Source organism: Callorhinus ursinus, unplaced genomic scaffold, assembly GCF_003265705.2.
Source record: "Callorhinus ursinus isolate GAN/ISIS: 27379988/994484 unplaced genomic scaffold, GSC_fseal_2.0 scaffold22, whole genome shotgun sequence".
In the NCBI taxonomy this organism is placed as follows: domain Eukaryota; kingdom Metazoa; phylum Chordata; class Mammalia; order Carnivora; family Otariidae; genus Callorhinus; species Callorhinus ursinus.
In genome coordinates this window covers 2,735,563-2,806,411 of record NW_027397084.1, presented here as the reverse complement: position 1 = coordinate 2,806,411, position 70,849 = coordinate 2,735,563, and the positions used below count along the sequence as shown (strand labels likewise).

General features: G+C 50.9%; 1 long non-coding RNA gene across 1 annotated transcript; it reads left to right on the top strand.

The window, feature by feature from the left end:
* The first annotated feature begins 23,251 nt into the window (after positions 1–23,251).
* LOC141374797 (uncharacterized) lies at positions 23,252–59,046 on the top strand. The gene is made up of 4 exons (XR_012381919.1): positions 23,252–23,383; positions 27,404–27,672; positions 57,120–57,204; positions 57,713–59,046. It is a non-coding gene; the product is annotated as an uncharacterized lncRNA (long non-coding RNA).
* The last annotated feature ends 11,803 nt before the right edge of the window (positions 59,047–70,849 follow it).

The following is a 70,849-nucleotide window of genomic DNA, read 5'->3' as shown; positions in this document are numbered from 1 at the left end:
ATGTGTGCTGATCCCTCTCCACTCCTTACTGAAGACCGGCGTCTGCTGCCCCTGCAGCACAGGGAGCCTGGGGCAGCTCTCCCATCATGTCTGGGGGTGTTTGGGGGAGATGTCAGAGTGGGGAGAGGGATCCCCTTGTGCTACGAGAAGAGGGGTCAGTCTAAAAGGAGCTCCCCACCGCAGAGCTGGTCTTCTACCCCCAGCTGACGGGGCCCCTGGCGCTGTCCAGTGTGTCAGTCCCCTCTGCCTTCTACTGGTACCCTCACAATGGACAGGGGACGTGACCCCGTTGACCCTCTTGCTCCTCTCACCCCCATACTTTGGACCTCCCGCTCCAAAACATGCTGGAGACGTGTTTTATTGTCCTCTTTTCCTGCCCCACTCGGCCTGTTGAGGCCCGGGCTCCAGGAGAGAGAGTGAGGGATCCTGGGGATGAAGGGGTGCATGGAGGCAGGGATGCTTCCATCCCCCAAAATCACCAGTGCAGGTTGACTGGGCTCCCTCTCCCTTTTTCTGCTTGCAGCCTGTAGGCCTGTCATCTAAGATGGGGGCCGCCCTGGGTGGAAGGAGGGCCAAAGCTGGGGGCAGCTATTGTACTTAAATATAGGCTCTTGGGTCCTACTCCCAGATACTGGAATTTTCTAGGTCTTGAAGAATCTTAGTTAAAAGTCCCTCGGGGTTGCCTGGGGGGGCTCAGTCAGTTAAGCCTCCGAACCTTGATTTTGGCTCAGGTCACGGTCTCAGGGTCGTGAAACTGGGCTCCGTGCTGGGTGTGGAACTTGCTTAAGATTCTCTCTCCCTCTCCTTCTGCCCCTCACACGAGCTCTCTCTCTTTCAAAAAAAAGGACAAAACCGCCAAAACCCCCTCAGTGTTTGTGACATCGATGGCTGGGGCTCACACTCAGCTTTTGAGGAAAGAGCTCAGATTCTGGAGGCCAGAAGTCTTGAGGTCTGACTGCAGCTCTTCTCTTGCTCTCTGGGTGATTTCGGACACTTATTCTCGAAGCCTTGGCTTCACATCTGTAGAGTGGGACTGCAACACCTACCTTGAACTAAGTGGCCTGGTGCATAGCAGGTGCCCAGGAAACAGTGTGCATTCTCCGTGTTCAGCCAGGCCGTCTTTGGGATTTGGCTGGCTCACTCACTTCTTGGTTTGGTCAGGCCCCTTGTCGCCCCCACCACTTGGGGGTCATGGTGGGGTGAGAGAGGAGACTCAGAGCTTGGGAATAATGTATGTGCAAGGAGAAGCTCCCCAGAGGCTGCTGCTGCTGGCGACAGGGGAGGGTGAGAACCTCCCCCCCCCCCCCCAAGTTCACCAACACAGGGACTCTCACTTTATTTATTTATTTATTTATCTATTTTTAAGATTTTATTTATTTATTCGACAGAGAGACAGCGAGAGAGGGAACACAAGCAGGGGGAGTGGGAGAGGGAGAAGCAGGCTTCCCGCCGAGCAGGGAGCCCGATGCGGGGCTCGATCCCGGGACTCCAGGATCATGACCTGAGCCGAAGGCAGTCGCTTAACCAGCTGAGCCACCCAGGTACCCCGGGACTCTCACTTTAAAAATAATCACCCAGGGGCACCTGAGTGGCTCAGATAGTTGAGTGTTTGCCTTCGGCTCAGGTCATGATCCCGGGGCCCTGGGATCGAACCCCACATCAGGCTCCCGGCTCAGCGGGAAGCCTGCTTCTCCCTCTCCTACTCCCCCTGCTTGTGTTCCCTCTCTCGCTGTGTCTCTCTGTCAAATAAATAAATAAAATCTTTAAAAAAAAAAAATCACCCAAACCAAACACATAGCACTATGTGCCAGGCACCGTTCTGAGTCCACTAGGAGGCAATTCTCATGAGGAAATGTTATTCCATTTTACAGATGGGGAAGTCGAGGCACAGATGGGTTACCGAAGCTGCTCAAGGTCATATGGGCCTGTGATGTGCAGGGCTGGGGCTTGAACCCAGGCAGCCTGGCTCTTAACTACTTCCTCTCTCTGGCACAGGGCTCCCTGGGGAGAGGGCTGGACTTGCCTTGCCTTCCCGTGCCTCTGTGAAGGGTTCTGGGGCTAGGCTGTGCTCTGGTGGGAAGAGGCAGGCCCCGGTTGCACCTTTGGAGTCTCCCGGGCTTCAGCAGCTCCTGGGGGTCCCTGCTGCTCTGTGGTTGCCGCCTCCACCCTGCTCTTCCTCCCTACCACTCCCAGGTCAGTGTTTGCTTTCTCCAGCTGTTAGCATCTGGACCCCCCAGGAGCTGTCGCTGGACTCTGCCTGCCCTAGACTGCCTCAGCTCAGAGCCCAGTGATCAGGGAGAGGTGAGGAGCCTCCCGTCTGAACTCCAACCTGACCCCACAGCCCAAGCCCAGTGGCCACTGTCCACTGCTCCCTCAGTCCTCAGGGACACCGGCCCCGCCTTGAGCTGCTGTTTATGACCTGGTGAATCACTCATTGTCCCCACTGTCGGCCTTAATGAGGGCCAGAGCCCACTAAGACACCCCAATTAACCACACCATCTGTTTCCCTTTTAGTGGAAACAGTGTGGCTGGTGAGCAAGAGCCCAGAGTGAGGATGCTGTGGGGTGGGCTCAGGGATTGTTTTCGTCCCGGGAAAATGACTTACCGCTCCCCCTGCCCCCACCTCTCCTGTACCCAGAGGTTGGCTCCTCTCCCTCAAAGGAGAGCCTGGGGGTCCCTGAAGGACACAATTGCTGTCCCATCACAGCTGGCTTCTGCAGCAGGCTGGATTTGGGTTCAGCGGTGACTCAGATGGGATGCGGGGGGCCCCACTGTGTGCAAGCTTCCTGGAGATTTGGGAGGCCAGATGTCAGTGTCAACAAAGGTATTTGAGTACAGGAATGGGCAGGAGGCAAGAATGGGAAAGGGAAGCCAGTGGTTGGTGAGATCATTCCCGAGCAATCTGTGTATTCTTTCATTGATCCATGGGTTTATCGAGCACTTCCCAAGTGCCCAGCACGTATTGGGCACAGAGATGTGTGAAGAAGGGCCTGCGGGGAGCTCAGAGGTCAAGGCTCTTCCTGGAGGAGGTGTGGACTTAGGAATTAGCCCATTTCAGCTCCAGCTTTTTCCTGAGTTCAACTCCCCAGGTCAGCACCCCGGTGAGTGTGAGAGCTAGTGTGAAAGTTGGAGCAGTGGGTTGGGGCCATAAGTTAGAGACAGGAATCAGGAAGCATCAGGAATAGTTGGTGCCATAGGTCAATGAGCAAATGTTTACGTGGGGAAATTGGCAGGTCGTGTCAGAAAGCTGTGGGGTGGCATTTGGGCTGGGTAACTGCCTGGGGAGTATAGGGCTGAATAGACCCCAGTTGGACTTAAGCTGGAAGGACCTTCATTCACTTCTCCCTCAAATATAGAAGCAGTTACACATGCTGTCAGCATCCACTCCTGCACCATGGCAGGCATACTAGCTGGTCAGGGCCCTGTCTCCTTCCGAGTCCAGAAGCAGCCTCATGCTTTACCATACCCTGGTCCCGGCCATCACTACTAATGGCTCAGAACTGACATGAAATGAACCTCTATCTACCATTCTGGGCTGGGATTCAGACATGCACAAGGGTCTAAGGAAACTCCTAGAAGAAAACCCTCCAAAGGGAAGAGACAGTTGGGAGAATCTTTGCCGAGTGACAGTGTTTCACGGTCAAAGGGCAAGCGAGGGCAGTTCTAAGCAGGGTGGGCGATTGTCACAGGATATGCTCAGGTCTGGCTGTCTGGTAGACCTGCATCTGAGTCTGCGAGGCAGAGCAGAAGAGGGAGCGGGGAGTAGAACACAAAGCCTGGTGCACCAGGACTCTGCAGGGAACAGAATCCACTCTGGTGGGTTTAAATGGAAGGGATTTATTACAGAATATGAAACTCTACAGAACTATTGGAAGGCCAAAGACAGAGACTCAGGGTTGAGCTTTCAGGAACAGTTCTCAGTGCTACAGTGCATAACTGGGCCACTGAAGGGGCTGCTGTGTCTTTGGTGATCATGAGGTCACCTGCTCCAGAACCACATGGACTGTTATGATCAGGAAGCCAATCCTGTTACCAGCTCCACACTGCACCTGCTGTGATCCACACTAGTAGGTGGACCCCTTCTTCTTCTTTTCTTTTTTCTTTTTTTTTTTTAATTCCAGTGTCATTAACATACAGTGTTATGTTAGTTTCAGGTGTACAATATCCTAATTCAGCACCTCCATATATTACTCAGTGCTCATCAAGATAAGTGTATTCTTAATACCCTTCATCTATTTCACCCATTCCCTGACTGATAACCATCTGTTTGTTCTCTATAATTAAGAGTCTGTTTTTTTGTTTTGTTTTGTTTTTTGCTTGTCTCCCTTTTTTCCCCTTTGTTTGCTTTATTTCTTAAATTCCACATATGAGTGAAATCATACGGCATTTGTCTTTCTCTGATTGGCTTATTTTGCTTAGCATTATATTCTCTAGCTCCATCCATGTCATTGCAAATGGCAGGATAGCATTCTTTTTTATGGCTCAATAACATTCCATTGTGTATATATACCACATTTTCTTTATCCACTCATCAGTCGATGGACACTTGGGTGGCTTCCATAATCTGGCTATTGTAAATAAAGCTACAGTAAACATAGGGGTGCATTTATCTCTTCAAATTAGTGTTTTCGTCTTCTTTGGGTAAATACCCAGTAGTGTGATTTCTGGGTCATATGGTAATTCTATTTTTAATTTTTTGAGGAAACTCCATACTGTTTTCCACAGTGGCTGCACCGGTTTGCATTCCCACCAACAGTGCAAGAGGGTTCCCCTTTCTCTGCATCTCACCAACGCTTGTTGTTTCCTGTGTTGATGGTTTTAGCCATTCTGACAGGTATGAGGTGACATGTCATTGTAGTTTTGATTTGTATTCCCCTGATGATGAGTGATGTTGAGTATCTTTTCATGTGTCTGTCGGCCATCTGGATGTCTTCTTTGGAGAAGTGTCTATTCATGTCTTCTGCCCATTTTTATTTATTTATTTATTTTAAAAAATATTTTATTTATTCATTTGAGAGGGAGAGAGAGAGCAAGCACGAGCAGGGGGGAGGGGTAGAGGCAGAGGGAGAAGCAGACTCCCCACTGAACAGGGAGCCCGATGTGGGACTTGATCCCAGGACCCTGGGATCATGACCTGAGCTGAAGGCAGACGCTTAACTGACTGAGCCACCCAGGCCCCTTCTGCCCATTTTTAATTGGATTATTTGATTTTTTGGTGTTGAGTTGTATAAGTTCTTTATATATTTTGGATACTAACCCTTTATTGGATATATCATTGGCAAATATCTTCTGCCATTCTGTAGGTTGCCTTTTAGTTTTGCTGGTTGTTTCCTTTGTTGTGCAGTTTTTTATTTTGATGTAGTCCCAATAGTTTATTTTTGCTTTTGTTTCCCTTGCCTCAGGAGACATATATAGAGAGATGTTACAGCCAATGTCAGAGAAATTACTACCTGTGCTCTCTTCTAGGATTTTTATGGTTTCGGGTCTCACATTTAGGTCCTTAATCCATTTTGAGTTTATTTTTGTGTATGGTGTAAGAAAGTGGTCCAGTTTCATTCTTCTGCAGGTAGCTGTCCAGTTTTCCCAGCACCATTTGTTAAAGAGACTCTCTTTTTCCCATTGCATACTCTTTCCTGTTTTGTTGAATATTAATTAACGATATAATCGTGGGTTTTTTTCTGGGTTTTCTATTCTGTTCCATTGTTCTATGTGTCTATTTTTGTGCCAGTACCATACTGTTTTGATTACTACAGCTTTGTAATATAACTTGAAATCTCGAATTGTGATTCCTTCAGGTTTGTTTTTCTTTTTCAAGATTGCTTTGACTAGGAGTGCCTGGATGGCTTGGTAAGTTAAACATCTTCCTTTGGCTCAGGACATGATCCTGGGGTCCTGGGATTGAGCCCTGCATCAGGCTCCCTGCTCAGCGGGGTGTCTACTTATCCCTCCCCCCCCTTCCCTCCCACTCATGCGCTTGTGCTGGGGCTCTTTCTCTCTCTCAAATAAATAAAATCTTAAAAAAAAAAAAGATCACTTTGGCTATTCAGGGTCTTTTGTGGTTCCATACAAATTTTAGGATTGTTTATGCTAGCTCTGTGAAAAATGCAGTTGGTATTTTGATAGGGATTGCATTAAATCTATAGATTGCTTTGGGTAGTATGGACACTTTAACAGTATTTGTTCTTCCACTCCACGAGCATGGAATGTCTTTCCATTTATTTGTGTTGTCAATTTCTTTCTTTCTTTCTTTCTTTCTTTCTTTCTTTCTTTCTTTCTTTCTTTCTTTCTTTCTTTCTTCTTTTTTGGAGAGTGGGGGGGAGGGGCAGAGGGAGAGGAAGGGAATCTCAAACAGGCTCCATGTCCAGCACAGGGCTCAGTCTCACAACCCTGAGATGATGACCTAAGTCAAAATCAAGAAAGAGACACTTAACTGACTGAGCCACCCAGGTACCCCTTGTCTTCAATTTCTTTCATCAACGTTTTATAGTTATCTGAGTATAGGCCTTTCACCTCCCTGGTTAAGTTTATTCTTAGGTATTTTATTATTTTTGGTGCAATTGTAAATGGGATTGTTTTTTAATTTCTCTTTCTGCTGCTTCACCATTAGTGTATAGAAATGCAATGGATTTCAGTATATTGATTTTGTATCCTGTGATCTTACTGAATTCCTTTATCAGTTCTAGGAGTTTTTTGGTGGAGTTTTAGGCTTTTCTATGTATATTATTATGTCATATGCAAATAGTGAAAGTTTTATTTCTTCCTTACCAATTTGGATGCCTTTTTTTCTTTTTCTTGTCTGATTGCTGTAGCTAGGACTTCTACAGTACACGTTGAATAAAAGCGGTGAGAAGGCACATCCTTGTCTTATTCCTGACCTTGGGAGAAAAGCTCCCAGTTTTTCCCATTAAGGATGATGTTAGCTGTGGGTTTTTCATAGATGGCCTTTAGTATGTTCAAGTATGTTCCCTCTAAACTTCCTTTGTTGAGGGTTCTTTTCATGAATGGATGTTGTCAAATGCTTCTTCTGCTTCTATTGAAATGATCATATGGTTTTTATCCTTTCTCTTATTGATGTGATGTATCACGTTGAATGATTTGAGAACATTGAACCACCCTTGCATCCCAGGAATAAATCCCACTTGATCATGGTTAAAGATTTTTTTAAATGTATTGTTGGATTGAGTTTGCTAATATTTTGTTGAGGATTTTTGCATCCATGTTCATCAGAGATATTGGCCTGTTGTTCTCCTTTTTTGTGGTTCCTTTATGTGGTTTAGGTATCAGGGTAATGCTGGCTTCATAGAATGAACTTAGAAGTTTTCCTTCCTCTTTTATTTTTTGGAGAAGTTTGAGAAGAATAGGTATTAACTCTTCTTTAAATATTTGGTAGAATTCGCCTGTGAAGCTGTCTGGTCCTGGACTGCTGTTTGTTGGGAGGGTTTTGATTACCGATTCAATTTCTTTTTCTTTTTCTTTTTTTTTTTTTTTAGATTTTTAAAATTTATTTGACAGACAAAGAGCTCGAACACACTAGCACGCAGAGTGGCAGGCAGAGGGAGAGGGAGAAGCAGGCTCTCGCTGAGCAGGGAGCCCAACGCGGGGCTCGATCCCAGGACCCTAGGATCATGACCTGAGCCGCAGGCAGCTGCTTAACCGACTGAGCCACCCAGGTGCCCCTACCGATTCAATTTCATTGCTGGTAATCAGTCTGTTCAAATTTTCTGTTTCTCCCTGCTTCAGTTTGGGAGGTTATATGTCTCTAGGAATTTATCCATTTCTTCCAGGTTGCCCAATTTGTTGGCATATCATTTTTCATAATATGCTTTTATGATCTTTTGTATTTCTGTGGTTTTGGTGGTTATTTCTTCTCTTTCATTTCTGATTTTGTTTACTTGTCCTCCCTCTCTCTGTTTTTGTTTTATAAGTCTGGCTAAAGGTTTATCAATTTTGTTGATCTTTTCCAAGAACCAGCTCCTCTTTTCATTGATCTGTTCTAGTGTTTTTGTTGTTTCTATCTCATTTATTTCTACTCTATTATTTCCTCCTGTCGTCTAATTTTGGATTTTGTTTGTTCTTCTTTCTCTAAGTCCTTTAGGTGCAAGATTAGGTTGTTTATTTGAGATTTTTCTGGCTTTGTAAGGTATGGGCCTCACCTTCTTGACCCTCTCTGCCAGTACTGCAGCAAAACAACAATGGCAGGAAGAAAAAAACACCCTGCCCGTTTCCCGGAAAGCAGCAGGGGCTGCAGAAGCTCAGCCTTTTAGCTCTTATGCAAGTGCATCTAATTGGCTAACTCTGAATTACATCCTGAATCCTAACGGCAAGGGACACTGACAAATGTAGCGGTTTTTTTTTTTTTTTGACTTTTCTTGTTTCTGCAGTCTAGGAGGGCACCTGGCAGAGGGTAGAATGGATTGAGATCTAGTCCATCATGTACTGTACACTGTCTCCTAAACTTCTGTAAGATGCCAGGCACAGGCAGCTCTGTTTTTTGGATTCTCTTGCAGGGGAGTGGAGAGGGAGATGCATTCCCCCCTCTTACCACAGACCGCTAAGAGCTTTGGCACCTCGGGGGCTCAGGCACATCAACCATGCCCTCTGTGGGTGGTCCTGGGGGAGTTTTAGCACCAGGTCATCACATCAGATGAGAAAACTCCTAGGCCTGTCCAGGAATAGTTGGTGAGATTTTGGAAGCAGCTGGGACCAGCGAATATTGGTTATTAAGGTCTGAGTGATTTTATTTAACTCCTGGCTGGATCCATCTTTGGAAACAATACCATGAGCACCTAGTATGTGTGAGGCACTGTGGCGGGTGTTGGGAATACAGTCCCCACTGCCCTTTGTGGCTCCTTTTCTAGAAGAGATGTGGAAAGCAGAGAAAAGGATGCCCAGGCACTGAGGGTGTGCCAAGGAGAACAGATCAAGGTTACAGGAGAGCTTCCCAGGAGAGGTGACATTTGAGATGAGTCCTGAAAGACCCAAGGATGCTGGGAGGAGGCGTGGGTAAGGGACAAGGGTACAAGTGAGAAAGACACTGGAATCTCAGAGAGCCGGGCATGAAGGGATGCGGGGCAGGAGACCAGGTATGGGAAACCAAACCAGGGATTTCTCAAAGGGCAAGTCTCAGGCTCCACATCCAGACTAGGCTGGTGTTCCTGGGCTTGGCACCTGCGTCTGGCCAGTACTGCAGTTTGTCCCCTGCTTTCCTCAGACTGTGGAGATGGGGTTTGCTGCCTCTGCTCGCACAGACTGCTGGGAATGACTCACCGTGGAGGAGGAGTGGGGAGCCATGGGCCTCTGCCCAGGCTGGAGGCTATGTGAAGACCTCTCCCCCAAGGTGGTGGCAGTGGAAGAAACTAGCCCTTGTGGGTAGGGTGGCCCTTGTCACTCCACTCTGGGCCTCAGAGGGAGTTAATGGAACCCCAAGTTCCCAACACCCTCCTCCGGGGCTCCTTGTACTCTGCAACCCCCCACAAGGCAGGGCTGCCCCTCCCTCCCCACATCCCACTGCATCTTGATGCCAGCCCTCCCTGGCTTGGGTGGTTAAGGGTACCGGTGGTGGGGTCATTACAGGACACCGCCGCCCGAGGGTCAGAATGGAGGAGGTCCAGCTGTCAGCTGGAACCCATCAGAGGCCCAAGCAAGCCCTGGCAGCAGGCAGCAGAGGGAGGGCAGCTAATGAGAAAGGTGTCCCTGCAGCTGCAGTTTCTTAACCCTTCCCACTCCTATCACCAGGGTGTGTCCTGAGATTTTCCCCGCGGTGACAGGTGGCTCCAGGTTCCTGGTTCCTCAACCTGGGTTGGTTGGAGTAGGGTGGGCTTGATTTAATGAAGAGGCCCTGCCCCTGCCTCAGGGAAGGGAATGAAACAACATAGTTCCTGTTTTTCAGGGAGTCTTTAGTCTTACAGGGAAAAAGCAATTCAGACATAGTGTGAGGGGGAGACACAGCCCTGCCCTCAGGAATTCCCGTCTGAGGGGTAGACAGTCTTGCCCTCAGGGAGCCCCAGTCTGAGGGGGAGACAGCCCTGCCTCAGGGACCCCAGTCTGAGGAGAAGACACAGCCCTGCCCTCAGGGACCCAAGTCTGAGGGGAGACATAGATCTGCCCTCAGGGAGCCCAGTCTGAGGGGGAGACACAGCCCTGCCCTCAGAAATTCCAGTCTGAGGGGGAGACAGCCCTGCCCTCAGGGAGCCCCAGTCTGAGGGGAGACACAGCTCAGCCCTCGGGGAGCCCCAGTCTGAAGGGGAGACAGCCCTGACCTCAGGGAACCCCCTGTCTGAGGGGAGACACAGCCCTGCCCTCGGGGAGCCCCAGTCTGAGGGAGGCATGCAGCCCTGTCCTCAATTAGCTCAGGGTCAGAGATGGGAGAGGTTTTGTCTCCTTATTAAACTAAGAAATCAATATAATGGCACAACTTTTGACTTTCTTTGAGATTTTGTGAAGAATCAGCTACTTGAACACATATCCTGGTACTCTAAAAACGTGGGACTGATGTATCTGCAGATCCAGACTGCTGTCACTAGGGGACAGTTTTGTCCTGGTTGCCCTCTTAGGGTCGGCTGCCCTCCTCATCCACCGACTTTTCTAAGACCTCTCCACATCCCGAAAACCACTCAGCGAGTGGTTTATTTTCAAGAGCTCATTCAACTCCTTCTTTGGTATCCACGTAACTTATATAACTCACAGCTTTCAATTAACAATTAAAGTGGGTGAGCAAAGCACACAAGGAAACAAGTCTGCGTACATCTGGCCTTTCTTCAACTGTGTGGTTTAGATGTCCCTGATTTATTTTCCACAATTAGCGGCTGGCCTTCTCCCAACTTCTCTCCCGGTTCTGGTTGGAGGGCCTGCTGCTGGCTGGGCACGGCCGCCCGGCGAAAGCTATCTGAGGGCGCCCCTTCCCCTGCTGGGATCACCGAAGAGTTCGGGCGTCTTGGTGACCGGGTGAGCAGGACTAATTATAAAGCTCTCCGGAAGAGGGCTGGGGCCCAGGCCCGCAGGCAGGCTGAAGAGGAAAGGCTTGGAAGTGCTAGTGCTTTTGCAAAAAGCCTTTACTGTGCTCTTCAGCTTCAGCAAGTCATTCCAATTCTGGGGCCTCAATTTTCTCATCTGTTAAATGGCAGTGAACAATTGGGTTACGTGGTCCCTAGAGTCCCTGGTCCCTGGACTTTGATGCTCTGGCTTGCTTCCTTTCATACCCACCCTGGACTCTCCCCACACCCTGTCATGGTGACCATGGATGCATTAATCACCACCTCGGCCAGCCGCCAATGCAATCAGCAAGCATACCACCAGGCAGCCTTGTGCTGTGGCCAAAGGGCTGCTGCCCCATTTTTTTCCAGCCCTCGTTTGGCACTCCGATGCTTGAGGATGGTGTGGATCCAGCCCAGTGAGGCTGCTGGGCCACATTTCCTGGGACCCTGAGCCAGCCTCTGGGCTTTCCCTTAAAGGAACTCCCAGCACAGTGAGCTGAGCGTGTGCAGGAGGCTTGAGGTGTGTGAGTGCTGTGACCATAAAATATTCACTGGACCAGGTCCTAGACTGGGCAGGGGGATGACACAGATGAATAGGTGGATGTGGCTCGGTTCTTTGTGGTGTTTGGAGGCATGTATGTGGGCTCTGACATCAGTCTCCAGGTTCAAATCTTGGTCTGACGCTGACTTGGGTAAGGTACTTGGCAGATGCCTTGGTTTGTCCATCTGGAAAATGGGAATACCGAAGTAGCACAACAACAAGTCAGGATTCAATGAGTCAGTGAATACAAAGTGTTTAGGACCCAGGGTGTGGTTGTTACAACTTTTATTTCATGAGCACCAACTCTGTGCCAGGAATTGTCATGGCCTTTGGTGGAAACCAAATCCCTTACAGGGAAGGAGAGAGATCAGCCCTGGCTTGGCTGAGGAAGGAGGCCTCATGTGAGAGCTGGTACCACAGTTTGGTCTTGAAGGATAGAGCTAAATACAAAGGTAGCAGTGGAGGAAGGCCCTCCACGACACATAGGCAGGTAGGCACAAACTGTTGGGGGAACTCTGGAAAGGCCAGAGAGATTATGGTATAAGGGAGATAAAAGTGGAAAGTGGGCATCAGCCAGAAGAACTCCTAGAGCATAGAATGTGGCCTTTATCCTATGGGCAAAGGAGACCCCAGAGAGTTGTTGGGTGAGGAGATCCTGCAGGGGAGATGAAGCTCATGTATTTAATTGAGACAGCAGGCTTAGTTTCCCTAGATGAATAATATCAACTGTAAGAATGATAATAAGAAACCTCTCTTTTTGTAGATTATAAAGCCCCCGGGGAGTGTTTTCATGGGCACACCTTGGCTAGCCATCATGGTCACCCGGACAGTTGAGTTAGGCAGGGGTTATCATCTTCACTTTATAGACAGGAGGATGAGGCTCATCCAAAGTCACCCAGCGGTTGCCCAGCAGGAGCCAGGAGGGACATAAATCCCCTTTGGGGGCTTCTGCCCTGACTTTAGGGGTTGGCAGGCCTGTCAGTGTGTGTGCATTGTGGGGGACAATGAGAGTGTCTGTGCAAGGGGCCCCCCTCCCCCACCCCATCCCTGCCCCCGTGTCAGGCCAGCACTGGGTTTGCTGCACTTCTGGCCCACTGGGGTGGGGCGGGGGGACGGGGCGGCGAGTCCCGCTCTGAGCACAAAGTAGGTGGGCATCTAAACCCCCGCAGATAGGTACTGAGAACATTGGTGACTTGAGTGTGGGGTGACCGAGCCACTGCCAGCAGGTGTGTGTGGGGGGGCAGGCAGGGCTCCAGAGGGTGGGGTGGGTGCACACATGGTTCTGCCCTTACCATAAACCCTTGGCTGCCCTAGAAGCCCCAGCAAAGTAGCAGCCAAGGAGGATGGGTAGAAGCCTCCATGTGCTTTCCTCTCCTGCCGGGCTCCTCCCTGTCTTCTCTGGGTTCCTGCCACAGGGCTGCGAGTCTGGCTTCTGATGTCTGATCTTAGCTCTTTCGTCTCTTAGGATCCCCCCTGCTTGGCTGACACCCCCTCTCCTTCCACACTGGGGGCTTCCTCCTCTGATGTTCATTTTCTAGGTCCCCGGGTTCCCCAGCAGAGCCTGGGGGTAGGGAAGGAAATGGCAGGGCCCTGGCTTCCTGAGCCCTGCCCACCCCCCAGACGAGACCAGGCTCATCGACCTTTCTAGGGGATCCAGCCCAGGGTGCATCTCTTGGCACAGCCTAGGTAGCATCTGTGGGTACTGTCTGCCAGGGGCCCACTATTCAGGGGATTCCAGGAGCCCGAGCGGGGACCGACAGTAGATGCACTGAAAAAGGCACATCATAATAGAAGTTCAAGAGCAGCCCCAGTAGAGAGCTCTGCAGGGGTTTGGAGCAGGTGAGGTCTTGGAGCAAGGGTGGAGGCAGTCAGGGGGCTTGCTAAGGTGGGGTCCCTGACTGGAGCTGAGCCTTAAAGGGTGTGGGGCTTGGAGAAGGGAGGGGACTACCCAGGTGATTCTTCCCAGAGGGTAGGGAGCCAGCCTTCCTGAGCTGCACACAGCAATGGGTTAACGGGGAAGAGCAGAGGGGTGTGGGCACGCTTGCCCCAGCCAGCCCTGGAAGACGTGTGCATCATGGCCCTAAAGGCTGGGCAGTTCTGGGCTGTTTATTCTCTCACTCCTTTATTATTCATTTGCATTTACCTAGTACCTTCTCTGTGCCAGGAGCTGTGCTTGGGGCTGAGGGCTCAATGCTGAGCAGGACAGATGTGTCTCTTCCCTCCTGGAGCTCCTGGCTTAGATGGGAAGGCTGATGAGCAATCAGGCCACCCCAACACACGGATCAGTGCCAGGAGGGAAGAGATGGAGGCCCGGTGAAGACAGAGAGGAGGGCTTCTGGGCTTCTGCTTCAGACCCTGGTGGGGGGCAGTGGGGGGAGCAGAGAGCTGCAGGCTGAGGAGTGAGCTGGGAGGAGGGGCCTGGAAGGAGAGGAGGCAGCTTGGAATGGGGAGGGGGTGTCCTGTCAGTGGGGGAAGATGGTGACGTCAGGTGGGCGGTGGAGGTGAGGTGTAGTGGCAGCAGGTCCCAGGTCCCATGTGTCCTGCTACAGCGAGGACTTGTCTGGAGGGCACTGGGAAATCTTTGTCAGGCTGGACGGGCTGGATGGGATCTGTGTTTTTGGAAAAATTGCTTTGGCTCAGGTGGTGAACAGATTGGGGGGAGGGGATCAGAGGGAAGTCCTGTACCAGGTTCGGCAACAGGGCAGGGAGGAGCGCCTCCTGGACGCAGGCCCCGTGAAGGCAGGATGGTGGCCTTCTTGTTGTGACCCCATAGAGCCCAGTGGGGAGTGTTGCCCAAGTCCCATAAGGGGGGCCATGTGGGGTCCCGGGTGATAGCTGGCCTTTTTTTTTTTTCTTTTTTAAAATATTTTATTTATTTGTTTCACACACACACACACACACACACACACACACACACACACAGAGGGAGAGAGATCATAAGTGAGGGGGTTGCAGAGGGAGAAGGAGAAGCAGACTCCCGGCTGAGCAGGGAGCCTGATGCAGGACTCGATCCCAGGACTCTGAGATCAGGACCTGAGCCGAAGGCAGACGCTTCACTGACTGAGCCACCCAGGTGCCCCAGTAGCTGGGCTTCTTTTTCAGGGGGTCCCTTCCTCTGGCTGAGGTGCAGCCACTGTCATGGTGGCCCCACCCTCTGGATCCCTCAGGGAGAGATGAGGAGCCCCACTCTGGGCGAAGCCTGCCAGAAGCAGGTGGGGAACCTCTTGGATGAGGCAGGAAAGAGCCAGTTGTCAGAGAAGGAACTGCTTTGCATTAATCCATTAATACCGGCATCCCCCTCCCCCCAGGTGATTAATTTGTCCTTTAAGTAAAACCCTGTGGTTCGCACGGATCCGAGCTAAGATCCCATTGCTAGGGAGAGGAGATGTTGGGAGGGAGACTAGTTTACCCCAGACCAAGCCCAGCTTGCAAAGAGGGCCGATGGAACCCCAGGCATGAGGGTGAAAATGAATGTCATGGTCAAGGGGACACGTGGGGGTGAGCTGGACTTCTAAGGCTTCCCGTCCTAGGAAGGATGGGGGTTTGTGGAGTCTGGGCCTCTGGGGCTATCCCCTGTACCTGATCTCCTCTGCAGGCCACCTGTGTGGGCTGGGGGAGGGGATGCCAGTGATTCAGGAACTTTCCTTCTCCTCCACTTCCCCACACAACCCTCCCTTCCAAGGGGAGAGGGGAATGGGAGGGCACAGGAGGGCCGTGTGGCCAAGCCCTCAGTTCAGCCAGGCCTGGGAACCCTGCCCGGGGCGCCCGAGACAATGCCGGGAATGGAGGCGGGCCTGGCCAGAGGCAAGCCCCGGGAGGGGGCAGGAGCAGTGTCCAGTCCATTCACATCCGTGGCCCCGGGCACGGCATGGTGGCTCTCAGCACCACCCCCGACTCTTGGGCTCCCTGCCCGGTCCCAGGCTTCTGCCCACCCACCCCTTGGCAGCTACTAGCCATGCCATTCTCCCAGAAGGCCCCTCTCCTACCCAGCCTGGTCCTAACCCCTGAGGGACGAGTGTGTGTGTGGGTGTGTTTGTATATGCCCATGTGAGTGTGCTTCAGTATGTGTGTGTGTGTGTGTGTATGAGCATGTGAGTGTGTGTGATGGCAGATGAGTGAGTGTATGTTGTGTGTCTATGAGTGTGTGAATGTGTATATGAATGCGTGTGAGTGCATGTGTGTGAGTGGTGGGAGGGCAGGGGGTGAACCGTCCACTTTCCCCACCCACACAGCCTTGTATTCAGGGTGGAAAACGCAGCCGCCATCTCTGGGAGCCTCCTTCTTCCCCACCTGGCCAGTCAGAGGTTCAAGGGAGATGGAGCCCACTCCTGGGACTCTAGGCTGGTGGTGGTGGTGGTGGGGTTTGAGAGGATAGACTTCCCAGTTCCCAGCCCCAAGCCTGGCCTGGATTTCCCTAGAGGAGATGGTGAGAGGGAGCTCTGGCCCTCAGAGAACTGGGATTCGGTTATTAAACCAAGTTGCAAGTTCAGTCCGCTTTCCGGCCAAATTTTCTTCCCTCCTCCCTTTCTCCTCAAGATAATAGAAATATCCGGGAGAGGTTCCTTTCCTCCCTGGCCCTGCCATTGGTCAGGCCCCTGTCATGGCAGGCACACCCCCTGGGCCGGAGCCAGCTCCACCCCCACCCCACCCCACAAGAGGGAGCAATTACATCAGCAGCTGTCTCCAGCTCCAGTCCTCTCTGGGAGAGGCCTCTGACCCGTTCCCTGAAAGGGCCTTCTCATCCTGAAGGAAAGATGTCATCCCTGTCCTGGCCTCATGACTTCTGACCGTCCCTGACCCTGCCAGGCCCCCGGAACCCTGGTAGTAGCAGGGATTGGTTGGGGCAGCAGTATGACTGGACTCGAATCCCAGTTCGGCCACTTTCCAGCTGTGTGATGTTGGGCAAGTCACGTACCCTCTCTGAGGCTCAGTTTCCCAATCTGTAACTGGGGACAATGATAGTGCTGTCTTTATAGGTTTGTTCTGGGGATTCAATTAGTTCATTCAATTAGTTAATATTCGTAACAGGCTTGTGCTTTATCTTGTACTATGTGAGTGTTGGTTAATTAGATCCATCACTTTCCTAAATGATGGCTAGCTAAGGAATAGGTGGATGGACGGGTCACTGACCCTTTACCTCCTAGCTTCCGGCCTCAGCACTTACTCCTGCCCTGGCGATTAGCTATGACCCTGCATGGACCTGAGGAGTCTCTCTGAATTCTGCCCCCTTCCTCAGGGTTGAATCCCACCCTACTATTTAGCTCTGACAGCAGAACACGGAGCCCAGTGGAGGCGCAGAAGAGAGTCTCTCACCCTGACCTGTCCCGCCACTGCTCTTCAGGCACAGCGACCATCCCCCGACGGTGGTTTAAAGGAGGAAGAGGTGCTATGTGGCAGGTCTCTCCCCAGCGCCTTCTAGGTCTTTGCTAGCTGGGCTCGAGATGTAGGTTTGGTTTGAAGACGGAAAAGCTTCACTCACGGAAACTCACCCGCCTTCCTGCGACGATGATCCCTTACCAGCCGCTCGTGGCGGGCTGGGGCAGTAGCTGGAGGTGCGGATGGGCTATGCCCCACCTTGCAGGGGTGGTGGAGGGCTTCTCTGTCCTTTGCTCCCCCCCCCCAAGCATCTCCCTCCTCCCCAGGCTCTGATCCCACTGGAGGGACAGACCTCAGCCTTGCTTGGTCTCGCCTGGTCGCGTGGCAGCCTCTCTTCCCATTCCACTCTTGTTGCTCTCGCTGTGGGTCTGGAGGCTGAGGCAGCTTTTTCCCTGAGCCTGGGGCCTGCCTGATGCCTGGTTTCTTTGGTGCCCTCTCTGGGTCCTCTGGTTCAATTCAGACTTTTCACCTTTGTCACGAGAAACCACTCAGTACTTCGCTGTGCCTGGTACTGGGGGGCAAGGATGAGAAAGGCCCAGGTAGTCCTAGTCACCATGGTGGAAGCTCCTCAACCAGAGAACATCCCTCGAAGAGAAGCCGAGGGCCTCCAGACTCCTTCCTTCCCCCTTTCTCCCTTCGTCCCTCCCTCCTACAAACGTTTACTGAGCCCCTCCATTGTAGCAAGTGTGGACCAGGCCCTGCTCTGAGGTTCAGAGAAACGGCACAAGGCTTCCTTTTCTGAGGTCCACATCTCTGCTCGCTGGGGGCTCCCTGAGGGTAGTGCCTGGGGCATGTCCCCCTCACAGGGTCTCTGTATTCACTGATTCCCAGTCGGCACCCAGGGGGGTGCCTGCTACGCGTGGGCTCTTGCCCTCTAAACTGGGTCCCCGCGGATGAGAAGAAGCTGCTTTTGGGAAGGGGGTTCTGGGCAGAGGGGGCAGCTCCTGCAAAGCAGGGAGCCCAAGTGCGACTGGAGGCGGGCCCTGGGCTGAGGCAGGAAGGGCCTTTGCAGTCGCTGTGACTCACTGGGAAAGCAGGAGGGTCTGCCCTGGAGCCATAGGGAAAGGAGCCTCTGAGAATGGTTGATTTCACTGCTGTGGCAGGAGAGACAGCCCAGGAGAGTGTCAAGTATCTTGCCCAAAGGAAGACAGGAATTCAAAATTTGTGGAATCCCTGACTCATCGCTGGGGGTGGAGAGAGGTGGGAAAAAGCCAGGCGGCAGGGCCTTCCAGGAGGACCGCAAGCTCCTTCCTCACTGACTCCTCCCACCGCTTGCCTCCGGGCCCTCCCTGAGTCCTCGCTGTTGTCTGACCGTGGTCTCTCCTGCTGCGTTCTTTCGTGTCCTTGGTGGAGATGGACCACACTGGGCCCTGGCAGAGGCCTTCCCTATCCCTTCCGTGCCCCAGGTACTGTCCTAGGACCTCCTGGGGCTGGGCTTAGTTGCTGGGAGGCTGCTTCATCCTCAGCCCCAGGCTAAGCGTCCACCTTCAGCTCTAGGATGACCTGAGTCTTAGATACACACTGAGAGGGCGGGGTGGGGGGTGGGGCACGCGCCAATTTTCTGCAAATGGAAGGCAATGCGTTTTCGGGACAACATGGAGCTATGGTGGTCCACTGTTTGGTGCCACTGGGGTCCGACGCACCCAGGCCTCACGTGAGGTCTGCTCAGACTGAGGGGTGGACAAATGTGGGTGGGGCCCGCAGTCTACATCTAGGAGGAGGGGGCGAGTTAGGAACTTTGCTGGTGATGGGCCCAGTGTGGGTGACCGAGGGCGCTGGAGTAGAGAAAATGGGACCCTTCCTGCGTGGTGGGTGGGGAAAACACGTCCTGCCCCCCACCGCGGGAGCTCCACAGTGTCCTGCTCGGGTTCTGGGGGTCTCCCTCTCACCGCCTCTCCCTTTTTGTTCCTTTCTATGTCTGTTTCTTTCCAGCCCCCATACCTTGGCCTCTTTGTGCTATTTGGCACAAGGAGAACCCCCTTTCTCCATCAGAATTCCTCCCATCGGACACCGTGTGACCCCTGTCTGCGTGTGTGTGTGCGTGTGCGTGTGTGTGTGTGTGAAGGGGGCTGCTGGGTGAGTCAAGGTGGGGCAGGCTATAGAGGGTCTGGCTGAAGGTAGAAGGGCTGGGGGCTGGGGCTGGGCGGCTGTCCCTCTGGGTAGGGTCAGGCTTTCTAGGCAGAGGCAGCCCCAGCCCTGCACCTAGGTCCCTGCTCATTCTAGGAAAATGACAAGAGCCAACGGCCCACAAAGCATGTTTTCCCACACCTATGTCCCTGCCTCCCACAACAGAAAATCAAGGCAGGGACAGGGGCCACTCTGGGGCAGGGACAAGCATGCTGGGCCTGCTGACCCTCAGGGACGGCAACCATACCTCTCCTCGCCAACTCTCGGCTCTGCGTACCTTTTCCCATTCTGGGCGTTGGCCAGGCTGGTCAGCCCTGTTACCCCTGCCCCAGCTTGTTCTTTTCCACAAGTCATTGCAGACGTCGGGTCTCCCGTATTGGCAGCTCACCCTTCCTTCACTCCATTTCTTAGGCTTCAGCTCCTGGCTGCAACTCACCTCCTCTGGGGAGCCTTCTTTGATTGTCCCCGTTGCATCTCAGTCCATTCCTCCTGGGCCCTGCCAGATTAGTGGACCCACAGCGGACACACTGCCTGATTGAAAGCCAAGGTTCCTGGCTGAGTGCTGGTCCAGGGAACAGCTTGGGAAAGAGGGGAGTAGGGGGAAGGGTGCTGATCACCACCCAGCATCTGCCAGGCACTTCCTGTGCATTGGGTGCTTCGCTCACACTGCGGCCCTTTCAGGTAAAGTTCATTATTTCCATTTGACGGATGGGAAAACTGAGGCTCTGAGAGATTAACCAATTTACCCGAAGTCACACAGCAACACCCCCAAAATAAGACACTCTCAAAATGACATGGGAATGGCAGGGGCTTCCAGTGTAGAGGGAAGCAGCGTTCCCCGCCCCCCCCAGGAGTCAGTGCATCTCAGCTGCTGAAAGTTTAGGTGCTGCTACCAAAGTTTGGGATGGAGGCAGAAGGATGGATGAAATGACCCCGGTGCTTACCTGGGTTTAGTTCATGCTCTTCGCCCTCCCTGTGAGACCCCCCCAGCACCACCCTCAGAGAGCTCACCTTTCTTGCCCTCGCATGAGGGCAAACAGGCCCTGCCCAGTTCACCCTGCATCCCACCTCTGCTTCCCTTCCTCAGGGCTGGCCCCGAGGTGCCTGAGGAGGCCTGGCTCGCAGCCGCCTACTTGTTCTCTGCTCTAGCGGGCCCCTTCGCCCTGCTCCCCTAGTCTCCTGCTCCCCTCCCACACCACCTTGGCTAGGATTCACTTGGGATCTCCATCCAGGGCCCTTCTCTGGTTTTGGGAAGGGCCTGGATTCAAATTCTCCATCCCTGTAACTCTACACGAAGCCCTGCCCTCCTTTTCCTACCGTGTCTCTGGTTTTTTTTTTTTTTCTCTCTTCCTTCACTCTCTCTTAAGAAACTTCAGGGCAAAGCACTGTGTTCCTGTTGGACCCAGGGCCTGAGTCCATGGTAAGTGGGCCCATCAACAGCCAACCAGACAGAAACATGAACTAATATGACAGGAGTCCCAGCAAACACACTGTGGGAACTTGGGGAGAAATGATGAATGCGGGTGGGCGCCATCTTGGAAACTGTCCTGTAGAGATGCATGGGACTGAGCCTCCAAGGGCTCTGCCAGGCAGAGAAGGCAGGGCACGTATGTGTTGACCTGGCGGAGGGGAGGGCCTCTAGACCACTCCGCAGTGTGGAAGGGTCGGAGGAGTTTTCTGTCTTGGACTATGAGCTTCTGGGGAAGACCTCTATCCTCTGAAGCAATGCTTCTCAGACAGCCTGGGGTAAGACCAGGTTTTTGTTGTTGTTTTGTTTTGTTGTTTTGTTGTTGTTGTTTTTTAAATTCCAATTTGTCATTGACCAATAATATTATTAAAATATAATACAAAGAAATGATTAGAAAAATAAAATAAGACATACAAAGTACGAATCCTAATATTTTATTGTTGGATTCAACAGACATAAAATTGCTGTCCTGTTGCTATTAAAGAGTCTGAATGCTGGCACTTGGCCTCCCTACCAGCCCTGTCCCAGGCTAGTCATCAGCGGCCATGGACGGACCTGGTGGGTGTGGATCGCTCCTTGAGTGTCACTGCCCTAGAGCGGAGTTTTCAAGCTGCCAGTCATGACCTGTTAGTTGGGTTGGAAATTAATTCAGTAGGTTGGCACCAGTGTTCCAAAAACACGAACTAGAACAGAATGGAGAATAGAGGGCCTTGTGTGCAGTAAGGAAGCGTGGTTCTGTGAACGTTCGTTCCAGGCGTACACATGCATACGTGTGCGGGTCCTGGGTTGGGAGGTGGGATGTGTGACCGTGGGCTGTGGCCAGTGCCCCCCTCCCCACGGTGCTGAATGAACAGAATCCGCTCTCTGATGTTACTACCGCCACCAGACCTCCTTGCTTCCTCCTTCTGGACGCTGTTTCTTTGTGTCCTCCCCTGGCCAGCTCGGTGCCTCTCCTGTTTCCAGGGCAGTGCTATGGCTCCAGACACATTGGCCCTTCTGCTTGCCTGTTGCTTTTTTCCTGGAGAGTCCTCCTTCCCCCCTTACCTCCCCCAGATGTTCCCTTCCTCCTGGGCCCCAGGTAATCAGTCTCCAGATGCTGTGCCGGGCCCGGGGGGCAGTCCCCAGACACAGAACAGTAGGGCTCTGCCTTCAAGAAGGGAGAGCTGTGCTGGGGGTCAGGGGATGGAATGCGTACCATCAAGGAATATGTGATAGGAGCTGACCTGGGACCAGCCTCGGGCCCCTCCGCTCAGGCTGGGCTGGGGGAGCACCTGGTTTCCCTCAGTGACCCACGGTGGGGGAACCACACGACCTCATCCAGGGGCCCTGATTAGTCGTCGCCTCCTTTTGGGGGCTCTGTGGATACACTGCTCCCACTCTAGGGATGTACTATAATTTATTCAATCAATTCTCCATAAGGGAACCCCTGGGTTGTTTCTACTTTTTTTTAGAATTAGAAACAATGCTGTGAGGAGCATCTTCATACCCCCCTTTCACCACATCTGAGCTGCGGATTCCCGGAGGCCCCTCACGCCACCTCCCATTTCTCACGTCTTTATCCACACATGGTCTACATTTCTCCTACTTCTCAGCCCCCAGCTGGCTGAGTCCCATGTCATGGGGCTAAACATGAGCCAGAGGTTTGGAAAATGTGATCTCCTTCCTCCTCAGGCCACACACCCATCCTTCTCACAGCGACTCTTTTGGTTTCTTTAACCAGGCTTCCCAAATACTCAGTTGTATCGTAAGGACCCTTTGACTTGCAAGTAACAGAGCACCCAACTCAAAACGGTTTAGACAATATGGGAAGTTTTTATTGCATAAGAAAAATAAATTCCCGAGGGAGGGTGGATCCAGGGCGGTTAAGTGAGGGGCTTTACCACATTATCGAGCACCCAGATTCTTTCTTTCTGCTTTGCACTCCTCTGGTGTTGGATTGCTTCCCTCATGGTTGCAAGATGGCTGTTGAAGTTCCAGACATCACATCCAGACATGATATGTCTGGAGGTTGAAGAGAAGCTATCTCTTTCTGTAGGTCTACCCTTTCTTTTTCTTTCTTTCTTTCTTTTTTTTTTTTTTTTTAAGATTTTTAAATTTATTTATTTGAGAAAGAGAGAGAGCACAAGCAGGGGGAGCAGCAGGCAGAGGGAGAAGCAGACTCCCTGCTCAGCTGGGAGCCCGATGCGGGACTTGATCTCAGGACCCTGAGATCATGACCTGACATGCTTAACCACCTGAGCCACACAGGTGCCCCTGTAGGTCTACTTTTAAGATCAAGGAAACGTTTCCCTGAAGTGACCCTAGCAAACTTACCCTCAGCTCTCATAGGCCAAGGCTGGAGCACTTGCTGATTCCCCTGTTAACTCTTGGTGGGAGAGGGAGGCTTGCTGGGTGGCAAGGCGTAGGACTGTGTGAAGGGGTGGGGTGGGTTTTAAAGGAGCAAAGGGGTCTGGGGACAGAAGTTGAGTGGACAACCCACAGCGTCTATCATGTAGGCTGGTAGAGAAAGTTCCTCCACTGCGGAGGACTCCATTTCTGTGTTTCTCAATCAGCTGGGCCTGTGGCTCCTGTCCGGGAGACTGAGCTTGATTCTGATTCAATTAGAAAACATTTGTTGAGGGAATGAGATACAGTTTCACCCTTGAGGGAATCTGTTGTAATGCGGGAGAGGAAAGAGAAGGGCCCAGCACCGCTGAGAAAGGAAGGCTGAATCTGCTGAAACTGGAGACAGGAAGCACTCTAGCCCTTCTCCCTGAGAGACGCAGTTAATGAGGAGTCCCTGTTCCTGCTGGATTGGATGCAGGGGACGGACTGAGATGCCCTTGAACTGGGCTTCCCCTGCTGCTGGGGTCAACTCTGTGTCAGGACTGGGGAGGCCAGGGTGCAGGAGGTCCAGAGGTAAGAGGGGCACTTATTCAGAGCCAGGGTCCTCTTTCTCCCGGCCTTCAGGTGGGTCTTGTCCTTGCCCTTGTGTCAGAGAGGGACGGGAAGGAAAGGGGGGTGCTGTGAGTCAGAAGCCTACCTGGGGAAAAGGAAAAACACAGGAAGTGACTCAAGGCCTCTAGGGCAGACAGGTGGCCTGTGGTGCCCCAGGACAAACCCTGGGGGACTTGCCTGTGGCCGAGGGTCCCCTCCCCAGAGGCTGCTGGTGCACACCGTCCTGGCTATTTCTGCCAACCATGTTTCCCACAAACCCTTCCCCTCCTTACCACAGCAGGCCGCCTGCCCACTCACCCACAGACCCAGCCACCAGCTGTTGCAATTCCTGGCCCAGGTCCACCCCCTGCATCCGGGAGGGCTCATCACCTCTGACCCCAGAAGGTGGGTCAGACCCTTTCCCTGCCTCTCCCCTGTTCATGTCCCTGTGCCCTCATCCCCACAGGGGCAAGATGCCAGAGCCACTAGAGGGTGAGGTCTCCTGAGCAAAGTAGCTGCTTCTGTGCGTGTGTGTACAACAGGGCAGCACTCGGGGTCAAGAATGGGGCCTCAGGTCGAGTGAGGGGTGCGTGCAAACAGAGGAACGCAAGCCCTGCGCACCTCTGGGTCTTCTGCCGTGTGCAAGGCGGAGGGGCCTTTGTCCCACTCACTGGAGTTCAGGCCTGATGCCGGGGCCCCAGCTGGTAATAAAATGATATTTTCCTCCCTTTACCACTGTTCTTAGGCGTTAAGCTTCCTTAGGGACCTCTGAAGGAGGGGGAGTGGCTGGGCCAAGGCATGATGAAAGCATGTTATTTTAAATTTTATTTTACAAATGTAGGTTATATGTAAGTTTAGCAACTAGTTTTTTCGTTTTTCATCTTAGACATCTTTCTGAGGTCGTATGTATAGAAAACTTCCTTCTTCTTTTTTACGTAAAAAACATGGGGGCTCGATCCCGGGACTGGGGATCACGACCTGAGCTGAAGGCAGATGCTTAACCGACTGAGCCACCCAGGCCCCCTTTCCTTATTCTTTTTTCTTTTTTTAAAGATTTTATTTATTTGACAAGAGAGAGAGACAGCGAGAGCAGGAACACAAGCAGGGGGAGTGGGAGAGGGAGAAGCAGGCTTCCCGCGGAGCAGGGAGCCCGATGCGGGGCTCGATCCCAGGACCCTGGGATCATGACCTGAGCCGAAGGCAGACGCTTAACGACTGAGTCACCCAGGTGCCCCTCCTTATTCTTTTTAATAGCTGTATAGTATTTCACTCTATGGCTGTACTATAATTTATTTAAGCAGTCCCCTGTTAATGAGCCTGTAAATGTTCCCCCCAACTTTAAAAAAAAATTGTAAACAGTGCTGCGATGAACATCTTTGTCCATTTACCTTTGGGCTCTTGCATAAATACTTTTGCAGGATAAAATCCTGGAAGTTAAACTGCCAGATCAAAGAGTATGAACATTTAAAATTGAATAGATATGCCTAATTGCTCTCCAGAATGTACTAATTTCCCTTCCATTGGCACCGTATGAGACGGCCTGTGTAATTGTACCTTTCACAACACTGCGTTAAGAATCTCCTTAACACTGCCAATCTGATAAGTAAAAAATTATATCTTGCTTTCATTTGCACTTGAAATTGTGAGATGAAACGTTTTGTATATCTTTATTAGCCAGTTGCATTTTTTGTGAATGGCCTGTTTATGTTCTTTGCCCATATTTCCCACTGGATTGTTGTCTTTTTCTTACTGTTTTGTAAAATATGTCTTTTTTCAAAATTAGGGAACAGAGCATTTTGTCACACATCTTGCAAGCCTTGTTCTCTTTTTTGTCCTTTGATTTCGTCTATGAAGTTTTTCCTTTTAAAACTTTTTTTCTTTTCTTTCTATGTAGATACATCTGTTAATCTTCTCTGTTATGACTTCTGTTTTGTTCCATGATTAGAAAAGCCTTTGCTACCCCAGGGTCATAAAAACATTTACACGTATTTTCTTCTGGCACTTTAATGGTTTTATTTTTCAAATGTTTTTTTCTTTAAATCTTTGATCCAGTCACAATTTATTTTGGTGTTAGGAGTGAGGTAGGGAATACAGACGTATTTATTTGTGTCCTTAATATGTGGCTAGTGTCTCAATTCACTGAATTGAATTCTCATGTTTATTTGGGTCAATTTCACATTTCTGCATTCTTTACTACTGATCTGTCTGTCTGTACCAGTCCCATACTATTTTAATTATTGTGGCTGTATGATATATTTTTAAAAAGATTTACTTATTTATTTTAGAGAGAGAGAAAGAAAGAGCATGGGGGAGGGGCAGAGGGAGAGGGAAAGAGAAACTCAAGCAGACTCTGCACTGAGCACGGAGTCCAACGTGGGGCTCCATCTCACGACCCTGAGATCACGACCTGAGCCAAAAACCAAGTCGGACACTCAACCGACTGTGCCACCCAGATGCCCCGGTAGCTGTATAATATTTTTAAAAGTGTTTTATAGGGCTACCACTCCCTTGTTATTTTAGTTTTTTTCCCTCCAGGAAATTTCTGGCTATTCTTCCATATTTATTTTTCCAGATGAATTTATAACCATTTTGCCAAGTTATCTCAAAAAAAAAAAAATTCCACTGAATGTATAGATTCCCTATGGGGACACTGATGTGCTTAAAATATTATTAACTTTTTATCCAAAAGCAGGGTCTCTCTTTCTCCATTTGTTCAAGTCTATGTTTATTTGGGTTTTATAGCTCTTTCCATGGACACCTGTATAGTTTTTTCTGTTTCGTGTTATGATTTTGTTGCCTTTGTGGACGGGACCTTATTTCTTGTGTTTAGGAGATCTTGTTTATTTTTTATTTTTATTTTAATTACTTTAGTTTTTTAAGTTTTAATTTTAACCCCAGTTGGTTAACATACAGTGTTATATTCTTTCCAGGTGTACAATATAGTGATTCAGCTCTTCCATACATTAGCCAGTGCTCATCACCTGTTACCCCTGTTCCTCCCCCATCTCCCCTCTGGTAACCATCAGTTTGTTCTCTGTAGTTAAGAATCTGTTTCTTGGTTTGTCTCTCTTTCTTTTTTCCCTCTTTGCTCATTTGTTTTGTTATATACCACACATGAGTGAAATCATATGGTATTTGTCTTTTTCTGACTGACTTATTTCACTTAGCTTTATACTCTCTAGCTCCATCTGTGTTGTTGCAAATGGCAAGATTTCATCCTTATTTTTTACGGCTGAGTAATATTCTATTGTATATACACCACATCTTCTTTATCCACTCATCAGTCAGTGGACACTTGGGCTGCTTCCCTACCTTGGCTATTGTAAATAATGCTGCAATAAACATAGGGGTGCATGTATCCCTTTGAATTAGTGTTTTTGTATTCTTTGGGTAAATACCCAGTACTGCAACTGCTGGATCATAGGGTAGTTCTATTTTTAACTTTTTGAGGAACTTACATACTGTTTTCCAGAGTGGCTGCACCAGTTTGCATTCCCACCAACAGTGCAAGAGGGTTCCCCTTTCTCCACATCCTTGACAACCATCTGTTGTTTCTTACAGATCTTGTTTTTAAACTAGCCACCTTGCTAAATTTTCTGATTATTACTAAAAATTCCTTAGCTGATTATCTTAGAATATCCATTTAGAATAATGTCATCCAATGATAATATTTATGCTTTCTCCTTGTGATATATATATATCTTATTTTATTCTTTTATCTAATTGCCTTGTCAAGTAATTCCAGAACAATGTCAAATAGTAGTGGTGATAGTTTATGGTGACAGCTGACATCTGTCTTTAATATGGAACTACTTCTAGAGTCTCTCCATTCAACATGTTGGAGAAAAAGCAATCTCTCTATTTTACATATTAAGATAGTGGGTTATGTTGAGTTTTCCAGTACTTGGCCATCTTGCTTTTCCGGAAGGAACTACACTTAGTCTTAATGTAGTCTGCTTTTATTGATACCATTTTTTTCTTTTCTTTTCTTTTTTGTTTAAGGTTTATTTATTGAAGTAATCTCTACACCCAACATGGGGCTTGAACTCACGACCCCAAGATCAAGAGTTGTACACCCTTCCAACTGAGCCCGCCAGGCGCCGAACACAATTTTAATCCAGACACCCTTCCTTAGCTCGGAAATTCCTCCCTTGGAGATCATTCCTCTCTTGGAAGTAGAGGCATGAAAACAGGGTGGAGGTGAAATGGGAGTGTGGCCACAGGAAAGAACTGAAGCTCAGGATGTGGGCTCTCAACCTCCTGTCCCCAAGGTAAGGAGGATCCACAAGAGGCACCCCAAAACCTGGACTGAGAGAGGAAACAGAGCTGAGCAGGGGGCAGGGGGCTTTGGAAGAAAATCACATACCCTTCTGCTTATCCCCAAAGATTTCTTGCCCTGTCACCCTCAGGGTTATCTCAAGCCCTAGTCTTTTGGGGGAGACATGGTTCTGAACGTTGGGCTTCTCTCAGGTTCATGGGATCGATGTAGGTGTGGGTGGACATTCCCATGCTAGGGGAGGTGAGGCAGGCTAGATGAGTCCTGTGAAGCTGTTAAGAGATAAGGAAGATGTCCAGCCTGGTTTGGCCACAACATTTGGACTTTATTCAGCAGCTTCGAGCAATAATCACTTATCCTCTCCACCCATCTTCTGCAGGGTCCCAAGTGCTGTTCTTTTGTCCTAAACATATAACCTTGTTCCACCCTCCCTCCACTTCCTGAGGCAGTTGTGGGGTCCTCTGGCCATGACCCTTTACCAGGAACCTGGCTGACTGCATCATCACCCTTGGGTGAACATTGCTGTGCCCAGGGTTGGGGGAGAGTAGAGAGAAAAGGGAACTTTCCAGTGTGGGCCATGACAGGTACGGGGCATTGAGGTGGCTGAGGGCACCTATGTAGATGATGGGCTGAAGCCAGGTAACCAGAAAGAGACAAGAGGGCCCTTCAGATGTCTTCTCTGAGCTGGCCTCCCTCTCCCAACTATGACAGTCAGCTCTAGGAGCATAAAAAGAACAAGTCCTTGATCCAGAATCTCCACATTCTCCAGACCCACGAACTTCCTCTGGCCCTTCATTAACCTAGTCATTTAAGAGGAAGGGAAATTGTGCTTGTATATTACCTGGGTGGGTATAGACACATCCGTGCTCTCTTCTCATGAGAGAAGATCAAGAGCATACAGACAGGTGAGGGAGTAAACTTGAGTTTCAGGCAAAGTGAAGAAGAGCATGGCCAGCCATTGATAGGAGGCTAGGAAGAGCAAATGGTGGGCGCCCCGCCCAGAGGCCCAGATTGAATACAATGCCCTCTGGATGCTGATGATAACCATGAGGAGTAAAGGGTGTTGCTTTTGGTGCATCCCAGCACGGGCAACTGGGGCTATCCCCATTCCCCAGCCATCAGCCAGACCAACCTGCAGGAGGTCAGCTCCCGCCTGCTATCAGACTGGAGCTCAGTTGGAAATCCAGCTTCTGGCAGGATGGCAAGAGTAAGTCAGACCCTGGCCTTGGGGGAGTCAGGACCCCTGTGGGCACTCGAGGCAGGGGCTTGGACAGAAAGAGGCAAGATGGGCCCTAGAGTTTGGACGTGGGCTTCTGGAACAAGGAGGAGCACAGGCAGAGTGAAGAGTGTTTAGCATTTGAGTTGGCCACCACCAGCCACAATACAAAAGGGCTTTTCTTAGAATCATCTTGCAAAATCATGATAGATTCTTGACGGTTGTGGCTTCCTGTGGAAAAGTAGGTACCACTGGAAGGTCCCGGTAAGTGCCCTGGTGTGAGTCTTACTCATTTCCAGTCTTCTCGATTTCTGCACCAGGCCCGGGGCCCTGGGGTGGAGGTGGGGGTGGGGGTGGGGGAGCTGCTGGTAAACTCATCACAGATGTGTGGTGTGAAGTGGAGCCAAGGTAGCTAGTGACATGACTACTTTTTGGAATAACAATGCAATTTCCTCAGGAAAGCCTTCTCCTTGGGGCAGACACCACCTGGTGTTAGCAACTTAGAGAGACCAGAAGTTGCTGGCAACTCAATATCATTTCCTTCCCCTGGGTCTATGCTTTCCTCTGCCCAGCTGGGGACTGGAAGCCAGGAAACTAGAGTCCCCCTCCAGTCAGTGAGAGGCCAGTCCATGAGATCTGGCAGGTGTAAGAGAAGCATAAATCACAGCACTGTTCTGGCAGCCCTGGGCAGGTGCGTGGGCTGCGGCAGATCGATTTTGGAGCAACCTTCGGGCATTTTCTCCACTTTGGTGCTGGAAGTTCAGGTGTCCTGTGGTTTTTCAGCAACTTCCTGGTGTCCTAAAAGCTAGCAGTGAACTTGATAGCCAGCGCTTCCACAGCTTTGTAAACACCTCACTCGCTGGACTAAGTCTCTTTCTGCTTGAAATACTTAGAGTGGTTTCCATGTTTGCTAGCTAACTGATACGACAATCTTGCTGACTGTAACAATTTATAACCTGCTTATTTTCCCCTAATAATAGATCCTGAAGATAAATCTGTCTACAGGTCATTCAATAGTTTAAAAATATTTTTTTTTTTTTAAAAATCTGGGTTTCCATGGCTGCACGCTAGCTCATCGTACAGATATGTCATAATTTATTTAACCAGCTCTCTGTTGTTCAACAATGAGTTTGTGTCCTGTTTTTTACTTTTGTAAACCCACATTGTCAAATACATGCTTGGCTATGAGTCTTTGTACACAGCCAAGAGTATTTACTTAGAGGTAAATATTCTTGAAGTGCAATTTTTGGTTAAAGGGCATTAACTTTTTAGAAGCTTTCATGCATATTTCCAGATAAGTCGTCTGTGTTTAGTCCCTTGGCCTTCAGGACACCTCACTCTGCTGGTTCTCCCTCCACTTCTCTGGCTGTGCCTTCTGTCTCCTCGGTTGGTTCTTTCTTACCTCTCTGACTTCTAACCAGTGGAGAGCCCCCAGACTCAGTCCTCGATCATCTTCTCTTTGCAATCTGTGCTTATTCTCTTGGTAAGTACTATTTGTATGCTGATGACTTCTTCATTTACACCTTAGGTCCACTCCTTCGCCTGCACTCCAGACTTGTGGAGTCTGATTGCCTGCTCAGCCCCTCCATCTGGGTGTGTCCAGTGGGAATAACAAAAACCTGCTTTCCCCAGGCTGCCCCGTTTCAGTCAGTGATAACTCCTTCCTCCAAGTTCTCCAGACCAAAGAAACTGGTAGTCATCCCTGACGTCTCTTGAAACTTTGTGCAGTCCTTGAGAAATCCTATGAGCTCTAACTTCAGAATATATCCGTAATCCCATCACTCCTCACCAGCTCTGCCTTCACCACCCATTCTAAGCCGCCATCTTGTCTCCTAACCAGTCTCGCTGCTTCCCCCCCCCAGCTTAGTCTATTCTCAACACCAGCCACAGTGATCCTGTTCAAAGAGAAACCAGACCACATCACCCTACTGCTCAGAACCCTCTGGTGGGTCCCCTCTCCCTCAGTAAAAGCCAATATCCTCATAGTGGCCGGCAAAACTTTAATCGACCCCCGCCATTGCCTCTCTGATCTCCTCTTCCTACTCTGCCTACTCAATCTGCTCTGGCCACTTGAGCCTTCTGGCTGTTTCTCAAATATTCTAGTCAAGCACCCATCTTGAGCCATTGCTCCTGCTGTCCCCAGATGTCCACATGGCAAGCTCCATCGCCTCCTCAGGTCTTCGGTCAAATCCTCAGTGAAGGCTTCTCTGACCACTCCCCTGTCCTCCCCCATGGAAAATTACATCCCCTAGCCACCTTGACACTCCCCATTTCCACTTTACTTTTCTCCATAGCTCCCATCACCATCGATCAAATATATAGAGAGATACAACTCATTTATTTTGTTTATTGTCTCCTCCTGTTAAAAATTCTCTTCCTCTTTGAGGGCGGGAAATTTTGTCTGTGGGGCTCACTGATATATCCCCTAAAGGAGTACTGAGAACAGTAGGCACTGGATAAATATTTATAGGATGAATAAATGCATTTGGTATTTTTCTTTTCTTTTTCTTTTTGCTAAGGGTTACGCAGGCAGGGGAAGAGTGAAGCTTGAATCTCGGACTTTGAGTCACAGTATTTTTCACATTAAGCCAAACGTATACAATAACCTAATTAAGGTTGTGGGACTCACCCCCAAAGCCCTAAGGCTAGAAAGAGCTATGGATTTCTTGATTTCTTTCTGTTGCTTCAGTTCCCTCCATGATGTTTTGGCCAAGTGATCATTTAACCTCTGTTGGAATATCTCCAGGGCTGGGGGCCTCACTGCTTCCCGAGTGAGGCTTTCAGACACCCAGGCAGCGTGTCATGCTGGGGAACTGGGTGGCAGACAGTGTTAGGTACCCACCAAACTCCTATCCTCCCCGCCCTCCTTATACAATTCCGGTTCTCTTCAGGGCAGCCATGTGTCCAGCAAAAGCTAGACTCCCCAGGCTGCTTCACAACTAGGGTAGTAGGCCTGTGACATGGTTGTGGTGAACGAGATATAAGTGGAGATTGGGTGGTTTTCCTGATTAAAGGGGAGGGAGATTTTAGCAATGTGCTACTCTTCCCTTTCCCCTTTTCCTGCCTGGAACGTGGATGTGATGCCTGGAGGTTCAACAGCCATTTTCTGAGCGTGAGGGGAAAGCCACAAGCTCAGACTGTGGGAAGGCAAGGGAGCCTGGGTTACGGAGGGCAGCATGGACGTATAACATCAGTCTTGGCTGCTGCTAGTGCCGTGCTTCTCATCGTGAGAAGAACATAAGCCCTCCTTGGTTAAACTTGTGAAGTCAGGTTGCTGATACTTGCAGCCTAATGCAATCCTAACCACTACAGTGACCTAAGTGTTCTGCAAACAGGCAGGGTTTGGGTGGCCCCTGAAGGCAGCCCCTAAGGAGCAGCCATCCCACTCCATGTAGCTTGGTAACCACAAGAGTTAACATGATGGGAGGTGTCCCACAGGGCAGGCCCTGCTCTAAGGCTTTACCTGATCAATTCACCTAGTCCTCAGAGTCAACTGTGAGCTGAGTATTATTACTACCACCTACATTTCACAGAGGGGCCAGCTTAGACACAGAAAGTTTAAAGTAGCCCCTCCCAGGTCACGTACCTGGCCAGGGACAGTGTGGAAACATCACCCCAGACGACCTGGGGCCAGAATCTGGGCCTGAGGCCCTCTGCCCTGTTGTGTGGGAGTTATGTACCTAAGCACCTCTTATGTGCAAAGCTGCCATTACAGAAATTTGAAAGGAAGAAAATGTGGGTACAAATGCAAAAGAAACAAGAATATTGAAGACGACAGGATTTTCTCGCACTGCCTTTTCCAGATCAATCTTGGGATGGGTGCTGTTCTCATACTCATCTGCTCTGACTCTGGCCCTGTCCTCTCCTTCTCATCCTTCTGAAAACCTTCTGCGTGTCCTCAGAGAACCTAAGCTCTCTTTAATGGAATTGTATTACGGCCCAGGACCTACTTGTCTGGGGCAGGCCTCACAGGGGTGAGGTCCGGGTGATGGGGACAGATGGCAACCAGAGGAAGATTCGATTACCTGCTTCTTCCCAAAGCCAATCTGCCCTGTAAGTGTGTTATGGGCCATTATTGATAGGCTTCCTCTTGGCTGCTGCTCGAAATGTGGTTTGTCTGTGACTCGTTATATCCGCTGAGGTTCAGAGATGGATGAGCCGGGGTCCAGCTCAGAAGCCTAGGGAGGGGAGGGGAGGGGAGGGAGGCAGCAGGAGATGTGTGCTGTGGGACAGGTTGGGGAGCTGGAGGTCAGCCAGGGCCAAGTAAGCACAGGGCAAGGGCTGTCTGGTGACACAAGGGAGAGAAGATGAGGTCGGAAGATGCAGGGGCCTCAAATGCCAGGCTGAGAGGCCTGGTTTACATGTGGATCGTCATAGGGAGCTGTGGTAGTCTCTTGAGCAAGGAAAGTGACCGGTGAATATGGTTTTGGAGAAGAGGGTGAGACTGGGATGGTTGGGACACTTTGTCTGTCCCTCTGAGGAGGGCAGGGCATGGAACCAGGGGCCTGGACTCACTGGGTTCAGGCAGAGGCCAAAGGGAAACAGGGCAGGCACGACAGACACTGTGCTAGCCTCACACCTGTGTTAAATCTCACTCAGTCCTTGAAGCCGGTCTATAAGGCATCTTGTGTAACAGTGTGGAAGTGGCAGCCCTGCAAGGATGAGTCATTGCCGGCTCACACAGGGGAGTGGAGGGCCAACCCAGCCTAACTCACGCCAGTGCCATGTTCTCTCTGTGCAACCATTCCACCTCCCAGGGCTCAAGTGTCAAGGGCAAGAAACACCCGTTCGTCCCCACTCTTGCTGGCACTCTGAGCTCTTCCCACCAGTGGCAACAGGCAGTTAGCCGCTGCTTGCTGAACACCACATGTTATACATACCCTCTCTAATCCTGGTCAGGTTTGATGATCCCCACTTGACAAGTGAAGAAGTAGAGCTTAGAGAGGTCAATGGCCTGCCTGGACCACACAGCATAGTGTGTGCCTGCGAGGAGCTGAGCAGGGGTTCCGATGCACGCCGGCCTGCTTCCCTTCACCACACTGCGCCCCATTCCCAGATTCTGGCTTCTGTATTCCTGGACTCCATTTGCTCTAATCCTGGGATTAGTGAGGAGGGGGAATTGGCAGAACAGCTCAGAACAAGCTCTTCAGCATGGAAACTTTCTCTGAGCATCCCCAGGCCTGCCTCCTCCCCGCCTCGTCTCCCTTTACATCCAGGCCTAAGGCCGGGGGGGGGGGGGGGGGGGGGGGGCTGGGGAAGAGGGACTATGGGCGGGGCTGGGGAGGGTCTGGGACCCATGGACACGTGGTGCCAGGCTAGAGTCCCGGACTTCCCATCCCTGGTTGTACCAAGGATGGGTATGGTGAGTTGGGGGAGGGAAGGGGGCCCTGGTAAGTGGGGAGCATGTCCGTGCAGGAAGCCAAGAGTCTCGGAGGAGGACTAAGAATAACTGGGCCTCAGCCCAGCCCTAAACCCTCTGCACACACTCCCTTCCCTAAGGATTTTTCCTCAGAAAAATTTGTTTTAATTTTCTCAGTTCAGAGACAACGAATGGAGGATTTAGGGTAGGGTGAGGATGGGTGATGGGGAGGCCCGTGGAAAAGATGAACAAATGGAACACCAGTTTTTGATGTGCCCTCTCCTCCAGGAAGAAGCCGGGAATGCAGGCTGTCTGATTATAGGACTGGCATCACCCTGACTGGCCATATGATCAAAAGGCTTTAGCTGACTGTCTTGGCTAGTTTATTCTGTTGTTTGCATGTTCTCAGAATAGGAGACCCCAAAGACAGAAACTGCATGTGTCCGGCACAGGAAATCTTGTATGGGTGAGCGTAATTATTGTGGTGGGATGGACAGTGACGGTGGTGGTCATGGTGGTGGAGGCCGTGGTGGATGTGATGACGGTGGCAGTGTGGTGGTCATGGGGGTGGTCATGGTCATGGACGCCCTGAAGTCATGATGGGGTGGGGTGAGGTGGGCTGAGGGGTGGGCTTAGTAACCTGGCACATGGGGCCCACCCCAGGCCCATCTCTCTCTAGCAGTCATGCGGGCAAGTCAGCTTCTCTGGGTCTCACTTTCCTCATCTGAAGAATGGGAATAATGAGAACCATTGGTGGAGTTCAGGGCTTGCCGGGGGTGTGCCGTTCTGCTCCTTTTCCGGGGATTTTTTGGTCCTCCCTCTGCCCTGGCTCCTTCCCTTCTGCCCACAGACTTCCTCCAGTAGTTCCCACTGGCTCTTCCCTTAATCACCATCACATTTCCTTCCTTCAGAGCCACACACATTCTAAAAAAGAAGTTTATACACACTGCCTCTTCTTCCTGGCCTCCCACTCGCTCCCTAACCCCTTCCCAGTAGCCTCTGGGTTCCCGACACTCTATGCAGACTGCTCTCAAAGTCAGCAGAGGCCTCCCCCACATCTCAGCCTCAACCTTTCAGGGAAAATGAGCCCTATAAACCCCCGGCTTCAAGAGAGCCTCTTGCCAGGGCCCTCAGGACCCACAGGGTTTACCTCCCCACCTCCTGGAACTCATTCTGCTTCCTTCTGCCCCCAAAGCTCGGTGCTGTGCTGGCAGATGCTCCTCTCTGTACACTCTCCAGGGTCCTTTACCTCCCCTGGTTCCAAGTCCACTTGTGCACAAGCAGCTCCCAAGTCCATTTCTCTGGCCTGTCAGATCACCCAGCTCGAATCCCACTTCTGGCCACTGACTGGCCTTTTCTACTGGGCTCTCTTCAGCACGTTAGAGGAAGGCCATTCAGTGCTGAACTCACTATGCTCTTCCCAGATCTACCTGCTCTCTCCCCAGCCTATCACCCCAGATCAAGCTTTTGACTCTTTATCCCTTTGTATAAATTTCTCCCCATCGTCCAGGCCTGTTGTTTCCCTGGTCATGGCTCTTTAAACATGAACACAGAATCTAATTTTATTTCCAAAACATGAAACCAGCTCATCATTTCACTTTGTTCTTGATTAACCCTCTTTGGTCTTACAACCAATAAATTATATAAATCTTGGATCTTTTTTCTTAACTCGGAAAAATAAGCTCTGTTACGATAATCCACAACATATTAATCTGTTTGAATGAACTGTTGGCTTAAACCAAAACAAAACACCTTCTTAACACTGTAGTAAATGTCTTAGAAACTCCCCACATATCATTATGCTTGCTTTCAGAAAGAGCAGCCCAGGTAATATGGATTAACCTTCCTGCTGATGGCAACAGGCAATACACAATCCTGTGTATTGAAAAACAAAACTGAAAATGAAACAACAAACTGAAGCATCTGGGCACTGATAAGACAAATAAGGTAGTGGGGAATTGTTGGGCTAGGGGAGGTGAGCCTGCCTTCAGAAATGCCTTTCCTCTGGGACTAGGGGAAGCAATTGAGAGGTAGAAAGAATGATCAGGACTTCTGAGGGCCTCCCGGGGATAAGAGACAAGGCCTATCAAGAGGAGTGTTCGCTGAACTCTCTTACTTTGGGCTGGGACCCCAAAGGACTGCACCTGAGGAGTTAGGATGAACCAGAAGTAGCCCCAGTTTCTCACAGGGGCTGCAGCTCTGCTTTGAGTCATCTCAATTCCTGAAATTGGATTACAGTGATCCAGTGTTGCCAGTGCCTTCAGGCTACTGTAAATCCTCTCCGGAAGAAGGTGTCATCCTGGTGTTAGATCATTTCTACGAATGATTTTGCAACTACAGTGTCCCGTGCATACTGGTAAAAAAACCAAAACAAAAAAATAAAAAAAACCAAAAACCTCACAAAAACCCAAACCCTTAAAAACAGAACTAAACTAAAAAAATCAGACACATGATGACACAGGACACATGAGCAAGGATATAAAAAAACACACAGAACATCCTCTCTAGATGTTGAAGTTATGCAAGCAGATTTAAATTAAAAAAAAAAAATACAACACTTAGCATGACCAAAGAAATAAAAGACAGGATTCAGAATTTTGGCAGAGAATTGAAACTATTTTTTTCTACATGGAAACTCTAGAATTGAAAATTAAAATACCTGACACTAAGAATTCAAAAGATAGGTTTAGCAGCATGTTAGACAAAACTGAATGAAGAATTAGTTAATTAGAAGCTGGATGAGAACAAAAAATATCCAGAATGAAGCACGGAAAGGTAAAAGGATGGAAAATAGAAGACAGCCTAAGAGACCACAGGAAATAGTGAGAAAGTTTAAAAGAATGGAGCAGAAGCAATATACGAGGGGATGAAGGCTGAGATCTTCCAAAAATTGATGAAAGACATCAATCCATATGTTCAATAAGCCCTGGGAATCTAAATCAGAATAAGTCAAAAGGAATCTACACCTTTTAGAGTAAGACTAAAAAGCACATCTTTTCTCTTGGAGTAGAAATAAAGGCTGAAAATCAAAGATATGGAGAAGATCTTAAAAAACAGAAAAAACACAGATTAGCTTCAAAGGGGCAACAATTAGATATAGAGTCGATTTCTCAATGGAAACAAGGGAAGCCAGAAGACAATAGAATTCTTCAGAGGGCTGAAAGAAAATAACAGCCAACTTGTTATTCAGTATCCCTCTGGATTATTCAGGAGGGAAGATGACATTAGACTAATAATTTTTAGACTAATAAAAACTGAGAGAATTAATCACCAGCAGACCCATATTAATAGGATATTTTTCAGGCAGAATGAAATAATCCCAAATGGAAGGTCAGAGATGCAGAAATGAATGAAAACCACTGAAAATGGTAAGCATGTGGATCATGTAAAATAATATTGGCTGTGTATAATAATAATAATATAATAGTGTTGGGCGCCTGGGTGGCTCAGTTGGTTAAGCGACTGCCTTCGGCTCAGGTCATGATCCCGGAGTCCTGGGATCGAGTTCCGCATCGGGCTCCCTGCTCGGTGGGGAGTCTGCTCCTCCCTCTGACACAACCCCCTCTTGTGCTCTCTCTCTCTCAAATTAAAAAAAAAAATCTTAAAATAATATAATAGTGTTTAGGGGGAGTTAAGGTCCTAAGGTCCTTCCCTATATTTTGGAGGAAGAGAGTAAAAAAATCATTTAATGTTAGGATGTTAAGAAGGCATGCTGTAATCTTTGGGTAATTTCTAAAAGCCTGTAAAAAGGTAAATAACTTCTAAAATAATAGAGAAGGATAGCTGAATAAAATAATTCTAGCAGGAGGCAAAGAAAGGAGGGAAGAAGCAACATAGAGTGGGTAGGACATATAGAAAGCACTTAGTAAGATGGTAGATTTAAACTCAAATATAAAAATAATATTATTATATGTCAAATGACTAAATTTTCCCATTAAAAGGCAAAATTTTTCAGATTTTCAGACTTATTTTGGATAAGACCCAAAATTCAAATATATACTGTTTATGTAGAGGTACCTGAAATATAGAAAGAATGATAAAGGATGAGAAAAAGTATAACATATAACACTAACAAAACAAAAAGCTATTAGAGTTATATTAAAATAATGGGTTTTAAAGCATTACTAGATATAAAGAGAGACACTTCATAATTATATAAAATTTAATTCACTAGGAAGATGTAATTTTATATTTGCATGAACCTAATAACTCGGCATCAAAACATACAAAGCAAAAATTGACAGAACCATATTATTGTACTTCAGATTCCTTTTCTGCTTCCTGGGGTCACAGAGGCTGGGCATTTCAGCTGTTAGGGCCCTCTCTCAGAAATATCCTATCTGGGGGGCGCCTGGGTGGCTCAGTTGTTAAGCATCTGCCTTCGGCTAGGGTCATGGTCCCAGGGTCCTGGGATCGAGCCCCGCATTGGGCTCCCTGCTCCGTGGGAAGCCTGCTTCTCCCTCTCCCACTCCCCCTGCTTGTTCCCTCTCTTGCTGTGTCTCTCTCTGTCAAATAAATAAATAAAATCTTTAAAAAAAAAATCCTATCTGGTTCACTTACGGAGTCGTTTTTGGACATGGAGCCATCTTGGCTAACTCACTTGTCTTATATACAAAGAATGTGTGTTGCAGATACTATCAGTGCTTTACCTCATCTTACAGGTACTCATCATTTTCCTACACAGCTACCTGGTAGCTTCCAATTGTAAGCACCTGAAACTCTTATACCTGAGGGCTTATTCTAGCTGCTTGGCCTGCTCCTGCATGTGGGACATTCCAAAAGCGTCAGAGTAAGTGCTCCCAGCAGCAACCCTCAAACAATGGCTGGTGTGAGCCAGTCGATAAATACCCCCTACTCCTTTGCTCTTCAAGGAAACCTGGAGATGTACATTTTCCATTGTATTCCCAGAGACCTCCAGCAAGATTGACCTTTGGTTGCCCACAGGGATAACTGGATTGATATAATTCCCCTCCCCCTCTTTTTTTGGGCTATCTTCGCTTTCCTGCCCGATTTCCCTAATCCCCTCCTGTTATTCCTTTAGATCATCTTCCAAATAAAGTATATTCAAATAGTTTTCTTAGGGTCTACTTCTAGGGAAACCCAAACCAGAATAATATCCCTTGTTTTAATAAGAACATTACCAGTCCCTGCGACGTTGCTTGGCTCTAAGGTGGTCTCCATTCCTTCGTCCCATCTTCTTGACCTGTCCTTATCCATGACATCATGTGTATCTTTCACCTGGACTGTTCTGACAGGGGTTTTATACCCCCATAATTTCCCTCCCATTGCTTCTCCAAAGGCAGCCTCAGTAACCTTCCTGTTAAGCACCGAGCTCATCATTGCATACTTTCTATTCCAATACCTTCTGTGGCTTTCCACTGCCCACGACAGAAAATTCCAGTACTCAGCTTGGCATGCAAAGTCCACTGTGACCTAGCTTCAATTCACCTTTTCAGTCACTCCCCATTCTCCTCTGCTTTCTCTCCAAAGCCTGTGCTCATTTCTCAGCCACCCTCATTTGTGGGCAACAGTCCTCATGTCCTACCATTGCCTATTATTATGCTGTCCCCTATTCCAGAGTCACAAGTCCATGAGCCATCCTTCAAGGCTCAGTTCAAATGACATCACTGTGAAGGCTTCCTGCTGTCTCCCATTAGTCTTTGTGACTTTCCGTAGTGCCTCAAACTTGGTGACTGCTGGTGGATTTTGAGAACAGATGACATGAAATCCTCAAGAACAAAAACTCCTAGGTCTTCCTCATTGGATTACCTCTAAGACAAATATGCTGTGTAATTTGGGGTCAGTCCCTTACCCTTTTTGCTCTTAGTTACTATAACTGCACTTTAAGTACTTTCAACTAGAATCAGTGTTTCTCCAAGGAAGAATGGGATGCAATTTTTTATTTTATTTCTAGTACGGTTAACATACAGTGTTATATTAGTTTCAAGAGTATAATATAGTGATTCAACACTTCCATACAATACATGGTGCTCATCACAAGTATGCTCCTTAATCCCCATCATCTATTTCCCCCATCCCACCTCCCCTTTGATAACCATCAGTTTGTTCTCTATAATAAGAGTCTGTTTCTTGGCTTATCTCTTTCTTTTTTCTTTGCTCACTTGTTTTGTTTCTTAAATTCCATATGTGAGTGAAATCGTATGGTATTTGTCCTTTTCTGATTGACTTATTTCATTTGGCATTACATTTGCTACTCCATCCATGTCCTTGCAAATGGCAAGATTTCATTCCTTTTATTATGGCTGAATAATATTCCATTATATATCTCATATATTCTTTTTTATATATATCTTTTTTCATTCTTATATGAAATTTATTCTTTTTAATTTAAATTCAATTAATTAACATATAATGTATTATTTGTTTCAGGGGTACAGGTATGTGTTTCGTCAGTCTTATATAATACCCAGTGCTCATTACAACACATACAGTCCCCAATGTGGGACATTTACCCCAACCCCCCACCACCCTCCTCTCCAGCAACCCTCAGTTTGTTTCCTATGATTAAGAGTCTCTTGGGGCACCTGGGTGGCTCAGTCGTTAAGCATCTGCCTTCGGCTTGGGTCATGATCCCAGGGTCCTGGAATCGAGCCCCACATTAGGCTCCCTGCTCCGCGGGAAGCCTGCTTCTCCCTCTCCCACTGCCCCTGCTTGTGTTCCTTCTCTAGCTGTGTCTCTCTCTGTCAAATAAATAAAATTAAAAAAAAAAAAGAGTCTCTTATGGTTTGTCTCCCTCTCTGGTTTCATCTTGTTTCATTTTTTCCTCCCTTCTTGTATGATCCTCTGCCTTGTTTCTTAACTTCCACATTTCAGTGAGATCATGTGATCATTGTCTTTCTCTGATTGACTTATTTCACTTAGCATAATACCCTCTAGTTCCATCCATGTTGTTGCAAATGGCAAGATTTCATTTTTTGATGGCTGCATAATATTCCAGTGTGTGTGTGTGTGTGTGTGTGTGTGTGTGTGTGTGTGTGTGTGTGTGTACACATCACATTTTCTTTATCCAGTCATCTGTTGATGGACATCTGGGCTCTTTCCATAGTTTTGCTATTGTGGATATTGCTGCTATAAACATTGGGGTGCAGGTGCCCCTTTGGATCACTACATTTGTATCTTTGGGGTAAATACCCAGTAGTGCAATTCCTGGGCCATAGGAATTTTCAACTTTTTGAGGAACTTCCATACTGTTTTCCAGAGTGGCTGCACCAGCTTGCATTCCCACTAACAGTGTAGGAGGGTTGCCCTTTCTCTGCATCCTTGCCAACTGTCGTTTCCTGACTTGTTAATTTTAGCCATTCTGACTGGTGTGAGGTGGTATCTCATTGAGGTTTTGATTTGTATTTCCCTGATGCTGAGTGATGTTGAGCACTTTTTCATGTGTCTGTTGGCATTTGGATGTCTTCTTTGGAGAAATATCTGTTCATGTCTTCTGCCCATTTCTTTTTTTTTTTTTTAAAGATTTTATTTATTTATTTATTTGAGAGAGAGGGAGAATGAGAGATAGAGAGCACGAGAGGGAAGAGGGTCAGAGGGAGAAGCAGACTCCCCGTCGAGCAGGGAGCCCGATGCGGGACTCGATCCCGGGACTCCAGGACCATGACCCGAGCCGAAGGCAGTCGCCCAACTGACTGAGCCACCCAGGCGCCCCTCTTCTGCCCATTTCTTGATTGGATTCTTTATTCTTTGGGTGTTGAGTTTGATAAGTTCTTTATAGATTTTGGATACTAGCCCTTTATCTAATATGTCATTTGCAAATATCTTCTCCCATTCTGTTGGTTGTCTTTAGTTTTGTTGACTGTTTCCTTTGCTGTGTAAAAGGTTTTTATCTTGATGAAGTCCTAATAGTTCATTTTTGCCTTTGTTTCCCTTGCTTTTGGAGACGTGTCTAGCAAGAAGTTGCTGTGGCCAAGGTTGAAAAGGTTGCTGCCTGTGTTCTCCTCTAGAATTTTGATGGATTCCTGTCTCATATTTAGGTCTTTCATCTGATTTTGAGTCTATTTTTGTGTATGGTGTAAGGAATGGTCCAGTTTCATTCTTCTGCATGTGGCTGTCCAATTTTCCCAACACCATTTGTTGAAGAGACTGTCTTTTTTCCATTGGATATTCTTTCCTGCTTTGTCAAAGATTAGTTGACTATAGAGTTGCATCATGAATCCATTTCTGGGTTCTCTGTTCTGTTCCATTGACCTATGTGTCTGTTTTTGTGCCAGTACCATACTGTCTTGATGATTACAGCTTTGTAATAGAGCTTGAAATAAGGAATCATGATGCCACCAACTTTGGTTTTCTTTTTCAACATTCTTTTGGCTATCTGGGGTCTTTTCTGGTTCCATACAAATTTTAGGATTATTTGTTCCAGTTCTGTGGAAGAAGTTGATGGTATTTTGATAGAGATTGCATTGAATGTGTAGATTGCTCTAGGTAGCATAGACATTTTAATAATATTTGTTCTTCCAATCCATGAGCATGGAATATTTTTCCATTTCTTTGTGTCTTCCTCAATTTCTTTCATGAGTATTCTATAGTTTTCTGAGTATGGATTCTTTGCCTCTTTGGTTAGATTTATTCCTAGGTATCTTATGGTTTGGGGTGCAATTGTAAATGGGATCAATTCCTTAATTTTTCTTTCTTCTGTCTCATTGTTGGTGTATAGACATGCAACTGATTTCTATGCATTGATTTTATATCCTGCCACTTTACTGAATTCCTGTATGAGTTCTAGCAATTTTGGGGTGGAGTCTTTTGGGTTTTCCACATAGAGTATCATGTCATCTGCAAAGAGTGAAAATTTGACTTCTTCTTTGCCGGTTCAGATGCCTTTTATTTCTTTTTGTTGTCTGATTGCTGAGGCTAGGACTTCTAGTACTATGTTGAACAACAGTGGTGATAGTGGACATCCTTGCTGTGTTCCTGACTTTAGGGGAAAAGCTCTCAGTTTTTCCCCATTAAGAATGGTATTCGCTGTGGGCTTTCATAGATGGCTTTTATGATACTGAGGTAAGTACCCTCTATCCCTACACTGTGAAGAGTTTAAATCAAGAAAGGATGCTGTACTTTGTCAAATGCTTTTTCTGCATCTATTGAGAGTATCATATGGTTCTTGTCCTTTCTTTTATTTATGTAGTGTATCACACTGATTGATTTGCAGATGTTGAACCAACCTTGCAGCCCAGGAATAAATCCCACTTGGTGGTGGTGAATAATCCGTTTAATGTACTGTTGGATCCTATTGGCTAGTATTTTGATGAGAATTTTTGCATCCATGTTCATCAGGGACATTGGTCTGTAATTCTCCTTTTTGGTGGGGTTTTTGTCTGGTTTTGCGATCAAGGTAAGGCAGGCCTCATAAAAAGAGTTTGGAAGTTTTCCTACCATTTTGATTTTTTTGAAACGGCTTCAGAAGAATAGGTATTAATTCTTCTTTAAATGTTTGGTAGAATTCCCCTGGGAAGGCAGCTGGCCCTGGGCTCTTGTTTGTTGGAAGACTTTTGACTACTGCTTCAATTTCCTTGCTGGTTATAGGTCTGCTCAGGTTTTCTATTTCTTCCTGGTTCAGTTTTGGTAGTTTATTTTATTTTTATTTTTTTTAAAGATTTTAATTTATTTATTTGAGAGAGAGAGAATGAGAGAGAGCACATGAGATGGGGGGAGGGTCAGAGGGAGAAGCAGACTCCCTGCCAAGCAGGGAGCCTGATGCGGGACTCGATCCCGGGACTCCAGGATCATGAGCCGAAGGCAGTCGCTTAACCAACTGAGCCACCCAGGCACCCTCAGTTTTGGTAGTTTATATGTCTCTTGGAATGCATTCATTTCTTCCAGACTGCCTAATTTGTTGGCATATAGTTGCTCATAATATTTCTTACAATTGTTTGTATTTCTTCAGTGTTGGTTGTGATCTCTCCTCTTTCATTCATGATTTTATTTATTTGAGTCCTTTCTCTTTTCTTTTTGATAAGTCTGGCCAGGGGTTTATCAATCTTATTAAGTCTTTCAAAGAGTCAGCTCCTAGTTTTGTTGATCTGTTCTACTCTTCTTTTCGTTTCTATTTCATTGATTTCTGCTCTAATCTTTATTATTTCTCTTCTCCTGCTGGGTTTAGGCTTTATTTGCTATTCTTTCTCCAGCTTCTTTAGGTGTAGGGTTAGGTTGTGTATTTGAGAACTTTCTCGCTTCTTGAGAAGGGCTTGTAGTGCTAAATACTTCCCTCTTAGGACCATCTTTACTGCATCCCAAAGATTTTGAATGGTTGTATTTTCATTTTCATTTGTTTCCATGAATTTTTAAAATTCGTCTTTAATTTCCTGGTTGACCCATTCATTCTTTAGTAGGATACTCTTTAACCTCCAAGTATTTGAGTTCTTTCCAACTTTCCTCCTTTTCTAGTTCCAAAGCATTGTGGTCCAAAAATATGCAGGGAATGATCCCAATCTTTTGGTACCGGTTGAGACCTGATTTGTGACCCAGGATGTGATCTATTCTGGAGAATGTTCCGTGTGCACTCGAGAAGAATGTGTATTTTATTGTTTTGGGGTGGAATGTTCTGAATATATCTGTGAAGTACATCTGGTCCAGTGTGTCATTCAAAGCCCTTATTTCCTTGTTGATCTTCTGCTTAGATGATCTGTCCATTGCAGTGAGGAGGGTATTAAAATTCCCCACTATTATTGTATTATTATTGATGTGTTTCTTTGAATTTGTTATTAATTGCCTTATATAATTGGCTGCTCCCATGTTAGGGGCATAATTATTTATAATTGTTAGATCTTCTTGTTGGATAGACCCTTTAAGTATGATATAGTGTCCTTCTTCATCTCTTATTATAGTCTTTGGTTTAAAATCTAATTTGTCTGGGGGGGTGGGGGGATGGGTTAGCCTGGTGATGGGTATTGAGGAGGGCACGTTCTGCATGGAGCACTGGGTGTTATGAACAAACAATGAATCATGGAACACTGCATCAAAAACTAATGATGTAATATATGGGGATTAACATAACAATAAAAAAAATTAAAAAAGAAAAAAAAATAAAATAAAATCTAATTTGTCTGATATAAGGATTGCCACCCCAGGTTTTTTTTTTTTTAATGTACATTAGCATGATAAATGGTTTTCCATTCCCTCACTTTAAACCTGGAGGTGTCTTTGGGTCTAAAATGAGTCTGTTGCAGACAGCATATCGATGGTTCTTGCTTTTTTATCCAATCTGAAACCCTGTGTCTTTTGAGTGGGGCATTTAGCCCATTTACATTCATATCTCACATATTCTTTATCCATTCATCTATCGGTGGACAGAGGAGTGTAGTTCTTCATTGTGCAAACTGCCTTGTGCTTTGTGGGATATTTAGCATCTCTGGCCCATGGCACCCAATGCCAGACCACCTCTCATCATTGTTACAATAAAAAAGACTAACACATTTTCTTTTTTTTTTTTTTAAAGGTTTTATTTATTTATTTGAGAGAGAGAATGAGAGAGAGAGAGCACATGAGAGGGGGGAAGGTCAGAGGGAGAAGCAGACTCCCTGCTGAGCAGGGAGCCCGATGTGGGACTCGATCCCGGGACTCCAGGATCATGACCTGAGCCGAAGGCAGTCGCTTAACCAACTGAGCCACCCAGGCGCCCAAGACTAACACATTTTCAAATGCTCTAGGAATATCTCCACTAGACTGGGTGATTCCTCAGGATCTTCCAGTTTGGATATTCTTGGAATCCTCTGGTTAGTATGTAGGGACCACTGGTGGCCCAGAAATATGCAGAGTCCTGAATCGTGGGTCAATGTTGGGGAAGAGCTTGAACCAAACTGGAGATAATGCCCATACCATGACTGAGCACCTGAGGATAGAACTAGTGTCCAGTTTCCCAGTCTTCAAAGGGGCACAAACTCCCAGCCGGCTCTGGCTGGCTTCCCAACCTGAAGAGTTTCAGTCTGCCCTGATGGACAGGAGTCCAGACAGTAGGTGATATTCTGGTGAGGAAAGGACAAGCTACAGCAGTAGCCCATGGGGAGGGACCAGCTGGCAGGGCAACGGCTAGGACTTAGACAACATCATGAGGGATCAGAGGATTTGCAAGAGCAGGTTAAAAAGTCAGTTTCCTTACGCAGGCCATCCCAGGAGGTTGGTGGGGTGGATGGGGGACAGCTGTGACTTGGAGAGCAGGCCAGGGCTCGAGACTGACCACCAGGCTTGTGGGCGGTGGTTATGGGCAGTGGGATGGTTATGATAGCACTGATCTGGAGGAGGCTGCAAACACACTTGGTTGTCCCGTCTCGTTGGTGGCGGTGGATAGGGGCTGAGAAAGATTGCTGTGTTCATGAGAGGTGAACACTGACCAGGGATGAGACAAATGAACAGCAGCCATTCCTCAGAGATAGTTTGTGGCTGGGGCCCTGGGGAAACCAGAATGTTGCTCAATGTTGAAAGCTCAGGATGAGTTTTCAGAAGGTTCTGGGAATTGCTCCATTCACTAACTCACCGAGTCATCCAACCCACAAGCATCTCTGAGGCTGCTATGAGACCACCCCGATCTTGTACATGTCCTGGGACCGTAGCTCCTCTGGCGTGAGGTGTCAGAGCTTTGGTGACTGGTAAAGGGGGAACTTGGCAGGAGAAGAAGTTGTTAATATTTCTCCAGCGGGGTCTAGGAGAGGCTGCTCTGAGTTGAGACCACTGGCCTCAAGCAGGTAAGGGGCAGGAAGGTAGAGGGCTGGAAAGGACATTGCTGGGTAGAGCGCCACCTGAGCTCATGCGCGGCAACCACCCTGTGAGTTAGAGGCTCCGCTTTCCCTCGTTTTGCAGATGAACAGAGGCTCACTCTTGCATTCAGAAGGGCATTTCTCCAGGTTCTTCCAGCTTGAGCTGCCCTGAGAATCTCCAATGGCCCTTGCTGTGATGTCTGCGATCTTGGGATCTCAGGTGGCGCCTGCCGGAGTGGGACGCAGGCGGCCTCTGGGTCCCCTCTGCTCCTTCTGACGGCAACGTCTGGGCCTCAGCGGTAACACCATACATCGGTTTGCCACAAGCCTGGTTATACGGCTGGCCTCCTGGAATCTGCTCACCCTCAGGCAAAGTGATAAAACCAAATTTTTGAACTTTCCACACCAAGGACTGAGGTTTGGTGACTCCACTGTGCACCCAAGAATGCTAGCTAACATGTTCTAACATGAGTACTTGTGATGCGCCTGGCACTGCTCTCAGCAATTCAGCTCTGTTAACTCACTGGAGCCGCACACCAACCTGGGAGCTAGGTACCCTTGTTAGCCTCATTTTACAGATGAGGAGACAGGTATGGAGAGGCTGAGTAACTTGCCTATAGTCGCACAGCTGATAATGGGCAAATCCGGGTTCAAATCCGGGTATGTTGGCTCCAGAGGCTCCAGAAGTGTGGCCAGGGGCTGGCTGAAGCAGACTGCCCCCCTCTGAGCTAAGGACATCTGGATTTGGGTCCCCAAAGGCTGCAGTGGAATTTCAGTGAATTAGCTATGTAACCTGAAACACATCCCCCTTACTCTCCTGAATATCTGTTTTCGCCCTGGTTGAATGGAAGGATTGAAATGCATGATCCCAACTTGGTTCCAGCTCTGACATTTCAAGAGGCTTCATCAGGCTAAAATAAGCAGCAAGAGGCGCATCACGGTTGCGAAAGGGAGCTTGGGATGTGCGTGCGTAGAAGCCGGGAGGCTCTTCCTGGTGAGGAAGCATGGAGGGCTAATTGCGAGTGCATGAGCTCAGCTGGGGGCCACTTTCTCCCCTCTGTGTCCACAGCTGGCTGTGAGTCACTGACGGGTCACTGGCCACAGCAGGGCTGCTGGAGACAGGGCAGTCCCAGAGCACGGACAGAAGACAAGTCCAACCTGGTCCCAGCCTTAGGGGCCCCTGGGCGCGTTCTTCCCAGTCCCCATCTAGATGCTACTGCACTCCGGCTAGAAAGTGCTCCATCTTTGTCTCCCCAAGCAGAACACCGCTTTCTATCTCAGCTCTGTCAGCCCTGGTCCCTGGGCTGCTCAGCTCATACCCAGTGGGTCCCTCCTCTGAGCCAGCGGTGGGTTAGAGGCAGCTAAGACTACAGTTCCTGCTCTCAGGAAGCTCACAGGGCTTGGGGGTGGAGGGGGAGGGACAGGGCTCCTAGGCATGAGCTGGACCTACGTCTCAGGCTTCTGAACATGCCAGGGGGAGCTCAGAGCCAGGGCACCTGCCCCGCCCACCCCAGCCTCTGCAGGCCAGGTCATTGCCAAGTGAGACCAGGTGCCAAGTTCCTCCTTCTCAATCCCATCCCCAACCCCGAGGAGGAAGGTGCCACAGGAGCATTGACCTCAGGACAGATTCGTGCCAGGGGGTCAGCCCCTGGGAAAGTAGCCCAAAGGGGGTGACCTTTTTGGCAAGAGTGAGAGGGTAATCAGGACAAAGCTGCTCCCAAGACACCTCTGTCCTTGCCCTGCTGCAAATGTCATCCAGCACGACACGTCTGGCTTTGCTGGACGGATTAGAAATGTGCTTTTCTGTAAGCGTGTGTGCGGCGTGCATCTCGGGGCCGTGGCTATTTGTCCACCTGGGGTCTGACTCAGATGCAATTCTGAGACACGGGTCAGCTGTCTGCAGCCTCCTGCTCATGTGTGAATACTCGGTAGTAATCATCCTCATTCATTCATTCATTCATTCATTCAAATAATAGCACCTCTGCCAAGTGCTCCTCTTGGTTCTGCTTAAACTCATCCCGAGAAACTCACTGTCTTCTGGGGCAGCCTGATCCACATTGTGACCATCTGACTTCAAAAACCTTCCTATTGATGATTTGAAATCTGACTCCCTGGGCTGATCTTCTCCTGGTGCTCCTGCTCCTTCTGCCCCTGGAGAACCTATATATGGCAGCCCTCGGACAGTTCAAGGGACCTCCATTCCCCCACCCTCCCTCCTTCTCTCTCTTTCTTCCCTCCCTCTGTAGACATTTATGGAGCTCCTATGATGTGCCAGGCACCAGGAAAACAATAGTAAGCAATGGCACATATGGCCCTTGACCTCACGGTGCTTACAGTCCATTAGGGAGACACCGCTTCTGGTAAGGGCAACCCCAAGACCAGGGCTGGGTGGCAGGCAGAGCATATAAACGTGGGACACAACTGACAGTGAGGTCAGAAAAGGCTTTCCTGAGGAAGTAGAGCTGTAGCTGCTGTGAAGAAGGTACAGAGCGGAACTAGCTGAGTAGCTGGAGACACCAGTATGCAAAGGCTGTGGCTAGTGCGGGGGCCTCCCAGATGCCGGAGTCTTGTTTTGGGGGTTAAACATCCTTGTGGTAGTTCCTCCTATGATGGGCTTCCTAGAGCCTTCCGCACCCTGTCACTCTGTCATTGTCCCCTTCATGGGGAGATCCCCAGGTCTGGACCCACGGCTCCTGGAGGGCCTGGCCAACTCAGAGCCTGGGGGCTGCCCCTCTCTCTTCTAGCCGGCTGCTGTCCTCCCATTAGCACAGCTCCGATCTGCATATTCGTTGCTCCCTAGGGAACAAGCCCCCTCCCAGCAATGCTCACCCAAATCCATCTTACTTGTGCCCCCCACCCCCAGCTTGTGGCTGAGCTGTTCGGTATCTGACCTTGCGTTCGAGTCCTTGTGTTGGTGTACGAATGCTCATCTCTCTGATGTGGCCTGCTTGTTCCAGTCCAGCAGAGTCTGTTCTGAGTCTAGATTCTGCTGCTGGCTGGGATGTGCGGGGCTGCACTCCCTGTGAACGCGACTGGCCAAGGAGTTTGCGTGTCCTGTCTGTGTACCCTGGACAAGGTACTGGCAGGCAAGGTCTCAGAGAGTACGGGAGGTGACAGGGAAGGCAAGAGGCCTGAGAGCTGGGGAGGGCGGTTTGGAGGACCAGCTCCTGGGGCTCCAGAGAGAGGTGCCTAGGGCCTGAGGCCTACACTATGCTGAAGCCACACTGTTCTGTGACCTCTGACCCCTGTCCCGTGCCTTTCTACAGCCCTCATCAATACAGACCAAGGAGTGGGGCCGGCTGCATGTGTGTCTGTGCATGTGTGGTATGCCCACGTCTGTCTGTGTCTGTGGGTGTGAGGTGTGTGAATGTGTGTGAGTTGTCCGATTAGGCCTTGCTGTTGGTTGGCACCCATCATTTGCCAGTGGTAACCTTATCACTTGGGGGGATCCAGGTCACCAGAGCCCTAGAAGAGCTTCCACCAGACCTGCCTTGCCTAACAGCCATACCAGGTGGCCCCATCTGCCCTCCTGCCCTCCCGTCTGCCTTCAGCGTCCTCACTCACCACCCTAGTCCCTCGGGGAGCTGACTGGGCAAGCGGGCAGGACCCCCCACCCCAGTCCTTTACTTCTGTCCACAGGTCACCCTGCCGCTGGTGCCATCCCTCTGGTCCCTCTTTTTACTTCATCACTTCCCCTGTCACCCCCTCCTCACCTTCTCAGACTCAGCTGGGGCATGGACTCCTCCAGGAAGCCCTCCCTGATCCACCTCTGTGTTCTCACAGACTGGAGGCCCTAAGAGGGCAGGGCCCCTGTGGGATTTATTATAGTGTTAGAGGCTAAAACTCAATACATCTTTTTTTAAAAAATTTATTTATTTATTTGAGAGAGAGAGAGAGAGAGAGCACAAGCTGGGGTGGGGGCAGAGGGAGAGGGAGAAGCAGACTCCCCGCTGAGCAGAGAGCTCGACTTGGGGCTCAATCCCAGGACCCTGAGATCATGACCTGAGCTGAAGGCAAGGGGCGGGTCCCTCTAGAGTTGGGGGGGGACAGGGTCCTGGGATTGAGACTGAGCCCCCCAGCCGCCCCAAAACTCAATACATCTTATTAGATGAATGAAACAGTAACCTCTCTAGGCTTCATATTTCTTATCTGTAAAATGAATGAAATTTGACACACAGGGTTCTGAGGCGGGTTGTGGGAGACGGTGCATGTGAATGTCCTAGGATCATGCTGGGCATATAGCAGATGTCCTGAAACACTCCTCACTTTCTTGCCCTTTAATGTTCGTGAACCCGTGTTCTTTTTTTTTTTTTAAGATTATATTTATTTTATTTGACAGAGAGAGAATGAGAGATAGAGAGTACGAGAGGGAAGAGGGTCAGAGGGAGAAGCAGACTCCCTGCCGAGCTGGGAGCCTGATGCGGGACTCGATCCTGGGACTCCAAGATCATGACCTGAGCCGAAGGCAGTCGCTTAACCAACTGAGCCACCCAGGTGCCGGCCGTGTTCTTTTCTGTTTTAAAAATATTGTACATTTTTGGACTCTTTGTTTCCAAAGCATGACTGGCTTCTCGGAGCTCAGGTCTGCACTCAAATGTCACCTTCTCCCAAAGACAGTCTTTGACTACGCCATCTGAAATCGCCCCACCCATGCCACACTCTCCACTCCAAGTCTTATCATGACCTCAACTTTTGTCTTTTCTGACTTGTTGATCAACTGTCATCCCTCCCTAGAATGTGAGTACCACGAGGGCAGAGACTTTGGCTGATTTTTCTATTCCCATAGCCCCAGTGCCCAGAGCCGTGCCTGGCAGAGAACAGAGATCCAGGAGTTCCCTAGGCCAAGGCAGAGAAGTCTCTAGGGGACAAATGACTCTGTGTGTGTGTGTGTGTGTGTGTGTGTGTTTGGGATAGGGTGAGGTGCCCTGAGGGAAATCAGGAAAAATGGTCTGTCTGGGGCTGTGCAGGTGCATGCTGCCTGGGGGTGTAAGTGTGGGGGCAGCACCTCCTTTGCCTGGTGACCCTGGGTGGCTGGGCTGAACACAAGCCTTTCTCAGCGCCCCTGAGCGCAGGCCATCTGTTGGCAAGGGGGGACTGGGGTACTTCAGCAGTTCCCCCACTCTGGAGGGACCCGCCCGCTGCCCTGTGCTGGGACCCCAGGCCCAGGCCTGCCTCTTATTGGTGTTATCTTTCTTCCCTCTGTGGCACCTGCTCCCCTCCTCACTCTGGCCTTCCTGTCACCAGTGCCCCAAGGGCCCCCTCCCACCTGCATTCCCTGTTGGCACCGAATCCTCACACTTGCAGCTTTAGTGGTGCTGTGGGGCTCCCCGGGTCTCCTGCAGTGGGGTACACAACCCCAGCTGGGTTTCCTGGTGCTCGGCCTCCTACAGCTCAACCACCGCGGGGCCCTTATCAGCCGCCCACCCCTGCTGCTCTGGTCCTTGTCCTAGGCATAGTGAGAGGGATTCCAGAAAAAAGCTGCAGAGGCTCCTGCCATAAGTGCTGCCCCTCCCACTGGGGAAGGGCCCTCTCTGTCTCCACTCATCCCACTCTCCCCCCACCTGAGGGGCCCAGCACCAGAGAAACCCACCTGACTTCTGGCTGGGGCGGGGGTGGGTGGGTAGGGAGGGCAGTGAGCGTTTGCATATACCCAGATTTGGACCCAGGCTCCCGCCCAGCCCTGCTGGGGTTACCCAGTGTTGAAAGGATGCCCCCTATCTGTTTGAGCCCCCCACCCTGTTATCCCGGGGCCCTGCTCCCTACACCCGGAAGGCCCACAATCACTGCTTCATGCTCAGAGCTGTCAGAACCCCCAGTTCGAGAGCTCCCAGCCCTGGCAGGGCCCCAGAATGCTTGCAAGGGAATGATTTCAGGGTTCAGAGGTTTATGAAGTGTGCTCTTTGGAGTGCCCTGGAGCTGATGTGTGTGTGTGTGTGTGTGTGTGTGTGTGTGTGTGTGTGTGTGTGAGAGAGAGAGAGAGAGAGAGAGAGAGAGAGAGATGGACTAGGGTCCTGGGCCCCCACTCCTATTTTGACCACAGAACCCCAAACGTTTTCTGTGTTACCAGTAGAGATGCCACTTAAGTTGCTAAACAGAAGGATCCATTATTTAAAAAAAAAGTTTGAAAACTGGACAAAAGTCCTTTTACATATGGGGAAACTGAGGCCCCGAGAAGCACATAGCTTCTCAAGGTCACAGTGGGATCAGTGGCAGAGCTGGTACCATACCAGACTGCCTGGCTCATAGGCTGACAATCTTGCCAAGATCAGGCTGAAATGTCCCTCTCAGGAGGTGGCAATTGGGGGTGGAGTGCCAGGAAGGCCCCATCCAGAGAAGCGGGTTAAGGTCACAGCCTCCCCACCCCACAGGCCCCCTGTGAAGGGCCTGGGAGAAGAGTTGCTTTGGAAAGGTGGCTCAATTCTTAACTGGGGGCTTGAGGTTTTGAAGTGGGAAGGGGAAGGATGAGGGAGGAAGAGTGGAAAGTGAGCAGGGGACAGGGATGCATCCTCTGGGGCACTCACACCTGCTCCCCCTTTCAGAGCACCAAAGGCCCTCCTGCCAGTTTGAGATTGCATCTACATCCTTTTTTTTTTTTTTTAAGATTTTATTTATTTGATAGAGAGAGACACAGTGAGAGAGGGAACACAAGCAGGGGGAGTGGGAGAGGGAGAAACAGGCTTCCTGCCGAGCAGAGAGCCCTATGTGGGGCTTGATCCCAGGACCCTGGGGATCATGACCTGAGCGGAAGGCAGGCGCCCAACCAACCGAGCCACCCAGGCACCCCCCCCTTTTTTTTTTTTTTAAGAGAGACTGCTTCTAGATTCTCCCATGGTCACTCTGACAGGTCTCCATAGGAGGAAGGCTGCTCCAGAGGTCCCCCCCGCTCCACAACCGTGACTCACTGGAAGCAGCCCCTGACCCCAAACACCTGAGTTCCAAGGAGAGGGAGCTTGGGCCAGGCATAGAGGGGGGCTGGGTGGCCTTGAGGTGATGACTTCTGCGGTGGGGAAGTTGTGAAGAAGGGGGTGGGGATTTCAGTCTCAGGGTTCCTGTGGACACCTCCCTACTGACAACAGCAGAAATGGCACAGTAGGGGGCCCTATGGCACTCACCATGTCTCCCCTCGGTGTCCAGATGGGCACCTGGGAAAATGCTATTGGATGAAAGAATGTGTCCGTCTCCCCCCAGGCCCCCCACAGTCACAAGCCCCTCCCTCTCCCCACACCTCTGTCCTTTAGAGACTACAAGGACTGAGTTATTCTTAGTAGGTTTCATTCATCAAAGCATGACAAACGGTGTCCTGGGAGGAATGCCCGGGTGCTGCCAGAGCCAGAGGGCTGGGGTGGGGTGCAAAGGCCCTGTCTCAGGCGAGAATCCAGTGCATTCAAGGAGCTCCAGACTGAGGGGGAGCCATAGCCCTGCCCTCAGGGAGCCTCAGTCTGAGGGGGAGACACAGCCTTGCCCTCGGGGAGCTTCCTGTGATGGAGGATACTACCCCCACACCCCAGTCCCCTAGCCCTCAGTAAGATCCTAGACTAAAGGGAGAGATCTAATATCCTGCCCTCAAGGAATCTTTAGTTGCATGGCAGAAAAACCGCTACCATCCCTGCTGGGGAAGGCACACCCAAGGCACAGATTGAAATTCAAGATGAAAAAAAAGGGGTACCAGAGGGGTTTCCAGAGGCATGTGCAGCCCCCACTGCCACCGCATCTGGGGAGCCTAAACGGGGGCGCCCAGGGTCACTCACCTGGGCAGGCTTACCAAGAAACATGCAAAGACTACATGGGGGTGGCATTAGCCCAGACCAAGATCCCGGCACCTGAGAAAAGGTTAAAGGCAAAGCCAAGTGGACTGGTTTCAATCAGGGGTCTCAAACCCAAATGCCTTTGGGGACTAGTCTAACCACACTGGCCTTTGCCAATGGGGAGGGCAGTCAGACAACTCACACTGTCTGTCAGCTCTCATATTCAATAAAAGAAAAAACACACATACTCATTGCAGGCCAAACAAAACCTCACTAAAGATTAAACTTGGCTCAAGGCCATGAGTCTGCAGCCCCCTGGACATCAGGAAAGAACTCCTGATAGAGGAAAGGTTTAAGCCTGGTTTGGATAAAGAAGCTGACAGCCAAGTTGCTCCTTCTTAGTCCCGGCCACGAGGCCTGGCTTCCGTGTCTTCAGGGCCTTCTCCCACCCTTCCCGGGAAGCAAGACTTTAGCCACTCCTCACTAGCTCCCTTCTGACACACAGGCCACAGCTGGTGGGCCTCCCGGCCCCCCTGCGGCTCCAGGTCTGTGATGAAGGTATCACCTTTCCTTGCGAGAGGGTAATTTCCCTGTCAGGGGAAGGAGCCTGTGGGGCGGGTCACAAGCCACCCTGAAATAAGCTGATCTGGGAGTTCTGGCTGGGTGGCCTTCCCCGTGAAAACCTTCACTTTTCTGTGCCTCACGTGCAAAGTGGGGATACTCTTGCCCTGGTGCCCTGCCCTGGACAGTTACTTTCCACGGGCCTCAGTGTCCCTGTCAACGCAACGGGTCCTGCCTCCTCCCCACACTCCGAGTCCCTTGTCCCTTCCGGACACACAACTGGAGGGCTGTGGGCTCACGGGAGGGAGGGACGGGACGGCCTTCTTCACCTTGAGGCTCGGGTCTCCAAGTCCTGCACCTCCCCTCTCCCCACCACAGGTGGGGGTCTCAGGGCAGTCTCGGAGGGCAACAGGAGGCGTCGGCGGGCAGAGCCACCGCGCGCGCTCCTGGGCCCGGGGAAAGGGACGGGTTCCTAATTAGGGCGCGTTGGCCCAGCGCCGCAGAGCGCCGCGGAGAAGAGCGGCGGTGGGTAATTAGAGCGCGTTAGCAGTGCCCCTGCAATCTTGTAATTTCTCCGCGCGCTCCGGGTGTGTGGTGAGAGGTGAAGCGATGCGGGCTCGGCTCTGAGTCAGACTCTCCGAGGTCCGGGTGGGGACGCAGGGGGCGGCAGAGGCCGTGGAGAAAGGACTCCTGCCGTGGGAGGCGCCATCGCCTTCCCCCGGCGCGGAGTCAGCTGTCCCCGGGCTGCTCGCCAGGCGCCCCACGGCCGCGCGCACGGGAGGGCGTGGCCTGGGGGCGTGGCCAGGAGGGGGCGTGCCCCCACCGCCCCTGGCTTCCAGGGGGCGCTCTCCGGTCCAGCGGATCTTCCGCGGGCATCGAGCGGTGTCCCCGCACCTAGCCATGTGGCCCGCTCCCCGCGCGCAGGTGGACTGAAAGAGATGCTGGTGCAATGCGCGAGGCAGAGACTCCCCAAATTCCGTCAGCGATGGGCAACAGGTCTTAGGACGGCGATAGAAAAAAAAGAGAGAGAGAGCTATCAGAAGGGAGTGGGGACGCATATTGTACCCGAGCACTGAAATCAGTTCTGGGGGAGCAGGGAGGAGCCAGTGGGGGGCTGAGGCTGGGAGGGGAGTTTATTTATTAGCCAGATTAGCCAGCATTAATGGGGGAGCAGTGGTGGCCGGCGGCGGCAGGGACATAGTTGGCATAGCTGGCATAGCGGCGGGGCCTCCCGCGGCGCGGGGCTCTGCCGGCTTCAAAGGGGCTTAAAGAGGCCCGTGGTGGCACTGCCACGGCCCCGCGGGGGAGGGCGTGGGCGCAGGCGGTGGGGGAGAAGGCGGCCATTGTGCACCAAGGGATTAGGGATCTGGCCTGGAAGGAATTTTAAACTGCTGCGAGCCAGCGCCCCAGGACTCCCCTCCCGCCCCACCACTGCTCTCCTGAGCTGGAGCACGCTGTAATGTTTACCTGCATTTTGGTGTCTGGGGGTCCTCCCCCTTCCTTCCTCCCTTAGATCGGATACATCTCGGGTTGTCAGCTTTGACAAATAAAAGTACAGGATGTCCGGTTAAATTTGAATTCCAAATAAGCAATGGATACTTTTTTTTTTTTTAGCGTAAGTACGCCCCATATGTTGTATGGGATATACTTATACTAAAATATTCGTCGTTTAACTGAAATTCAAATTTAACTGGACGTCTTGTATTTTTTTCTAGCAGCACTAAAGTCACTGAAATGTCTAATCCATGTCAGCAACAGATTGGGGGGCCCAGAAAAATTCTATGTGGCCGTGTGTCTCTACCCTCAGACTAAGTTTCTTGAAGCCCGGTACTCTGTTTCACCCTTCAGAATGGAGCTTTGTTGGTAGAACACGTCTCCATCGGAGTGGGATCTTCCTGAGGACGGGGGCTGAATTTCAGATTGGAGCGAGTAGGTCAATGTCTGAGTCCCCTTCATTACACTGGGCATACCCCGAGGCAGGATTTGTGTGCTATTGGGAGGGCGGGTCTGTCTCCTCCCTCAGGCAGGTGGAGGGCCCTCCCCCCATTAGTATAGCTCCCTGCCCACAGGGGGCGCTAAGGGCCCAGAGCACTGACCTACAGATGGATGGGTCCTGGATTTTGGCGCTCAGGGCTGGCAGGTTCTCTGGAATGGATGCACCTGGGGATTTGGGGGGTGGGGCCTCCATCCTGTGTGGCTCCTGACTTGGTCCTTGCTCTGGCAGTCGAGGCCAAGGCCTGCCGGGGCCAGAGGCTGTGGCCAGCACTGTGGGAGAAGCTCTGAGTCTGGTTACCCAGTTTCTGCCAGGAAGGGACAGTGTGGCCCTAGGTACAGAAGGGCCCTGCCCCCCCCCTTAACCATGACAGCAAGCCCCTATCCTCCATTAGCCTCACTAAAGCCCACTGCCCAGCCTTCGCCTGTTCTGTTCTCTCTGTCCAAAGCACCTGCTCTTCCTGTCCTCAAGAACACCTGAAGTCTCACCACTTCTGGATGCTCTGGCCTTCAGCAGAGTAGGTATGGCCAGGTAGGCTGCTTGGGCCCCGGGGGATCTTATGGTAAAAAGAGCCCTCTGTCTGCTCCCTCCTTCCTCACCAGCCTGGGGCCACAGGGGCCAAAGAGGGGCTAAAGGCAAGGGTGGGAAGCACGGGAAGGTTGGGGAGTGTAGATGCAAGCCTCTGCCACCCTCTCCTCCCCCTCCGCCCCCTGTAGCCCCTTCCCAAAACCCTTCATACCCTGGGGCCTCCCAACTCTTTTCCCTTAAAGCTGAGGGAAGCTGGGGAGAAGTCTTTTCCCACGGTCCCAGCCTCAACAACCCCCCACCCCCTGCTCCTTTGGCCACAACCACCTCAGCCTCTGCAGAGCCTGGCCTGGCCCACCCCATCCCTGCAGGGCCCCCTCCTTGTGCTGGGGCGCCTGCTTCCGCGGGTGGCATCATCACCCCATTCCTTAGCCTGCCCAGTCATCAGGTCGGCAATTAGCTACTTCCTCTCAGCAGCATGAGGCCACCGAACGTCACAGCCCCTCCCCCGGCCAGCCGCGGGAGGGAGTGCTGGGGGTGCCCCCCACACTTTGTAGTATGTGCCAAGTCCTGGCGTGAATCCCCCCTCAAAACCACTGAGCGCTGGGGTAATGAGCCTCCCATCGAGGAAGCCGGGTGCTCCCTGTGTTTCCTGGGGGCGGGAGAAGCCTCCTCCTCCATGTCACCCCATCCCATTGGATGAGGACACTCCCGCTGCCTGGGTGGGGCCATACCAGCTCAAGGGCACCAGTGGCCAGAGCAGGCGGGGCCTCAGACCCAGGTGTCTCTGTCCCCAGATACAGGTGGCTTTTACCAGGCTCTTACCTGGGGGCCAGGAGTCTGAACTGACGGTGGCGGATCTATGGTAAGGGGAGAGAAATGGGGAGTCATGCTATAGACACCCAAAGATGCAGGGGGGCAGACTCTTCATGAACACCCACAGGGGCTGGCACACCCGTGCCTAGGCACACTCACAGATACGGCCTGTGCAATGTATATCCCACCGCAACTCTGCCCTCGTGTGTCTCCGATGGGCAAACCCAGCTGGAGCTACAGCTGTGTGCCCAGAAGCCCCATCCTCCAGACGTGTGCACGCAAACCCACCAACATTCTCAGAGAGTCAGTAAACTCACGACCACACCAAAAACAAAACCAGGACACGGCCAAAAAGTCCAGGAGGGTGGGAGGAGAGGGAGAGACCACCCCCTAATTTGTCCCGCCACCCCAGGGGCCAGGCGGTCTTCCTGGGGAAGGGGGGGGAGCAAGACCGCACCTGGAGGGGGTGTGTGTGGTGGGCAGGTGGGCTGCCGCAAGAGCAGCTGTGGTCTGAGTGTGGAGGAGTGGGTGAGGTGTGGATTTCCAGAGAGAATAAAAAATGCCAAAAAACATAAACACGTGTGTCATTTTCGGCAGGCCATTTAACTCCTTAGGACCTCCGCAATAACATCTGTAAAATGGGGATGACCAGAACACCATTTAAACTTGGTTGTGAGGGTTAAATGAGATCAGTGGCTCAGAGTGGGCCCTAAGCCAACAAGACTATGGAAGAGACCCTCCCAATGTCCCGTCTCTGGGTGGTGGGTTTGCCTAAAAGAGCTGCCCTGGGAGATTAACAGCCTTCTTTCTGGGCCTTACCTGAACACATACTCGCCTCTGTCTTTCTCCCTTTCTGGTTGGGCCCCAGGCCAGGCATGGTGGGTGATGGGGCGCTAATCCAGATGGGCCTCGGGGCGGGGCTTGGGAGGGGCTGGCTACCTGCTCCACCCCTACCTGTTTGGCACGGCAGGAGCTGAGGGCTGGCTTCCAGCCCCAAGAGGGTATGAGTCAGCCAGAGCCTCCCCATCCAGGCAGATGCTGTGCAGGGGATAGGAGCTTGGGTGGAGGGGCTTTCTAGGAACATTCCTGGAAAAGGACCTGGGAACAGGCGTTGCCACCTGGAGCCACCTCCTCAGCCTCCCGACCTGTGCCCAGCTCAGCAAATACCCTTGTCCTTGCTTCTCACAGCTCACCCTCTGGAGTCATGAGGCAAGGCCCCACTTGCCCACCCCCAGCTAGCCCTAAGCACCTCCTCAGCCACAGCAGGGAGCTGGGCCCACTGCCGCCATGCTGCCTTCCCACCCTCCTCAGCAAGGCCAGCGGGGTCTCTAAAGCCCTGCACGCAGGGGCACACATGCACACCTGCCCACAAACACGTGCCCATGGCCACAGACGCACAACCAGAGACACCAATGTAGACATGTCCTGGCAAGCACATGCACACACACACCACGCTCCCTCACGCTGTAGACACCCACACAAACACTCATGTGTACTCACATACAAACGTGCTGAGTCATAATCAGTGTGGTTGGTTGGATGTGTCCCTCAAGAGATAAGTTGAAGTCCTAACCCCCAGTACCTGGGAACCTGACCTTCGTTGGAAATAGAGTCTCCGCAGAGGTAATCAGGTTAAGATGATAGCTTACTGGATTAGGGTGGACCTTAAATCCAACGACTAGGGTCCTCTCAGGGAGAGAGAAGTTTGTAGACACAGAAACACGGAGACACACAGGGAAGAAGGTCGTGGGACAATGGAGGCAGAAATTATAGCAAGGAAGCCACAAGTCAAGGAACCCCGAGGATGGCCTGCCACCACCAGAAGCCAGCGGAGAGGCATGGAAGACTCTCCCTCAGAGCGTCCAGAATAAACAAACCCTGCCAACACCTGGGTTTTGGACTATGGCCTCCTCCTCAACTATGAGAGATTAAATCCCTGTTGTTGTAAGCCACCATGTCTTCGATAGTTTGTTAGGCAACTCTAGGAAATGAATATAATCACACACACACACACTCACACACTCACACGCATGTGACTGGCTCTGGGTTCAGTGAGGAGGTTGGTGGAGTTCCTCTTGGGTGTTCCTCTGTGTCTGTCCTCCTTCCCCTGTGAGTGGCTGTTGGTCCCCAAAAAGCTTATAGTCCAGGACAGTAGCTCAAAAGGTTTTTATTTTTAAATTTTTAAAAACTGAAGTATGGTTGTACAACGTCATATTCATGTGTCCAGCGTAGTGACTCAACGCTCCAGTACATTACACAACGGCCCCCAAGATAAGTAGATGATAAGTAAGACGGTAGTCACCATTTGTCACCACACAACGTTATTGCAGTCTCATCGACTATTGGCTATATTCCCTTTGCTGTACTTTTCACCCTCGTGACTTATTTAGTTTATTTATAACTGGGAGTTTGTACCTCTTAATCCCCTTCACCTTTTCTGCCCACCCCCCACCCCGATTTGGTCTCTGTATTTATGACTCTGTTTCTGTTTGCTCCTTTGTTTTGTTTTTTAGATTCCACATATGAGTGAAATCATATGGTATTTGTCTTTCTCCGCCTGACTTATTTCACTTAGCATAATACCTTCTGTGTCTACCCAAGGAGCTCAGAGTAATATTTAATCTCTCCGTGCCTCCCTGGAGTTCTTAATGACGCATGCACCCCCAAATCTGCTCTCCAGAATGGGTTGCCATGTTTATGCGCCCAAAAGACGTGTCTAAGAATGCCATGGCTGCTGTTGTCTTATGACATCAAAAGTGGAGGGGAGCCGGGTAGTTCAGTCGGTTAAGCCTCTGACTCTTGATTTTGGCTCAGGTCATGGTCTCAGGGTCATGGGACTGAGCCCCACATTGGACTCTCTGCTCAGCTCAGAGTCTGCTGAAGATTCTCTCCCTGCCCCTCTGCCCACCCACCCCCAGCTTGTGCACATGCGCCCTTTTTCTCTGTCTCTCTCTCTAAAAAAAAAAAAGTGGAAACAACCCAAATGTCCATCAACAGAATTGATGAATAAGTTATGAGGGACTCGATGGACAGCTACTTGGCCATGAAAAAGGAAGAACTAGCACTGAGGATTGCTCACAGGACGCTCACAGACCTCGGGCTGAACAGACTGGTCCAGACACAGAAGGCATGCCCTTGGAGTCCATTTGTATGGGGTTCAAGGACAGGCGAAGCCAATCTGAGGGGACACAAGTCAGAATAGGTGGTGTGTGGGGCTCCCGCCAGAATAGGGGTTACCTCTGGGGGAGAGGATTGACTGGTTGGGGCTTGAGGGAGCCTGCTGGTGTGCTGGAAATACCGTGTGCTTTATCTGGGCGGGGGCTACACAGGCATATACAGATGCACAAATTCACCAAGCTGTGTCCTTAAGATTTGTACAATTTGATGCACAAATCTTACACCTTGATAAAAAGTAAATTTGAAAAACTGGTTTCCAGGCAGTCCATGACCAGAAGCCACAGCAAAGCATCTTCTAGGGTGGATGCCCTGTCCCATGCTGCACCTGTGTCCTCAGGCTTGGGCCCACTTGTGTGGCTGACTTTCCAGATATTTGTTGACTGTAAATGCCAAGCCTGGGGCTGCCAGGGGAGACTGTGGAGGCGTGTCAGGACAGTCAGACCTTCCAGAGATGATCCATCTTTGGGTGGGAATGGTGAGTGTACGGGATGCTACTGCAATCCCCCATTAAAGACCAACGGTGATGATTTCTTCCACAAAACGCCCCCACTGCAGAGGAATAATGACTTTTTATTCAGCTTCTGCTATCTGCCAGGTAGGCACTGAGCACCTCTGAGGGACGTGGGAGAGTTGCCGCCTTATAGACAAGAAAACGTAGGCTCTGAAATGTTGAGGTGAATGCCCAGGGTCGCACAGGAAGCCCAGCAGAGAGGATTTTGCCTGACAGTTCCGTCACACTGGGGCTCCCCCAGGGCAGGGCTGTGTCTCCACCCTCAGTGTGGGCAGTGAGGGAATAGGGCTCAGATTTCTCTGCAGGAGGGGCTTATCCTAAACCTGATTTTCACAGCAACTTCCCTGCAACTTTGCATCCTGACTCTCACCCCTGAATCTGGCTTAGGGCTCTGCCCAGAGGTGTGCCATCATTTGGGACCGTGGATTTGGGGGTGAAGGAGGGAGGTGGGGGATGGTGTGGATCAGAGGGGCCGGTCCCTTTGGCATCCATGCTGGGATCCGTGCTGGAGGCTCCTTCCCTTCCTGGCCAGGACCACCCAGCTGAGCCCAGTGGAAGCAGCCCCCAGCACTTCCCAGGACCAGGTGCTTCTCACCCTGCCCACGCCTTGCCAGCAGGAGCTGGGTCATATGATGGGGGCGAGGTGGCAGGTGTAATAGGAGCCGATATCTTCCTCAGCCTGCCCTGTGACTATATTAAGCTCTGTGCCCTGTCTCCCCTCTCCCCCACCCTCAGGACTTTCCCTCCTCCCCCCTGCTCTTCAGACTAAGGAGTCATTCCTCCTCTCCCCCATCCTGGGAAATGGGCAGGAGCCTAACGAGGTCAGAGCCAGCAGGCGGGGGAGCGGAGGCAGTAAATTTAGGCCTTGGGTGCTGAGGAGTTGCAGAGGGAGGCCGCCTGCTCCTGAGGCCTTAACACCCCTCACGCTCAGTTGTCCCCGCACTGCCACCCACACACCACCCAGGGCTCACGAGGGCGCTCACAGAACATGCTCACCTGTTCACCTCACCCGTGGCTGAAGCAGAGGGATCCCTGGGGCTGCAGGGGGGTGGGGAATGTAGTCTGGGGGTGCAGGGCATTTGCACTCCTTGCCTAGATCCAAGGGCTCAGTCTTTCTCCCCCCCCCGCCCCCGCCTCAGTGGGACTCACCACCCCTGGGATGAGGGGCCAGGAGTCCCAGGAAGCCCTGCCTTCCTCCCCAGGGTGAGGGCAGGAGTCAGGGCAGGGTTTATTAATAAACTTGCTCCTGACTGGAAAGGCCTGGGCAGAAACCCCAACCTCAAGCCAATCAGAGCAGAGCTTTCCAGGAATGTTACCCCAAAGCGAGCCTTCCTCTGATTCCAAGATTATTTCCCACCCCTGACTTCATCTGCTTGGTGTGTGGGGCTCCCGCCAGCCTCCACTGGCTCTCCCTGAAGGCCTGCTGTCACTCGGCAGCTGACATCTGCCTTGGCCACTGCCCAGCGAAGGTCACAGCGTGTCCGTGGTGGGGCCGGGATTAGAACCGCTTCCCCTGTCACCTAGTTCTGCGACGCCCTGCTCCCCCAGACTGACGAGGGCTGAGCCTGCCGTGTTGGGAGTGCAGAATGGCCTCTGTCCCACCATGGCACCTTGACGATGGCCTGGCGCCCCACTCCGAAGGCAGCGAGCCCAGGCCATCTTATTGGCCTTGTGACCTTGGGCGAGCAGAATGTGACTTGTCCGTGGCTCACTGTCATCCTTTATAAAATGAGGCTAAAAATGCCTCCCCAAAGGCAGCTGCGAGGATTAGGAGCGCGCGAGGTCTGGTGTGCACTGTAGAGGGCTATCCCGGAGAGTAGAGGAAATGTATTTATGCTCTTGCCTCTATCACTAACTCCACCCCCAATTTCCTCACCATTACCCCTCCACCATCACCCCACCACCGACTGTCCCCCACTTCTGCTCAGCACCACCACACTGCTGTCCTTGTCGGGACTTCCAACACGAGCACCACATTTGCACTGTTCAGTTATTCTGAGGACACTTACTCAACACCTACTATGTTCCAGATCTTTGGAGAAGAGTCCTGCCCAGGGTCCGGCACACTGGGAATGGTCTGTATCTCTCACGTCCTTTATGCCCTGACACGCAACCCATCACAGCCAGGAGCCCTTCCTCCAGCTACCCTGCATTATTCTGATTCCTTCTGCACACTGGGGCTCAGCTTCATCTACCCCCTCGCTGGTTGCTGTGTGTGTGTGCACACGCGTGTGTGCACATTCACACCTATACTGTTTACACTGGTCTGTAAAGTCAACCTCCACCCAGACTTCCTACGTACAGCATGGTGGCTCTGGATCCCAGACCTGGCTCTGGCATTTTCTAGTTGTTACCTTGGACAACTCACTTCACCTCTTTGTGTCTCAGTCTTTGCGACTGTAAATTGGGAGCATGCATAATAGAGTTAATAATAGCCTCGGAGAGTTGTGTGGGCTGCTGGAGATATCATATCTCTAGCACTTAAACAGGAGCAGGCACACAGCAAGTGCTCAGCAAACATTGAGGATCGTTATAATTTTTATTATTATTATTGTTCGTCCTACCTGCTGCCTGTGCTGGACACGGGGCTTTGCACTGTGCATGAGGGTGAACACGTTAATGGAGACACTTCGGCCTTCCAAGATAAGCATCTTAGGAGAAAAGAAGGGTTGAGCCCTTTCGAGAACTGCGTGGACCCCCAGAAGGTGCCTGGACTCCTGGGGTGAAGGTTGGGCAGTGGGCTGGGAAGGAGTGTGCAGGGCACTTGGAGCCAGGCAGCACTGAGTTTGAATCCTGACTTCACCAGCAGAGCAGCTCTGGGTGAGTCCTCACTTCGCCACCTCAAAGCCTCGGTCTTGTCACCTGTAAAGTGACTCCCTGTGCAGGGCCGCTGCGAGGCTCTCATTTCGATTGATCTTGAACGCAGATACCACGAGGAGCTGTGGGTGGGACCCGGGGCTGGTGTCCCCTTTGGGCCTCAACCTTCCCGTGCGGACAATGGACATTCCCTGCCAGCACAGCCTGCTTGCCAGAGTAGGTGGAGGAGGTGCTGAATGATAGGAGGTACTCAGAAAAGTAAGACCCCCCCCAGGGAAAATTCGAGGGAGACCATTAACAATGAGTGCCCTGGAGCAAGGCTCAGCTCCAGCTGACTTGAGAAAATGCACTGGGGTCTGAGCTAGGGTCCTGGAGCAGGGCAGGGGCCAAAGGGGAGAAGGGCCGAAGGGCCCCAAAGTGCAGGCTCAGGGAGGCCGCTCTGTGCTCAGACTCCCATAGGCACCAGTGCGCGGTCCCGGGAGATGGGTAGGGTGGCTGGGACGAGGCAGGAGGGGGGTGGCCTCGGAGGCCTACAGGTCTTCCTGGGGTGCCCGGCACATCGACATCCAGACAGCTGCGGCCACCTGAGGACTGCCTCCACCCTCCTCCTCCAGTGGCTCCCTGGCCGTGAACCTTCAAGAAATAAACAGGACAGCAGCCCGCCGACTGGTGTGTCCTCCTGGCCCCACAATGTAAACTCCTGGGATGTGTTTATGTTGTCTCGGTCTGTCCCCAGCCCCTGCCCAACTCCCAGGGGTCACGCCATGCCAAATGTCACATGTGCAGGGTGGCTGGATTCTTCCACGTGGTGGTGGTGGCAGGGCAGGAAAAAGCGGGGGGCCATGGGGGACAGGGACAAAAGACAGCTGGAAGTGGGTGGCCAGAGGGCGAAATGCAAAGGGGGAAGGGAGAGCAAGTGCCTCCCCTGAATGCTCAGATGGTGCCCTTTTCCTCGAACGGCAGGTCAGGATCTTAGCATATCCCTGGCCTAGCCAGGGACCTGGGTCACTCTGTGGCCTTCTAGGACCAGTCTTGGCCCTGGACTCCAGGGTCACGGAGCCTAGAGCTCTGCCCAACCCACAGTTGGCCCGAGAACTGTCCCCCTGGGTCTTTCTTTGGTTTACCTTTCCACTACCCTCTGCCAGGCACCGTGCCAAGTGTCTTGTGCACATTATTTTGTTCAAGCCCTCCCACGTACCCAGGGCAGGAGCTGCTGCTTCCCTTAGGACCCCGTGGAGTGTCAGCAGGGTAAAGAGGTGGGGCCTGGAAGTGCCTCAGCCAGAGCTGGAACCTAGAGCTGTGACCAGAGCATCTCTGCTCTTGGGAGGCAGGCCAGGCAGGCCGTTGCCCTTGAGGGCGAATTGACCCCGGTGTCACCACTAGAACCCAGGGCTCTCAAGTCCTGGGTCAACTTTCTTCCCACTGTACTGGGAACCAGGTGGTGAGTAGAACCAGCCCTGCCCTCAGGGAGCCCCAGTCTGAGGGCTGAACATAGCTCTGATCTCAGGAAGCCCCCACCTGAAGGGGAGCCCCACACCATAGAAAACTGCACACTGGACACACCACTGGGGAGGCAGGTGGAGCCAGAGGGCTTCCTACAGCTGGAGTCAGTGTGAGAAGGCTTCCTCAAGGAGGGGGCTGGCAACCCCTTGAGGAAGGAGTTGGGCAAGTAGTGGGCAGCTTTGGGTGGCCCTGGAGGCCAGAGCTGCATTCCCACACTGCCCTGATTAGGAAACAAGGCTCCTCTTGGACGGCCATTCTGGCTCTGCCTGGCCTGCTGCGGGGGGGGGGGGGGGGAGAAGGGGGGGTAGAGGGACACAGCCGTGTGACAAGCATTCATCTGGGACCTACGCACGTCTCAGGAATGACACCCAGGGAAGTCTATTTTAATCTGGGAAGTTGCCTGCTCCTCTGCCCACCCCAAAATAACCTGGCTCCCGAAGGAACCTGCAACACTGGGCCGCCAGGCGAACGAGCACCCCAGCCCCTGCACCCCCACCATCGCCAGCCTTTCTCCTCAGATGGGCCCTCCCCTCTCAGACTGGTGCCTTCCCAAGCAGGGGCTGCATCTCCCTCCTTAGGTTGGGGTCTTCCTCAGGGTGGAGGTGGTGTCTCTCATCAGATTAGGAGTTCCTGGAGTGCAAATGTTGTATCTTTCCACTCAGACTGGGAGCTCCTCAGAACATTTGGGTCCTGGAGCCGGGGTCCCTGCAGGATTTAGGGGGATGGTGGGTTCCAGGTGGACTTTTCGTCCTTATGGACTATATTAGGGAGGATGCTCTTGTGGTGGAGAAACCAGAGCTCTCTCCCCGCCGTGGCCACAGTGCATCTGGCTGGTAGGCTCATGAGGGGCCTAGGCTGTGCCTGGCAGTGCCCTGCCCTGCTGCTGGCTACATGGCCCCTGACAGGAGCGTTCACATGTCCCACACCAGCCAGCCACCTGCTGCTTCCTACCTCCCAAAATAGGAAAGTGTTGGCCTTCTCCCGTTACCAGCTGCACACCCCACTGCCCTTGTCCTTGGGATGGGGCTCTCACTCCTTCCTGCCTGGCTCCTCGGGGGAGGACGGTGAGGGGAGTCCATCCCCAGCCCTGACTGTCTTCGGAGCTGGATGACTAGACGTGACCAGAGCAAGGTTACTCTGTTGCCGGGCTGGGTACCACATGAGGAGGGCGCCCACTAGCCAGGCTTCCTTGTAAGGAACCAGCGTCCACGGGTCCTGTTAAGAGGGGCCCTGCTACCCACCAGTCTTCTTTCCTCCCCAGCTTCCAACACTGGCATGGAGTAGGGGGTGGGGCTGGCTGTTGACCCAAGTGATACCATTAACTGCTGCTTATTGAAGGCTGAGAAACCGAGGCTCAGATTTTGAGAAGACACTCCCTTCACACACAGCCTTCTCTCCATTCATTTCACGAACAACCATTTTTAAAGTTTTTTTTTTTTTTTAAGATTTATTTGTTGTTATTTTAGAGGGCAGGAGGGGCAGAGGGAGAGGGGGAGAGAGACTCTCCAGCAGACTCCCCTCTGAGTGCAGAGCCCAATGCAGGTCTCGATCCCACTTCCCTGAGATCATGACCTGAGCTGAAATCAAGAGTCAGACGTTTAACTGACTGAGCCATCCAGGCGCCCCACGAACAACCATCTTTAAATGTGCACTTAGTATGTCCAAGGCATGGTCTAGGCACTCCCCATTAGTAACTATGTTTCATCCTCACAACACCCTACTGAGAGGGTGTGTAGTTGTACGGTTTAACTGTAGAGGGACTAAGGCCCAGAGAAGTCAAGTGACTTGCCTGAGGTCACACAGCAAGGAAATGGTAGGGTTGGTTTTCAAACCCACATGAGTACAACATTTGCTGTTTCTCCCCCTCTCTTTTTTGGACATTTTATTATGAAAAACTAAGCATTCAGACACATAGAATAATACAATGAACCTGCAAATTCCCATTGCAAAGATAGAACAATGAACATTTTGCCAGATTTGCTTCTTTTTTGGTGCTCGAGTATTTCAAAGTAAATTATAGACATTATGACATATCACCCCTAATCACTTCAGAACTCATCTCTACAAAAATAAACCCACTTTTCCGTATAAAGCAGCATGCCATTCCCACACTGAGCAAAACAAACAATTTCCTGCTATCATCTGATACACGGATTGCGCTCGACTCCCCCCAGACCGAATGTGGTCTTGCCCCGATTCTTCTCACTGCGCCACCACGCTGCTGCCAAGGAGCGAACGGACAGGGCTGGGGAGAGATCTTTGCCAACCTCTGTCCCTAGTTTCCCCTGGGGAGACAATCCCTTCCTTCTCCCTCACCCCTTAGGGGGCAAGGCTGCTTGACAGGAGAGTACCAGTGACCTGTGGTGGCTGGTGAAGCTGTGGGGAAGCTCAGGGGAGCCCCTTGTCACCTGAGGTGGGTGGCCATCCTGAGGGCTCAAGGAGAGCCACATCCTGATGGTAGGGGGCCTCAGCAGGGAATCTGACGTCCTGGTGCTCCTGCCAGAGTGTGGGCTGTCCCCACCCAGTGGGGCCTTGGACCTAGGAACCCCTCCCCTAGAGTCTCCCCTGTCCACCCTGGGCCTGCAGACCAAACAGCCCACTGGCCTGCTTCAGCCAAAACAGGAGCTAGAGGAAGGTCAGCTTATCAGGCCTCCCCTACTCCCTCACCCCATGGGCCTGCCTTTCACCCCAATCAGTGTCTGGGGTGAGGGAAGGGGTGGATGCGAAAAGTGAGGTCACTCTCGGGGTCCACTGCTGCCTGGAGAGGAACGCTTTTTAGCAGGATTCTGGGATAGCTTGGGGCCCCACCGGCGACCACACGGGAGCCTGCCTGCCAGTGGCCAGTTAGGATAGGCGTCTCTAATGTTTTCTTCTGGCTCCATGTCTGTCCTGTCCTTAAACCTTGGGAGAGTTGGGAAAGACCTTGACCTAAGACAGGAGATGGTGACCTCTTGGTCTTTGCTCTCCGACTGGGGACTGAGGTGTTCAAGGCCAAGTCAGACTAACCCTGAAGGGACAGTGATTGGGTTTCCCTTCTTAGACTGGGGACTGCCGGAGGGCAGGGGCTGTATTTCCCCCATTGGAGGAGGATATTCCGGAGGAGAGGGCTTATTCTTCCATCAAATTGGAAGCTCCCTAGGACACCTGAGTGGTTCAGTCAGTTAAGTGTCTGACTCTTGATTTCAGCTCAGGTCTTGATCTTAGGGTCACGAGTTCGAGCCGCACATTGGGCTCCATGCTGGGTGAGGAGCCTACTTTAAAAAAAAAAAAAAAAAAAAAAAAAAGATTGGGAGCTCCTTGAGGCAGGGCTGTGTCCTTCTCAGACTGGGGTTCCCTCTTGAAGGCAGGGCTGTGTCTCCCCTCAGACTGGGGCTCCCTGAGGGCAGGGCTGTGTCTCCCCCTCAGACTGGGGCTCCCTGAGGCTGGGTCAGCTTGACTTTCCTTGACCATCGCTACCTCTGTGTGCGCCCCGCTGCCCACATGTGCTGAGTGTGCCTTCTGTGAGAGTGGAACCCCTCTGAGGACTCCAGATCCTCGTTGCTCAGGAACCCAGTGCTGGGCTGAGAATAGAAACGAGTTGGTTTCACTTTGCTGGAGAAGAGCAGAAGGGCGATAACGTGGTTGGAGCCCCTGCCTGGTGGATTATGGAATGACTGCCTGGTGTGGAGGCATGGGAAGGAGGCTAAGGCCTCCTCCAGGGCTCCTCCTTCCATCTCTAGAACACCCCACGTATCCCTCTTGTGAGACATTCCCAGACTGTGAGGGGCTTCAAGGTGGGGGATGTGGGGGGCTCAGGAGCAGGAGGGGGATCCCGAAGGGCCCTCTGTGAGCTCTGGAAGAAATTCCTTCCCCTGAGTCCCCCGGCCCGAGCCAGGACTTTGCTGTGCAGAAGCGGGAGGAGAGATGGCTCAGCCTTGAGTGGGGCTGAGGGGAATGGGGAGGACGACCTCCAGGAAAACAAGGACCAAGGCTGCCAGATAAGTGGGGGTGGGGTAGGGTGGGCGGGATGAAGGAGGGGCCTTCAGGGCTCCCCTCAGGGCCAAAGCTCTGAGGCCTTCGACATGATCCTGGGGATCTGTCCCATCAGGGTCTCCTGTGTGGAGGCTGCCTGACTGGGGAGCCCACTCCTATCTTCTCTCCCAGAACTCTGTGCGCACCCACCTCAGCACTCAGCATCCTACAGCACCCAGCTTGTCTCCCAGACACTGCATAAAGGTCCTTCTGGTGTCTCCCAAA